We start from the raw sequence: 69,480 nt of genomic DNA, 5'->3' as shown, positions 1-69,480 counted from the left end.
CTCTACATTCCGTAGATATGCCAAATGAGCTAATCTAGACACTTTCCATAAATAGCATTTGGGACCGAAATAAGACCAACACAAAAGGGCGTGATAGCGAGGGTGTTTGGCAGACACGGTAAGCTATCATCCAGCGATATTGAGGGACTAGTCTCAATACGCGAGGGTTCTTGTCACTAGCAAGTGTAAGACAAAACGAGACGGGAACTCCTTACCGGGCTAAGTATGCTTAGCTAATAGCACATAGGAATTCCATCCTTATGCTCGTCCGGTCTAAGTACACTCGAAATGCCCAATTAACTCCATTAGCACAAGAGGGGCTACTAAAGGGATCCAACTGTACCGATCTCCTGCCGTCATGGCAGTAAGGAAAGAGTGTCCGTAAGGACCGGTCGACAAGTATCTTTCGATACCCGAAGTCACATTCGCGACACTCTCCCCCCCTTAGGGAAGATCGACGTCCTCGTCGATGCATACCCGAGTCTAGCAAACCGTCAAGGAAACAACTCCGAAAGTTAATGGAAAGCACACTATGTGGGAAACACACCGACTTAAATGAGTTATGGAACTACCTCTCCTCTATATCCAAAGACGTTAAGACTCAGACACCCTCCGGCCATCACCGACAAGGAAATGACTAGCAAAGTTAGCCACCCTTGCTGCTCCGAGGACCACTCGGCTTACAAAGGAATGATACATCCCTGCCCGCAGGGACATAGGGAAAGGGCCAGAGGCCCAACATCCCCTGAGCAAGAAATCAACCCCGTCGGGAAAATTTAGATAACTACTATAAACTGGCAGATTAAGTTGTTTACACGACTACGCCCCTTTTCGAAAATGAGTCATCGAGAGAGAGGCGGGGACTTGTGATCAGTCTATAATAGTTATCCCCATGGTTATGGATTGGACCCATGCACCGAAGTGCCGAAGTCAACCTGCCAAAACTGACCCAAGTACTAATGAACGAGAGAGACGACACTTTGAGTATAGAAATATAGTATTTTATTAATTTGCAAGATTTATTACAAGATTTACAAAAGCTAGTTTTTATTACGATTCTCATACTCCATGACAAACTCACGAGCATGTGTAAGATTCCTAAGAGGTTCCCAAGTTGATTCACAAGTCGGGTAACCTTTCCACTTAACTAGATATTCCTTCGTATGAGCTTGTCTTCGAGACCGAGCATCCAAGATAGCTTCAACTTCATATTCAGGTTCACCATCCACAACATTTGGTGGCGGACGAATCTCCCCTTGACGTGCATCATCCATAGTGTAAGGAGTCAATAGATTGGCATGAAATACATTATGAACATTGGACATCTCCACAGGCAGATCCAACCGTAGGATACATCACCAATGCGTTTTAGCACCCGATAGGGTCCAACATATCTCGGCAAGAGCTTCCGAGACAAAGAACCCTTAATGTTCAAGTTTCGGGAAGATAGCCACACCTGATCTCCCACTTGATAGGATACATCCTGACGATGTTGATCCTTATCACGTCGATACCTATCTTGAGCTTTGCCCATCGCCTCAGTAGCTCTAGATCAACCTTGGCGTAGCTGCTCCGCATAAGTCTCAACGGCTGGGACCAACACCTCGGACATTGGTTTCGGTACAACAATCTGTTGAGGAACCCCACGAGCATTCCCTTGCAGCATCTCCCATGGAGAACAGCCTATAGCGCTGTGAAATGTGTTGTTATAACATATTTCTGCTGTATCCAAATGCTCAACCCAGTCGCGTTGGTCCGCCGCGACATAGTACCGCAGATAATCCTCAACTTGAGCATTTACACGTTCGGTCTGCCCATCAGTCTGAGGATGATAAGCCGTACTAAACTTTAACTTGGTACCAAACAACTGGAACAGTCTGCCCCAAAACTTCCCCGTAAATCTCGAATCCCTATCCGAGATCATCTCTTCGGGAAGACCACGAACTCGCACTACTTCATGGAAAAAGAGCTTTGCTGCTTGTTTCGCATTCACTGTTCCCACAATTGGAATGAAGTGTGCAATCTTCGACAACCGATCCACAACCACCATCAAAGTATCATAACCTTTAGACTTCGGCAAACAAGTGACGAAATCAAGTGTCACACTTTGAAATGGCTATGCCGGTGCTGGAATGCACTGCAACTTTCCAGCCTGCTTCTCAGCTTTGCGCTTACATTGCTGGCATATAGGGCAGGAACGGACATAGTCCACTACATCACCTTCCATACCAGACCAGAAAAATCCCTTTTTCAACGAAGCTAGCGTCTTTCGCTGTCCACCATGTCCCGCTGCTGGAACATCATGATGTTCCCGCAAAAATAACTGCTGGAGATCCTTAGAGGGAAGATACAATCTTTCTTGCTTATAGAATATAAGCCCATCCCGAACTGAGAAGTGAAGTTTCGCACTAGTGCGACTAGCAACTTTTGCTGCTTCGCTACCAGGGCTCTGCTTCAACAACCCCGCACGGCATAAGATTGCCTTCGCCAATAGATCACTTCCATATGAAGCCTGAACGTCTTCCAACCAGTCCGAACTGATTGCCGATATTGCCCGGAATTGAGCTTGACGACTCAACACATCCGGAACAATATTGTCTTTACCAGGTTTATATATGATTTCAATATCATATCTAGCAAGCTTCTCTTGCCAACGAGCCTGCTTCGGCGTAAGCTTAGGCTGCGTAGCAAAGTAGCTTAGTGTGTTACTATCTGTATAAACCTTGGTGTGTCCACCCAAGTAGTGTCTCCAGTGTTCCAGGGCCGACACTATAGCAAACATCTCTTTCTCATGCGTTGGCCATCTTCGTTGGGTTTCATCCAATTTCTTGGAATAAAACGCAACGAGACAACCATGTCGCCTTAGCGTAACACCAACCGCTTTGTCACAATCTTGCTGCAACATGGCACCAATAGCATAGCTAGACGCATCACAATGCACTTCGAAGGGTTTATCAAGATCTGGGATCCTGAGAACAGGAACCGTAGTCAAGATCTCCTTCAACCGTACAAAAGCACGCTGACAAGCTGGTGTCCAATGAAACGGAATACTACTCTTCATCAACTCAGTTAACGGAAGAGCAATCCTTGCAAAATTGCGGACAAACTTGCGATAGTATCCCGCCAAACCGAGAAAGGAACGAACATCTGATACAGTGGTCGGGATTTCCCAAGACTTCACCGCTTCCACTTTCTTTGGATCGACTTCAATCACGCCACCACCAACTATATGTCCGAGAAAGTTTACACGCAATTGACCAAAAGCGCATTTACTTTCCTTAGCATACAGTTTGTGTTCACGCAACTTTTGAAACACCAGCTCCAAGTGTTTCAAATGATCCTCCAACGTTTCGCTGAAGACTAAAACATCGTCGATGTATAGGACAACAAATGCGTCCAAATAATCTCCGAATATTCTATCCATCATAGTGCTGAACGTTACCAGAGCATTGCATAACCCAAATGGCATGACAAGGAACTCATAAGATCCGTACCGAGTCTTAAAGGCTGTCTTCTCCACATCCTGATCCGCCACCCGTATCTGATGATACCCGGACCGCAAATCAAGTCGTGTAAAATACTTAGCCTTTAAGAGTTGGTCAAACAAGTCATCAATGCGAGGCAAAGGATAACTGTTCTTGACCGTGATCTTGTTGAGTGCCCGATAGTCAATACACATCCTCATGGTTCCATCCTTTTTCATAACAAAAAGGATTGGTGCTCCATAAGGTGACTTGCTGGGTCGGATATGACCTTTGTCAAGAAGCTCCATGAGTTGCTTCTTGAGTTCAGCCATCTCTTTGATGTTCAACCGATACGGAGCTTTCGTAGGTGGTTTAGAACCCGGATTAACCTCAATCCGATGATCAACCTCACGGCTAGGGGGTAGCCCTGGTGGCAAATCCTTCGGAAAGATATCTTGATTCTGCGCCAACAACTCCAATATCTTCTTTGGTACAGGATCAACCCTGTCACCAATTCGAACAGAGTCACCCACACTCTCCGCTTCCATCACTTGAACCCAAAAGGTCCGACATCCCCTCTTAGCTGCTTTTTGAGCGACCCTCGCAGTCAGGAACTTTCCATCCCAATCCTTTAAGGAACGCTTTTGCAACTGGAAGGACACATCGGGTTGTCCTTCAGACTTCAACGTGATACGACTTTGTCCAGCACCATAAATCCCTTTTATATACTTGCTGAAGAAATCCATACCAAACACCATCTGAAAATCTGGTATCTTCAACATTACCAAGTCCACTCTTTCTTTCCACTTGGATATCTTTATTGGAACATCACTCACAAACTTTCTGGCTACTTGCCCACCTTCCGCAAACCGGAAGTGCATAGGCGACATTTGCTCAGCATTCAATCCTAACAACTTAACTAAGTCTTCGGATATCATGCTGTGCGTAGCTCCCGTGTCAATCATCACTCGGATTCGGTGTCCACGGACAAAGCCTACCAGATACATCAACGGATCAGTGTTTGCATTGACTGCAAGAAAAGCTTGAGGAAAGCAATGAAAGTTACTCACCTCTTCTTCCTCATAGTCTGCATTGACCAACTCGTCAACCCCTTCAGCTTCATCACCACCGTCTTCCCTCATGACATTAACTCGAGACCTTGTCTTATGCTTGTTGGGACAATCCGAGGACCTATGTCCTGACTCTCCACAATGGAAGCAATGACCCACACTACCCGTTCCGCTAGGAGTAGGTTTTGCAGGTTGCTGCTGCTTGTACCCACCAGGAAGAGGAACAGAGGGCCTAGGACCAGAAGAAGCTGCTGGTGGTCTCCAACCACCACCACCTTTGTTAACCGTTGCTTGTGAGCCTCCAGGGCGGAACCTACTTTCCACCCTCTGTTTCCGATCACCTTGTTTATTCCCAGAATTCCTATTCTTGTCCGAGTTACCAGCATACGGTTGCTGATATTGTTCCATGAGCGAGTGACTAAAGGCAACTTGCTGCGCTGCCTCCTTACACTCCAGATACGTCTTCGGCTTAAACTTCAAAATCTCATTGCGAGAAAGTGAACTTAAACCCTCCAGAAAATAACTCCGAGCATCTTCGTCACTCATATTTGCAATCATAATGCGCTTCTGAGCAAACGCATTAACGTAATGCATGAGATCACCTCGCTACTTTAACCGCCGCAGCTCCGCGCGAAGTCTCAGACCAAGATCATCCGGCAAGTATTCCTTACGGATACGAGACCGCATCTTGGTCCAACTTCTAGTCTGCCCTTTTTCAGCACACACTTGGCGCCACCAAGTTTTGGCATGATCGGTGAGAAAGGATTGCGCGCACGCAACTTTCGTACGATCATCTACGTCTGCCGCTATGAAGTAGTTCTCCATATCGTAGACCCAGTCTTCCAAAACCTGATAGTCCCGCATGCCTCTGAAGTTGGGTGGTTTTGGGGGCTTGAACTTTGAAACTCGTGCAACCGGGGGCGGCTGCAGAACTTCATCATCCTCAGAACTCGAAGAGGAGTCCGGTTGCTTAGGCTTAGCTGGTTTAGCTGCCTCAGCCTCTTTCTTCCTCTTCTTGTTCTCCTTCTTCAATTTGCGAATCTCCTTTCGCAAATTCTCGATCTCGACTTCCTGAGCCGTTCGCTGCAGCGCCGCAGCAACCGGCTCTTCCTCTTCTGACTCAGCCTCAACCTCTTCTGCAGCATCTCTAGCAGGAGTTTCCTCCTCTCGATTCGCCCGTCTAGAGGTTTCAGCGTCATCAGCACAGTTCCGTTTCACCATCCCGCTAGCTGCATGCATGCCTCTATCAGTAACTGAACATGCATACAACGTTCTTACCGAATGGTGCAATCCAACTAATCCTACACAGGTCGCTTCGGATCTACTAGAAAAGTCTCTGCGTATGCAACTTGAGTCAGAAAATCCGACAAAAGTTGGATAGGAATCGCTGAGACAATCTCTCTGATACCAAATGTAGCGCACCTGAATTTGGAGCCGAACTCCAAGCCCATTGCGCTACGAAACGAGGGTCCGGTGCAATCCCATGAGCACCAGCTCCCCATATCCAGCACCTGCACGCAAAATGGTGTCAGACGGAGTCTGGCACAATTTTGGCATACCGGTGGCCTAACGCAAGGAGGAGGGTACTCCACCGACTAGAGCAGCGTGGAGCTTGGGCTTAGACCCAAGCCGGACGCAGAACAAGGAGCGACACAGCCCAGCGGGAGCCAAACTAATGTCTCAGGTGGTCGGACATGCATTCCAACCACTATCCCTACTATACATTTGGAACCCCCCATAGCCCCCCCCCCCTTGAGGAACACACGCTTTGGGCTTTCCCCCCAAGCCTCCCTTAGTACCAGGAGTTAGTCTCTGGGACAAGCTCGAAACTTACTAAATATGGAATGTCCTTAGATTGCGAATTTGGACACGGGACGAACACCATTGTGTTCAGGCTGATCTCTACATTCCGTAGATATGCCAAATGAGCTAATCTAGACACTTTCCATAAATAGCATTTGGGACCGAAATGAGACCAACACAAAAGGGCGTGATAGCGAGGGTGTTTGGCAGACACGGTAAACTATCATCCAGTGATATTGAGGGACTAGTCTCAATACGCGAGGGTTCTTGTCACTAGCAAGTGCAAGACAAAACGAGACGGGAACTCCTTACCGGGCTAAGTATGCTTAGCTAATAGCACATAGGAATTCCATCCTTATGCTCGTCCGGTCTAAGTACACTCGAAATGCCCAGTTAACTCCACTAGCACAAGAGGGGCTACTAAAGGGATCCAACTGTACCGATCTCCTGCCGTCATGGCAGTAAGGAAAGAGTGTCCGTAAGGACCGGTCGACAAGTATCTTTCGATACCCGAAGTCACATTCGCGACAGTTACAATACGTCAATTGTGCATTACAATTAGTAGAGGTTAACTACTTTATAATAGAGGAATGTCTTATAATAGTTTGGGATATCCACACTTCATACATACTTATATGGTTCTTCCATGATGATAGGAGATCAGTATTGTTGGTTCCTTTTCTAGTTCCTTTTGTACAAGTATTAGTAAAATGGGTTTAGCATTTGTACTTAGTTAGATAAATATAAGGTATGAACTCTTATGTATTTTTTGTTGAGCATAGTTGACTTACTTTTTAGCTATTTTTTGCTCTATCTTGCATTAGTTTGACAAGAACCCCTATAATAACTAGTTTGGTCCTTCAATATTTGCTAGGTGGTAAATTGCCATATTTGCCAAGGCACTCGCCATCATTCCCTATTTGTTAGTTTTGTTCAGTTCTATTGGCTATTTATAGAAAGTGTCTAGCTCTACTAATAAGGCATATTTATGAAATGTATAGATTGTTCTAAATACAATGGTGTTATTCTCGTGCTTAAATTCACAATCTAACACTATTCCATATTTAATAAATTTTTGTGATTATCCCAAAAATTAACTCCTAGGACTAGGGTGAAACCTCCCCCCTCCCTAGTAGAACGCATTATAAGACACAAATCCCTAAGCCCCAAAGTGGAGCCAAAAGCATGCCATATGGCAATGGTTGAAGTGGAAGTCTAACAAGTGTAATAAAAGATTAGACTTGAAAAGTCGGGAGTAGGAGTGGACCTCCAAATGAAGTGCTCAAAAAATGAGTATGAAATAATGGATGAATGAATTTCTAAAAAGGGATATAAGAAGGACTGACACATAATAATTGTCATGACACATGGAAGTATCGGGACCAAGTTTGAGATGGAGTCCAAGATGGAGCTTGAGGCCAAATCCAAGGTGGAGACCGAGACTATCTTTTCTTCGGTCCCCACCAAATCCCTCTTCGTTTATGGCAATGCTCACCAACACTGCCACTGAATCAAGGCTAAAAGGTTTAGGAAAAACACTTAGACTCAAACTTAGTCTCAGACTCAGACTCAGACTCAGACCTGGTCTCGGCCTTGATCTTGAACTTATTAGGGAAGGGTGTTCCCCATATCTTCAAACATCCTAAGGATGTTAAAATGTGGTCATAGGATGACCACTCATGCACAAGACTTTGGGAGATGGGACTGTGATACGGGTGGTCTTGGAATACTAATAAAACAAAGATGAGTGGATATTGCTTTAGCAAAATAGGCTGATATACTTTTAGATGTTTGTAGTGGGATTAGACATATGGAGCACTTGAACCAAATACAAAGGCAGAGTGGCATTAAAACCATTCATGGGGTTAGTAAGTCCCTAAGTCAGGAATAGGACTTATAGAGGTTGTGAATGAGATTCCTTTAAGTGTTTAAAGATAGGGTTAAATGACTAAAGTATAATGGAAAAATTATTTGCTTATATGCATGTTTTAGGGTTGTTATAAGAGATTTCAAATGTATAGGTTTAGCTGACCAACCTAAGCCATAGTTTAACTCCCCTTTTACATGCTTATTCTTGTTAAGTGTCCAGTTAAGCCTAAGCTCCATACCATGTTAGTTGGTGGAGTACTTATGTTATACCACCGGTATACTAAAATTGTGTCAAACTCTATTTAGCTATTTTTTATGTGTTAGTCTTGGCATTGGGATGTTAGATGTTAGATGTTTTAAGATTGTTCCTATGTCACTCCATACTTTTGCTCCTTCACTCTTTGGGGTATATGCTCAAAAGTCCTTTTGTGCTCCAATTCCTTCACTTATTAGCTGTATGCTTAAGAGTTTAGCTCTATCCCTTCATTTAGTGGCTCAAAGCCCTAAAACTTAAGTTATACTCCACTACTCTTGGACAACTGGTATGTCCACTCTATGGTAATCCTATTGTAAATTACCAATAAGGTAAAGGGTGAAAACCATGTATATTACATTTGGTATCAGAGTATATATTTTAACAAGTACAGAGATCTAGTCTTGTTGTATATGCAAAAATGAAATCAATTATCCAAGTGGGTACACATTTAGATGCTATGGCCTTGTATGTATCTCTTGAGCATAGCTTTTGGTTACTTTTTGTACTATATTGTGTAAGCTTGCATTTGGGCTCATAGGTTGGATTTTAGATGTATAATTTATACAAGTTTTTACTTGGGCTTTTGAGTGAAGTGCATTAGCAACTCAATATTACACTTTGAGTTAGCATGATTAATTTTAGCATATCAATATTTATTATGAGTTATTCTATGTTATTATAGGTAAATGTAAATCTCCCTTAGGTTTGCTATGAGTGGCAAATAGGTTAATCCATAGCTATTTAGCAACTAATGGATCATTTCTAGGCATGATTATGAGTGAATTAATCAAAATTATGAGGATTATTCTATTGGTTCAAATAATCATTGCTATACTCTCTTATACATTTTTCTTGGATTGGACTAAAGCAAGTGCGAATACAAGCTTGAGGTTTAGTTAAAGTTGAGATTAAAAAAAGAATTATCAAGGACAAAGGATCAAACACATAATAATTTTTTCTTCATTGAGAAATGATTTGCAATGAGGTATGATCTCATTACTTAAGATCACACCATGCAATCAAGAGTTCCTATTTTGATGCATGTAGATATAATGGTTTTATAAGTAGTGAGTCATGGGATGGATAGTGGTGAAGCATTAAACATTATGTCTAAGTTTGTTATTAGAAAGTTTGGGTTATAATGCTCAATTCTTTTATAGGAAACTTTACTATTTCTCCTTGAATAGATTGGTGTTGGATTAGTTTTGAGTTTAGTTAGAAAGAAAGTGATATAAACTTTATATGTTGTGAACAAAAGTTGGTGGTGTTAAATGTTATAATCTCTATTCCTGGGATATGAATCTATAAAACATAGTAGGTAGGTCGGGCATGGCCAACCAACCTGAGCCATAGTCTAACTCCCGCTTGCATGCCTATTCTTGTTCTGCGTCCGGCTTGGGTCTAAGCCTAAGTTCCTTTCCATGTTAGCTGGTGAAGTACCCATATCCTTGCGTTAGGCCACTAGTATGTCAAAATAGCACCAGACTCCATTTGGCTCCGTTTTGCATGCTGGTCCTGGCAATGGGATGCTAGTTGCTCTAGGACTGTTCCAAACCGCTCCAGGCTCCTGTCCCTTCACTCTTTGGGCTGTATGCTTGGGAGTTGCTCTGTGGTCTGGTTCCGTCACTCCTTGGCTCCATGCTTGGGAGTTTGGCACCGTTCCTTTGTTCAATGGCCCAAGGCCCTAAACCTCAAGTTCCGCACCACTGTCCTTTGGACATGTGGTATATGACACATGGCATGTGTCATATGGCATAAAGAGGGTTTAGGTTCCACTTCGTGGTGTTATCCTATGGTCAATCACCATAGGATAAAGGGTCAAAACCAAGTGCGCTACAGTCAAGAAGCTTCGTGAGTTGCTTCTTGAGTTCAACCATCTCCTTGATGTTCAAACGATACGGAGCTTTTGTAGATGGTTTAGAACCTGGAATGACCTCAATCTGATGATCAGCCTCATGGATAGGAAGGAGTCTTAGTGGCAAATCCTTCAAAAAAATATCCAGATTCCTCACCAAAAACTTTAATATCTTCTTTGGTATAGGATCAACCCCATCACCGATTCGAATTGAGTCATCAACATCCTCAACTTCCATCACTTGAACCCAAAAGGTTCGACATCCCTTCTTAGTTGCTTTTTGAGCAACTCTCACAGTTAGGAACTTATCATCCCAATTCTTTGAGAAGCACTTTTGCAACTAAAAGGACACAATAAAATGTCCTTCTAACTTCAATGTGATGCGACCTTGTCCAACACCATAAATCCCTTTGATATATTTATTGAAGAAATCCATACCAAACACCATCTAAAAATTTGGTATCTTTAACACTATCAAGTCCACTTTTTCTTTCCACTTGGATATTTTTATTGGAATATCACTCACAAATTTTCTGGCTACTTACCCACCTTCCACAAACCTGAAGTGTATGGGTGACATTTGCTCAACATTCAATCCTAACAACTAAACTAAGTCTTCGGACATCACATTGTGTATAGCTCCTATATCAATCATCACTTGGATTCGGTGTTTGTGGACAAAGCTTACCAGATATATCAACAGATTAGTGTTTGCATTGATTATGAGAAAAACTTGAGGAAAGTAACAAAAGTAACTCATCTCCTCTTCCTCATAGTCCACATTTACCAACTCGTTAACCCTTTCAGCTTCACCACCACCGTCTTTCCTCGTGACATTAATATAAGACTTTGTTTTATGCTTGTTGGGACATTCCGACGATCTATGTCCTAACTCTCTACAATAGAAGCAATAACCAACACTACCTGTTCCACTAGAAGCAGGTTTTTCAAGTTGTTGCTATTTGTACCCACTAGGAGGAGGAACAAAAGGCTGTAAGTGATTAAATTTTCCATTCTACTTTAGTCACTTAACCACTCTTCCAACCACTTGGAAGAGTTTCACTCACAACTTCCATGAATCTTATTTTGGACTTAAGGATTTGCTAGCCCCAAGAATGACATCCATGCCACTCAACCATTGCACTTGGTCCAAGTGCTCCACGTGTCCGATCCCATGACCGACACCCCAAGGTACCACCGACATATGAGCCCATTACGCTAGGCCACACTCATTCACCTTGGTCACATCAGTGGTTTAACACCACCTGCATTGCAATCCCGTCTCTCCAAAACTGAGCCATTCGTCCATGAGTGGTCATCCTAGATCCACTCCTTAGCATCCTTAGGATGCCTACAGACATGGGGAATAGCCTTCCCCAATATCTCCGTTCCAGTCCCCACCAAGTCTCTTTCTATCCTTGGCCGTGTTCGCCAACACTGCCACTAGATCAAGGCCCACGGGCCCGACCACTAAGTCCCACTGTCCTCTAGGACTTCTTCACTGTGTGACTGTGTCCTTGATCACCACACGAAAGGGCTACTCCTCTTCCTTTCCACAGTCTGGGATTTTGGGACAACATTTCGGAACACCATGGCCCTATGCAGGCCTCATGTGTACTCTCCCCGCCTTCCACCTTTAGGTGCTTTAGCCATGGGCTTAGAGCGAGGTTCCATTGAGCCACACTAGGTATCCAAGTAGGTAGTGCCATCCACACTTGAACTAGGAGTATTAGCCAATTGATCTCCCAGAGGAACTAGAGCCGGCTCTTGAACACTTCACCAAGCTACCCCATTTGTCAGTCCGTATTCACTCTAGCCTTGGACTTTCCAGTGGTTATCCCATCACCCAACACCTGGGCACAACCTTCTTGGGCCAAACTAGCCTTTCCTAGCCAAACTAGCTCCACTAGAGTCCTCCCCCTCACTATACTTTTGGAGCTCACCAAACCCCCCAGGGTCTGGGAGACGAACACTTTGGGCTTTCACCCTCTCAGACTCAAACTCGGACTAGGACTCGGACTCAGACTCGGACTCGGGCTAGGGCTCGGGCTGGGGCTCAGTGTCGGCCTTGGCCTTGGTCTTGGTCTCGGTCCCGGTCTCGGTGTCGGTGTCGGTCTCGGTCCCGATCTCGGTCTCAATCTCAACTTTGGACTCCATCTCAGGTCCTTCTCGGACTCCATCTCGGGTCCATCTCGGACTCCATCTCAGGTCCATCTCGGACTCCATCTCGGGTCCATCTCAAACTCCATCTTGGACTCCATCTCGGACTCCACCTTAGACTCCATCTCGGGTCCATCTCGGATCCATCTCGAACTCCATCTCGGACTCCATCTCGGGTCCATCTCAGACTCCATCTTGGATTCCTACACGTGTCATGTGTTGGTCCTCTTGTGTCCCTTTTCTAGAGACTCACTTATTACTTGCTCCGTGTTTGTTCCTTGAGCACTTCGTTGGGAGTTCCACTCCTGCTCTCGACCTTTCAAGTCGGAGCTTTTAGTCTAAATGTGTTACGCTCGTTTAGTTTTCGCTTTAGCCACTACCACATGGCACCCTTCCAACTCCACTTTGGGGCCTAAGGATCTTGTGTCTCATAAGGGCCTAGGATTAGAAGAAGTTGCTGGTGGTCTCTAATTACCATCACCTTTGTTAACCGTTACTGTGAGCTTCTAGAGCAGAACTTTCCTTCCACCCTCTATTTCCGATCACCTTGTTATTCCCAGAATTCTTATTCTTATCTAAGGTACTAGCATATGGTTGTTGATATTGTTCCATGAGTGAGTGACTAAAGGCAACTTATTATGCTACCTCCTTACACTCCAAGTACGCTTTCAGTTTAAACTTCAAAATTTCATTGCCAAAAAGTGAATTTAAACCTTCTAAGAAATAACTTCGAGCATCTTCATCACTCATATTTGCAATTATAATGCACTTTTGAGCAAATGCATTAACATAATGCATAAAGTCCCCTCGCTACTTTAACCGCTGCAACTCCGTGTGAAATCTTAGACCAAGATCATCTGATTAGTATTCCTTATGGATGTGAGACCACATCTTGGTCCAACTTCTAATCTACCTTTTTTCAACACATACCTGGCGCTACCAAATTTTGGTATGATTAGTGAGAAGGACTGCATGTACGTAACTTTTGTACGATCATCTATTGCTGTTATGAAATCATTTTCCATATTATAGACCCAATCTTCTAAAACTTGATAGTCCCGCATGCCTCTAAAATTGGGTGGTTTTGGAGGCTTGAACTTGGAAACTTGTGCAACTGGGAGCGATTGCAAAACTTCATCATCCTTAGAATTTAAAGAGGAGTCTGGTTGCTTAAGTTTAGCTAGTTTAATTGTGTCAACTTCTTTCTTCCTCTTTTTCTTCTCCTTCTTCAATTTGTAAACTTTCATTTGCAAATTCTCGATCTCGACTTCCTGAGCCATATGCTACAATGTTGCAGCATTTCGCTCTTCCTCTTCTAACTCAGCCTCAGCCTCTTCTGTAACATCTCTAGCAAGAGTTTCCTTGGTTTAGAGGTTTTAGCATCATTAGCATGGTTAATTTTCACCATCCTGTTAACTGCATGCATGCCTCTATCAGTAATTGAACATATATATAACGTTCTTACCAAATGATGCAATCCAACTAATCCTACATAGGTCACTTTGGATCTACTAAAAAAGTCTTTGCGTATGCAACTTAAGTCAAAAAATCCAACAAAAGTTAAATAGGAATTGCTGAGACAATTCCTTTAATACCAAATGTAGTGCACTTGAATTTAGAGCCAAATTCCAAGCCTATTGCACTACGAAACAAGGGTCCAATACAATCCCACGAACACCAACTCCCCATATCCAACATCTACATGCAAAATAGTGTCAGACAGTGTTTGACATAATTTTGGCATACTAGTGGCCTAACATGAGGAGGAGGGTACCCCACCAACTAGAGCAGTGTAGAGCCTGGACTTGGACCCAAGCTGAATGCAAAACAAAGAGCAACACAGCCTAGTGGAACCCAAATTATTTTTTCATGGGGTCAAACATTTTTTCCACCCCCTTTCCCTATTATTTTTTGGGAACCCCATAGGTTCCCCCCCCCCCCCCCCCCCCCCTCTCTTGAGGAACATACGCTTTAGGCTTTCACCCCAAGCCTTAGTACCAGAAGGTAGTCTTTGGGACAAGTTTGAAACTTACTAAGTATGAAATGTTCCTAAATTGCAAATTTGGACATAAGACAAACACCATTATATTCAAGATAATCTCTACATTTTGTAGATATGCCAAATGAGTGAATCTAGACAGTTTCCATAAATAGCATTTAGGACTGAAATGAGACTAACACAAAGGGCATGATAACAAGAGTGTTTGGCAGACACAGTAAGCTATCATGTAACAATATTAAAAGACTAAACTCAATATGGAAGGCTTTTTGTTAAGTCAGTGCAAGACAAAACAAAAGAGAATTAACAAGCCAGGCCAAATATGCTTGGCTAAATAGATACTTAGGAATTCCTTCCTTATGTTCATCCGGCCAAGTATAGATGCTAAATTTAGTTTACTAACACTTAGACAAGAGGGGCTAATAAAGGGAATCAACAATATCAATCTTCTACTATCATGGCAATAAAAAGAGAGTGCTCGTAAGGACTGACTGACAAGTATCTTTTGATACCCAAAGTCACATTCGCAATGAAATGATGTTAACTAGACATGCTCATGCTCTCTTGCATCAACACATATCTGAAATCAATATCAAAAGCATCCACTACATTGCATATCATTTATGCCATTAAAACCCCAAACTACTGTTATATACTCTTTTATGATAAAATAATTCACCTATACTAGTTGTAATATATGGCTAATATATATAATAGGATGATGTTAACCAAGAACACTCATACTTTCTTGCATCAACACACCTTCGAGCTTAATATTAAAAGCATCTATATGCAAAATGAAAGGTTAATTGTAATTAAGATATATTAATATTGGAGAAATGGTTAACACTTCTTTGAGATTCTCAAATACTTGCTTAAAGTCCTTAGACCAAACAAAAGATGATGTTAACAATTTCAACAATAGTGCATATATAAATGATTAATAAAATAATTAAGATATTATATCTTGTTGAAGAAATATTATATATTATTTACACACTTTAGAGTAGGGAACTTCATAACAATTACAAGTTTGTTATCATCAATTTATAAACCCTTACAAAAAATGTAATACCCAAAATAAGTTGTATTCTAAAGCCAAAATACACACTTCAATCACTTTAGTTTCAAACCAACTTTCTATACTTAATTTAACATCTTGTGGATATTATAGATATGATCTTCTTAGATCCCTTTCGAATGGATTAAAATATCATCGATGAAGTTGATAATCATTTTTAGTATATTACAAAGAATTTTGTCTATCATCCATTACAAAGCATTTTTCAAACCAAATGGCATCATATGAAAAGCAATCTTAAGAATATTATCTTTTGCCATTAATATATATTAGTATATAAAAGTAAAATTCAACTTGGTAGACTAACAACTTCTCCTCAAGTAATCTAAAAGATCAACAATATAAGAAAGAGGGTACAAATATGAGATAGTTATATCATTTATTAGATGATAATAAATGAAAAATTAAATACTTCTATTAGACTTTGTCACAAGATATAATTTACATGAAGAATGAAATCACTACATGGCACTGCAAGATTGCCATCCTAGTAGCTATCCACCACTTTGCAAGTTTTGGGTGACAGGGGCAGAAATCCCAGCCAATTGTCAATGCCTTGCAGCTCTAGCCACTTACTCCATAGGTGACCACTAGATGGTCTGAGCACTTGCTTTTCATGAATCTTTGATGTGAATTGGAAAGATTTGTGGGTGGACAGTGCTAGATAGGTGGAATCCTTCACATCTAAACACTGTGGATGTGAAGGCAGGTCAATGATCTTAGCACTGCTCAATGTGAAGGCTATCAATGATCCTAGCCCATCTACAAAAGAACCCTAATGGTCTTTTATTATTTTGAGAGGAGGGAATAATGTGAGGGCCAAGTGTACAGATATGATATTATATATTAATATTAGCGTAGTGAGATTTTGGTAGCCGTCGAATTAGTTCCAATCCGGACCACTCGCTCTTGTATATAAACTAGGATTTTTGGGCTAATTGATATGCATATTTTTTGTATTCTCTTTCCATATTCCATGCACACATATCTTGTTGAAGAAATATTATATATTGTTTACACACTTTAGAGTAAACAATTTCATAACAGTTAGAACTTTATTATGATCAACTTATAAACCCTTACAAAAATTGCAATACCCAAAATAAGTTGTGTTTTAAAGCCAAAATACACATTTCGGTCATTTTAGCTTCAAACCAACTTTTTATACCTAATGTGGACATCATAGATGTGATTTCCTTAGATCCCTTTCGAGTGGATTAAGATATCATTGATGAAGGTGATAGTCATTTTTGGCATATTACAAAGAAGTTTATCTATCATCCATTACAAAGTTGTTAAAGCATTTTTCAAATTAAATATGAAAAACAATGTTAAGAATATTTTTTTTGGCCATTAACATATATTAGTATATAAAAGTAAAATTCATAACAACTTCTCCTCAGTACAAATCTGAGACATTTAATAGATGATAATAAATGAAAAATTAAATACTTCTATTAGATTTAGATATAATTTATATGAAGAATGAAATCACTACATGGCACTGCAGCATTGCCATCCTAGTAGCTATCCACCGCTTTGTGAGTTTTGGGTGACAGGGGCAGAAATCCCAACCAATTGTCAACGCCTTGCAGCTCTAACCACTTACTCCATATGCGACCACTTGCTCGCTTTTCATGAATCTTCGATGTGAATTGGAAAGATTTGTGGGTGGACAGTGCCAGATAGGTGAAATTCTTCACATCTGAACACTGTGGATGTGAAGGCGGGTCAATGATCTTAGCGCTGCTGGGAGCGGCAGCCATGGCTGTCATTGTGATAAAAAAATTCCAGTTTCATCGATGCCTATTATAGTCATGTCAGCCGAGTCAAAATCCTTTTACTTTGAAACTTTCAAACTGAAACGCTCGAGCTCTTCCAGACGAAACCTGTCACTCTTCAACATTGACAAATTCTGTCTTTATGCAAATCCATTCATTATTGTATTCACAACTTGTACCAACTTCAGGCTCCGAAATATGCTGTTTGTCACTAAACATTGTTCTTTACGCAATGCATGCCAACTTTCGCTACTCTCTTTCCGTAGCACAGTCCCTCAGTGACGTCGATGATATTTGCAACAATCTTCGTCGTCTCCATCGTGGGGTTCCCTGTGAGGCTGCACCCATCTTCCAGATAAATCCTTTACCAGACCCTTGTGCATCTCTTGCCACCAAAAACCCGGGATACCCATTTCCTCGATCAAGAAATCGGCAGCCTTGTTCACTAGCGCTGGGTCCCTCTGCGTCATTGAAGAAAACGGCTTGTCTGGGCCGTGATACCCATCTAAGAGATGCAAGTGGGCTTCCAAGTTGTGATGCCAGGACGGATTCATCGTGTGCTGGAGCAATGGAGAGTGCGTGCTGCAAACCTGGAGCTGCTGGCCGACATGAGAATAGGTCCATGGGAGCTTGTCGATCACCGCCCGGATGAATGCGAAGCTCTTCTCGTTGAAGAAGATCCCCGGAGTTTTGGGGACCAAGTCCTTCTCGTTGACAACGCGAAGGACTTTGATACCGAGCGAGTCGCATCGATCACGGAACGCATCGTTCCCGACCCGGGGGGCGGCAAAGGAGAAGACGGTGACGGGGATGTTGTTGGTCGGATCGTCGTCGATGTTGTGAGGCCGGGGGAGGCTCTCGAAGATGGGATCCATAGTTCCGGTCGGAGCTCCATGCTGCTCGCAGTAGCTCCCGGACACGACGCTCGTGAGGGGCTCGTCCATGCCTGACTCAGCGATATCGTAGGCGCTGAGGAGCGCCAGGGCTCCGCCGAGGCTGTGCCCAGTCACCGTGATGCTTAGCTGCTCGCCCTTGTAGAGACCAACAAGGCGATGGATCTCCCACAGCAGCTGCTCGCGGGCACTCCGGTTCTTCTTCTTCTTGGCACTCTTCTTCTTGGACGTGTACAAGTGGAGGAAGCCATTCTCCACCTTGACACCGTCGAGGAACGAGCACTTGTTCTTGTCCCAGTGTCGCTGATCCAGCCCCGCGGGTGTGAGAAAGTCCTTGAAGTTCTCAGACCACTCGATCGAGGTGACGGTCCCCCGCCAGGCAACGACGATGTCTCGCCTCCCTAGCCTTGCGATCTCTTTCTCGCAGGTAGCCACTGCGACGTAGCCGATCCAGTTGGAGTCCCGGTTGGGAGAGTCCGAGGCCTCGGAGTTTTTGAAGAAGAATGGAATCTCCGGGTCCGCGGTGGCGTAGAGAAACTTGGTCACTTCGTAGCCTCGGCCCGGTAGATCCACTCGGTCAAAGAGCTCTTTCTTGCTATACTTAGAGCTTCCGCAGTACTTGGAGCCAGTGTTCATGTCGAAGGCGTCATAGCAAGCTTGAGCAAACTCGCCGTAGCGGATGATCTCGGCTCGCAGGCATGGATCGATAGGATGCTCCAGCAGGCCCTCCCAGTCGTTAGCCCCTTGAATTTCTCTCCATCTCTGGCTCAACTTCTTTTCCTCGGCTGGGGGATGAAGCTCCTCCGCTGCCGGAGGAGTTTTGATGGGCGAGACTTTGTATGCCTGCTCTAGCTCCTTGACCAGAACTTTCTCCACGGAGACATCTACTTTCTTTGTTTTGCTGCCAATTACAAGCGAAACATCTTCATTGTTCTTGTTTGGAGCAAATCTCACAGCACTTGCAACAACCATGGATGGCCTTGCAGGCTTGAAGCTGCTCATAGGGAAGCACGAAGAGTAATTTCTAAGCTGAGTGGAAGCCATGAGATTCACTTCAAAAGCATGCAAACAAAGAGAGACAAACTAGGAGCTTCTTCTACTTCGATGGTTCCTCACAGGAGCTGTGAGCCCTCTTTTAAAGTAGCGTGTCCAGACAAAATGTGGCGCTCCACATTGAAAACGTTTGAAATTCAATAGTGCTTAGTCGTACATATATTTAAAATGAAGGTTTAAACATAATCACTTATAAGAATTATTTAAACATAAAATATTGCTCTTTTTGCATGATTATGAGATGACTAAATAGTGTATTTTAGGTGCCCTATACACCATTTAATGTTTTTTTATGATTGTCCAATACACCATTAGGTGACTAAATGGTGTCTAAGGCACCTAAAATACACTGTTTGGTCATTAAATGAATATATCCAATATACACTAAGGCACTTTAAAAACACTTTAAAAACACTATTAAGTATTGAATGGTTTTTAAGGCACCTTCTTTAAAAACACTTTAAAAACACAATTTCAAATAGTGTTTAGGGCACTTTTCAAACATAAAGCACTTTAAATAGTACCATTTTGAATTCAATCAAAATTAGGGTTTGGCCAGTAATAGCTTTTTTTGTTAGTTCACGATTTTTTTATTCCTGATAATTTGATACACATTTGATGTAATGAATATTTTAAGACCAAATACATAAACCCTTAAGTTCTAAGAACTCGCAGTCCTCTTGCGCACTTGCGGCATTGCCAGGGATCTTGAGCAGGCCAGGTGGCTCCATGTGAGGATTCTGTCGAGCAGCAGCCATCACAGCGATAGATTTCTCTGGAATTTGGCAGTGCAAATGTATGGGATCTCCAGAGCGCAAAGTAGTCCATTGCGCAGCCCAATGCCTTCTCCTGGAACATCATGATCTCCGCTTGTGCTCAGAATGGCCGTGCTGAGGACGTGATGCTCATGTTCCAGAAGAATCCTCACAAAAACCAAGTTTCCTGGAATGCATTGATCAGGGTGTTTGCCGAGAACAGCAATCTCCACGCTGCAAGAGAGATTTTTGAGAGGATACCTCAGCTCAGGAGCGTTCTCTCTTGGAACATCATGATCTCCGCCTACGCACGGTGCGAACAATTCTTCCAAGCGAAGGATTTGTTTGATAGAATGGGCATCCGAGACACTGTCTCCTGGAACATCATGATCCAAGCTTACAGTAACTTTGGAGATCTTTCCGGGGCAGAGCAATTGTTTCGATCAATGCCAGATCGCGACACTGGATCCTGGAATTCCATACTTACAGCATATTCAATTTCTGGGCATTTGGAAAATGCCAAGCGAACGTTTGATAGAACACCTGAGAGGGATTTAATTACCTGGAACACAATGATAGCGTGGAGAACGCTATTACCGTGTTTCAAAGGATGCCACAGTTGGACCTGGTGACGTGGCGGACGCGACGAGGAAGAGGCAGACGAGGAGGAAGATCCTGGAGAGCGCCATGACCTTGCGCTATCCCGATGATCCTAAGCAGCGGCAGCGCCTATTTCTATCTATCAAGTGGAATGGTCGCCCTTGCCAAGAGATTGCAAGATTTGATGCTCGATCGGAGCTTGGCATCCTGGAATGCAATGCTTGGTGCTTATGCACAAACAGGGGCTCTCTTAGAATTGAGGTGATTCTTTGATTCTATTCCAGAACTAGATGAAATGTTGTGGAATTCAATGCTGGGAGCATTCGTCTATGCGGGTAATGGTGGATGCGCTTTGGAATTTTTGCAGGAGATGGCTGTGAATGCCGTGAGTGCCAATGGGAAGAGCGTGTGCGATCACATTGGGCTGCTTAAAAGAGGGCGGAGGGAATTCAGTAGAATAGTTTTCAACTATGCAATTCGAACATTTTGGATCTATAGCAGATATTTTGGGGAGGAGTGGTATGTTAAGAGAGCTTTTTAACACAATGCCTTTGTTTCATGGGGGTTATTACTTGGAACCCGTAAAATATTGTAATGGTTCTATATTGAACAGTTTTGAAGATACTGATGATTTTAGTTGAAGATGCAATATATTTCAACTTAACTCCTTTATTTAGAAAATTATTTCTATTCACATTCATTGGGGATGCTTATATAGTACAATTAGAGTGGGGATTTCCTAGCATTGATTTTCTTATAATTTTTGTTCTTTTTTCACTGAATTTGATGTAAACTTATAAAAGTTGAAATTCCATAATCTAGGTAAATATGCTAATTATAGTAGTGTTACATATGGATGGACATGTCAACTAAGATTGAATTTTGTCCATCAGCAGGAACTAGGAAATCCGAAGCACTAATAAATAAAATTATTTATCTCTATATATTTATTAATTCTATATCCAAAGATTTTATCTATATTTTAAACTCTCAATAGCTACGTGAGGACGCTTTAATGGCAGCATTAGATATGTCTATCTAAAGCTGAATAATCCTTGAGATCAACATAAATTATTAATATTTCCCTAAACCCTAAACCCTAATTCGGTTGGCCATGTCTATACAAAGGGACCTTTAGATGTCAATAGACTTATTTTGGCTTGCCAAAAAATCAATTATGTAAAATTTGTTCCATGTGGTCGAAATGGATCCAAAAATTGGCCAAATCCCCATCTCCATTTATTTCACCTTCAATTCCATTTTAACTTGTTTTGTCTTTTTTAAATGCAAGTTTGGGCAATTTACTATTAAAGAAAAGAACCTTGTCCATGACATCGAGCAACTTTGTCTTTTGGCAGACTTGAGTATGATATTGTAAATCATGTCATTTGGAGTTTTGTTGACTGCAAAAGTAATATATGTGTAATTTAAAAAATGAAGCTTATGATAAGAAACTTATATTCATGAGTAGAAATTTTGACTATAGTTTTTAGTCATTCCTTCTACTTACAATTGTTTGCAATGCATATTAATTTCTTCAACTTTAAAGACTTTGCATATTGAATTTTTTGTTTAATTTGAATGAGCTTAATTGAGATCTCTTTTTGACTCTTTTCTGGATGTGCCAATTCATAAGCATTTTTCTTGACCTTCACTAAAGGCTAGAAACCAAAATAATAAAAAAAAGGCCCTCATAAAGTGAAAAGAAAATATATACTTTACACCACACAAGTATAAAATTAATTAGGTTGTTAAAAAATGTTTTACCATTATTTTGAGTGCACAAGTGCTAGAAAAGTGTAATGAGATCATTACTATAGGCAAATATAAAAAAAATTTGGCACCGCATATTGGTAATTCAAATGCCACATTTAGGCCACCTTACAATAGAATGTAAAATCTAGGGTTTCTTTACTATACTATAGTATTATTTTTTTAAAAAGAAATAATACTATAGTATAGTAAAGAAACCCTACTTCCTCGAGAAGCTCAAATAATTAGAGGATAGGAAAAAAGGATGGAAATGGAACAAGGAAGCCAACAAACAACTTACATTCTATTGTAAGATGGCCTGAAAACCCCATAGTTTGCATTAGTGTTCTTAAGGGGATATTGTTTCTCATTATAAAACGATAGTGGGTATGTGTCTTATGTGTCTGTAACTTGTTTTTAAATCTATTGTATATCCACAGGTGCATATTTTCTAGACCCATTAGAATGCTTAAGAAAAATTTATAGACCCATGAAGCCATTTGTCTTATCCAAAAACAAATAGCATATTGAACATTGAATATAATAGTGTTCAATGCTTTCAAATTGTCTTGCTATATTAGGAGCAAGATCTTGCAAAAATATGTAGCATTGCTTTTGAAGTGTTAGAGGCAATCCCTCTTTAGTAGGAAGATTTGGAATTTAATATATATAAAGCTCTAGTTTAGCTTCACTAAAGCCCTTAATAGAAAGAAAATTGCTATATGGAGATGAAGGTAGAATATTAGTAAAACATGGGGATGGAGGTGGAGATTAATATGAAATGCTGGGGGCTAAGTATGAGTAGCAATGATTTTCTTTTCAATCATTCCTATATAAACTTTTTAGCTTTGCAATGAATGACTATAACTTTTCTTGGTAGTTTATACACTAAATTTTGTCTTAATATAAGAGCTTCTAGAATTCTAAATTATTATATATACATACTCTATCATTCTAATAATATTATTTTTACACTTATACCAAATTTTTAGAGAAATAGACTATAGAGAAATGTAGACCATATTATAGTAGCAAGGCATATTGGTGTTTTGGCATTCTTTTAAGTGAGAATACTTTTCAATCTTAGAAATGTAGATAGACTTGATTCTTTAATATGATTACTTTTGAGTCTTTCGAAAGATTTCAATTTCTATTATTATTATTATTCATAAACAACTCTTGAAAATTTCTAGTGGGTATTCACTATCAAAATATACCTTACTCTTCTCTTATGGGAGGATTGAGATATATTCAAGTAAGTAGAGTTTTTTATATAAAGTATATAGTAAATATGTTATCAGAAGTTTTATAAAGTAGATTTGTTGGTGCTCTCCACTATGCTGTTTATTTTTTCATTTCTCTTGCTTTGATTGTTGTTTAAAAGTAATAGAAGCATTTTTATCAATAATGACAGTGGTTTTTACATTCTTGGATGGGTAATAAGGACTAGGAGTATAATATAAAGATTGTAGTACTAAAATAAAGTTAATATTCTCATTGTTTCCTATCTTCTCAAGAACCCTAGAAAAAACTTTTGAATAAAGGAATAGTATTTAAATATATGATAGCTGTAAAATTAGTCAAAATATGATGTAGTCAAATCAAAATATGATAGGTATATAATAGTCATAATAAAATAATATAGTTTTAGAAAGGATAGATTCTTGTTTTATTTTTCTTTTTTTAATTGCAGCATTCTATTTCTCTCCTCTTAAGCTAAGAGGAAAAGGGACAATTGTTTAATGAGAGAGCCCTTAATGACTATTTTATCAGGTTCCAAAGATTTACAATGATTGTATTATTAAATCTCATCCCATGATCATATACACTACACTCACCCCCCCTTCAGAGATGTTAATGTCTTCATTGACTATTGATTAATAACCCCTACTAAGTGAAAGGGAATTAATATCTCCATTTCCACATTGAATCTACCAATCTTTCCATTGTGTAGGCTGCACTACAAGTACAATTTCAAATTTAAGGATAGGAATATACCTTGTTTAAGAGTATATTATATTTTAAATAGCTACTAATAAATGGGAATCAAATTTGTGCCATTTTCTTTGATATCACATGTAGCACATTCTATCTCTCTCCCTTTAAACTAATTGAAAAGGGGTAATTATTTGATAAAAGAGCTCTTAATGGTTATTTTATCCCCATTTATCCCCGAAGGTTCCAAGGATCCACGGTGATAGTATATCCAAATCTCAAATGACTCATTTTAATAGAAACTTTTGACCTAGGTACTTACATATTTCAATATTTTAAAGTTCATTAAAACCTTCATTTCTTCAATTTACATTTCCTTTATAAAACTTTTAGTTGGACTTATGTTGAGTTGAGGTCAACTCAACTTTGGACCATCCCCCCTTCAAGTATCAAAAAACTTCAACACTTTCTGTCAATTCATCTTCAACTATGCCATGATTGCTCAACCACTTTAGCTATTACTATAAAATGATGCAAGTTTTAGTTAGTCTTTAGCATATAAAGCAGCCTTCCAAGCTCTCAACTCATCACTCCGACAAGATTTTATTATATAGCCATTGAATTATGAACAGAATTTCCATCTCTTCATCCAGCTACTTGATGGAGCTTGCTGCTTCACCTTGTGCCAGCAGGGTGACAACTAGGCCATGCATGCTGTTCACTTCATCATCAAGGACTTCTCAATCACTCAAAAGAACTGGAATGATTTGGACAAGCTAGCTACCTTTGTGGTCTATACTTTCCATTGCTTATAACACTATTTCCTTTCAAGGAAGACAATGTTACATGGCCCACACAATCCACTTAGTAAGCTTTCAACCCTAGACAACTTACTCCAACTCTTGCCACCTTTTTCAATTCTAGTGGTGAAGATGACATTGCTGCTACCTTGGAGACCCTTCTGTGGATGAGATCTATCTATGTACATTTCCATCATCCAAGTTCTCTAAGGTAAATTTCTAAATGATCATCTTAGGAGGCATTCTCTTTTGTCAACACTCAAACCTTCTACATTGTGTTGATGAGGAAGAAGTGGTAACAATTCTAGTGAGTTTTTCATGAAGATTACTACTAATTGACACTCTTCTAGGATGCCAAGAAGTTTGTTCAATACTGCAAATAGTGTCAAAACTTCAAATGGCTAATAGTTCAAGGCTAGTACCCACTAACTCCTAATTTTCTAAAGGGGTCATTCTTGAGTTGGTTTCTTCACACAACAACCACAAATGCATGCATCAGATGGATAGAAGCTGTCTTAGTTAATCAACACTCGACCATCAACTTTTTGTTCCATAATATCTATTGCTAATTTGGAGTTCCTCACTTCTTCCACTCTAATTGAGGCTCCATTTCATGGGACAGGTCGTTTAGGACAGCCCTCTACCCTTCAGGGTGCCCAGCGCTCACCTATGCTCGGTGCCTCACGCCAGCCCTCTCTCAGCGCCTGTGCCAGCGCCTCAGCGCCTTGCTCAGCGCCCTAATGCAGTCTCTGCTCCTCTCGGCACCTTGCTCAGCGCCCTAGTGCAGTCTCTGCTCGGTGCCTCCTCTCAGCGCCTCTGCCAGCGCCTCCGGGCCAGTCTCTGCTTGATCACACCCTAGCGCCTTGCTCAGCTTGCTAGTGCTGTTACCCTGGCGCTCAATGCAGCATAGTGTCAAATCTTGGCACCTCTCAGCCATGTCCGGTGGCTCATCGTCATCCTCGCTAGCCTCTTCCTCGGCCAGCGCCATCGTCCCTGGATCTGAAGCCCTCAGGGCTCCGATACCATGAAGAGAAGAGTGGAAGCTACGATGGTGGATGACTCCAAAAGATCATCGTATATCATATCATAGATATATATACATGATGAAGAGACACGCCTCTAGCCTACACCTGGATCAATGAAGTGGCACTCCTGCCACCTAGGATCATGTCATTGAGAGCGTATACTCAACAAGGTCGTTTAGGATCTCTTCCAACATACACATGTTAAATCAAGCAGTTACTATGCACAAAGCAATAGTCTCATCAAGTTAACAAATCAAGTCCTCAAGAAGATTATCCAGAACTTGGTGGAGACTCATCCCAAAGCTTGGTTGACATACTTAACTTCAGCTCTTTAGACCTTTTTCACATTTTACAAAGTGGCAATAGGTGCCACTCCCTTTGAGCTACTCTATAGTGTCGAGATAGTTTTACCAGTTCAGCTCAAGTTGCCAAGCTGTTTTGCTACCATAATCACCAAATGACCAACTTCTACATTAGCATGATCAGCTGCTACCTTTAGATGAGAATTGTACTCTAGCAATGCTCCACAACAAAGTCTACCAACTCTTTAGTAATCATGTGCTCGTAGAGAGACTTTCATGGAGGATGACTTGGTTAGTCTCTTTGTTGGTATTGCTAGCAACAACTCCTTCCACCGCATGAATGCTTGCAATGGAATGCATTTGCAGCAATACTACCTTTAGATGAGAATTGTACTCTAGCAATGCTCCACAACAAAGTCTACCAACTCTTTAGTAATCATGTGCTCGTAGAGAGACTTTCATGGAGGATGACTTGGTTAGTCTCTTTGTTGGTATTGCTAGCAACAACTCCTTCCACCGCATGAATGCTTGCAATGGAATGCATTTGCAGCAATACTACCTTTGAGGACATTTTCTTCTTCAACCTGTGAGTGGTGTCATCATTCTTCTATAGCCCTGGTACTATGCTAGGATTGCACACTTGCATGGAGACTATAAATATATCAAAGTTTACTTTTGATTTTCAAAATAATTGGGTGGTGTTTTTTGTAGATCACTAGAGCTCCTACTTGAGAATGGCCTACACCACTATATAATACTTCTTTGCTAGTATTTTTCATAATTTCAGCTAGGTACTTGACTTCATATGCATGTGATGCTTGTTTTGCATGGCGATTACACATTGTGTTACATTGAGATACTTTTGGAAAGCTGTATTTCTTGATTTATTTTAACATCTTCTTTCTTTCCAGCTTTCATGTCATGCCTAGACCTCAAGAGTCATTGTTACTAGCATGTTGGGCCAAGGAACAAGGATAGAGTTACTGACATAAATAAGATTTTGTGAAGGGAATGGTTGAGACTCTCTAAGGAATTAGAAGCAAAATCCAAGGGAAGTTAATTTGAGTAGACTATACACTATCACTAAACAGGTGCTCAAAACCACTATCACTCTTAAAAAGTTCACTAAACACAATTTAAAATGAGATCTAATCATGCTAGCTGTTGCCAAAAATAAATATAGTGAGGTTATGGAGAATTCTTATCAAAAAAAGATTGATGAAAAAGAGTAATACATAACAAGTGTCAAGAGTATTTGTGATGAAGAACTAAGTAATTGCAAAACCAACAGACTATATTCCTACTATATGTTACCATTTTTTGCCAAAAATGAGCACTCATCTCTATAGTGCATCTGAATTCAAAACTGAACTCTAAATCTATTACACTATAAAATAAGGGTCTAATATACACTTAATTTTCTCTACAAGCACTAACTTCCCATATTTAACTTCTATATGCAAAATAGTATCAGATATATTTTAGCACAATTTTAGTATACCAATGGATTAATGCAAGGAGGTGGGTACCCCACAACATGAAACATGGGCTTACACTCAAATTAGACACAAACTAAAGAGCAACACAGCCTAGTAAAAGTCAAATTAATGTCTCAAATGGTTTACCATACTTCCAATACCTCCCAATATAAAAACACGTTTTGGGCCTTCACCCTAGTTTTAAAACTTAATCTCTAGGACAAGTTTGAAAATTTACTAAATATGAATTTGCACAAGATTATGAATTATGATGTCAAAACAAGAGTTCAAAACACTCTCTACATTCTATAGATATGCCTCACTAGTAGATCTAGGCACTTACCATAAATAGTACATAGCACTGAAATAGAACTAATATATAAGGTATAATAGTGAAGGTGTTTGATAGATATAGTAAGTTATCATGTAGCAATATTAAGGGATTACACTCAATACATGAGGGTTCTTGCCAAGTCAATGTAAGATAGAGTAAAAGAACACTAAAAGCTAGACCAAGTATTCTCAATAAAAAGCATATGGGATTTTTACCTTATATTTATTTTGCTAAGTAAAAATGCTAAATCTAGTTTATTACACTTGAACAAAAGGAAACTAATAGCTGATCTATTGCCATTATAGTAGTAAAGAAAGAGTATCAATAAGGATTGTTCAATAAATATTTTTCAATACTTGAAGTCATATTTGTAACACTCTCTCTCCCTTAAGGAAGATTGATGTCCTCATTGATGCATATTCTAGTCTAACAAATTGTCAATGAAATAACTCTAAAAGTTAATAAAATGTAGATTTTGTGGGAAATACATTAATTTAAATGAGTGGGAGAACTACTACTCCTTTACATCAAAAGACACTAAGGCTTAAACATTCTATGGCCACCACCAAATAAAAAATGACTAATAAAATTAACCACTTTTATTGCTCTAAGTACCATTTGATTTATAAAGGAATGATATAACCCTACTTATAGGATATAAAGGGAAAGTTAAAGGCCCAATTCCCTTGAGCATAAATCAACCATATCATAAAGATTTAGATAACTATTATAAACTAGCAAATGAAATTGTTTATTAGACCATGCCTATTTTCAAAAATAGGTCAATAAAAGAGAGATAAAGATTTGTGATCAGTTTATAATAATTATCTCTATGGTGATGGGTTGAACCCATTTACTGAAGTGTTAAAGTCAACTTGCCAAAATTGTAATAAATTTAACTTATATACTTTGAAATGGCCAAAGTGATGCTTAAATGCACTATGACTTCCACAAGTATAGTGCCCACACACAAAAAGTGTATTTACTCTTCTTAACATATAATTTATTTTCTCACAACTTTTAAAACACTAGCTCCAAGTGTTTAAAATGATCTTCCGATATTCTATTGAAAACTAGAACATTGTTAATATATAAAACAACAAATGTATCCAAATAATCTCAAAATATTCTATCCATCATCATATTGAACATAGTTAAGGCATTATATAGCCCAAATGGTATAACAAAGAACTTATAAAATTTGTAATAAATCTTAAAGGTTATTTTCTCTATATTTTGATTTGCCACACATATTTGATAATATCTAGATTGCAAATCAAGCAATATAAATACTTAGCTTTAAAGAGTTGGTTAAATAATAGATAGCTATTTTTTTACTATAATTTTATTAAAAGCTAGATAATTGATACACATCTTTATTGTACCATAAAATGACATGCTTAGTCAAATATAATATTTGTCAAGAAGCTCTATGAGTTGTTTTTTAAGTTTAACCATCTCCTTAATGTTCAAATAGTACGAAGCCTTTGTAGGTGGTTTAGAACCAGAAACATTTCAATGTAATGATCAATCTCATGGATAGGAGGTACTCTGGTAGTAAATTTTCCAAAAAGATATTTTAATTCCTTACTAACAGCTCTCTATAATTTCCCTTAGTACAAGATTAACCCCATCACTTATTTAAACTTGATCACCATTATCTTTAATTTTCATTACTTAAACCCAAAAGGTCTAACATCTTTTCTTAATTGCTTTTTGATTTATTTTTGCAACAAAAAATTTAGCATTTCAATCCATTAGAGAGTGCTTTTGCAATTGAAAGGACATATTAGAATAATTTTTTAACTTTAATGTGATGCATCTTTTTCTAGCACTATATATTTCTTAAATATATTTGTTGAAGAAATTCATATAAAACACCATCTAAAAGTATGGTATCTTCAACACTACCAAGTTCAATCTTTCTTTCTATTTAGATATTTTTATGTACATTACTTATAAATTTCCTTACCTAGCTACTTGCCCACTTTCCACAAATTAGAAAAGTATATATGACATTCGCTCAACTTTCAATCCTAACAACTTAACTAAATCTTTAAATATTATATTGTATGTAATCACCATCTTCCCTTATGACATTGGTACAAGACCTTGTTATATGCTTGTTAGGGCATTCCAAAGATATGTATTTACCTCTCCATAATGAAAGTAATAACCCACACTATCCATTCCACTAGGAATAGGTTTCAAAAGTTGTTATTATTTATAACTACTAAAAGAAGGAATAGAGGGTTTAGAAACAAAAAAAGCTGTAAATGGTCATTAACCATTACTCTCATTAATTATCACCCTTAAAAGTGAAATTTTCCTTTCACCTTCTATTTCCATTCACTTTGTTTATTTTTAGAGTTTTTATTCTTATTCAAAGTTCCATATAGATACTGAGGCAACTTGTTATTGTAGCGCATGTGATCATGGGATGAGATTTGGATATACTGTTACCGTGGATCCTTGGAACCTTGGGGGATAAATGGGGATAAAATAGCCACTAAGGGCTCTCTTATCAAGCAATTGCCCCTTTTCTAGTTGGCTTAAGGGGAGAGAGATAAGGTGCGCTACAGTTGGTATTAGAGAAAATGGCACGAGTTCGATTCCCATTGATTAGTGGCTACCTAAAAGTATAATATACCCTTGAGCAAGGTATATTCCTACCCCTAAATTTGAAATCGTACGTATTGGGCATCCATGCGTACGTCCTTCTTCTTGTGTGGAATATCCACAGACGAAGGTATCCACCATGGGACTGCGGTACGGGTGGATGACTAGTTGCCTCACATGGAATAGCTGGTCTACACAATGGAAGGATTGGTAGATTGAGTGTGGAAATGGAGGTGCTGGTTCCCCTTGGCTCAATAGGGGTTCTTAGTCAATAATCAATGAGGACATTGACATCTTTGAAGGGGGGGTGAGTGTAGCGCATGTAATCATGGGATGAGATTTGGATATACTGTCACCGTGGATCCTTGAAACCTTAGGGGATAAATGGGGATAAAATAGCCACTAAGGGCTCTCTCATCAAGCAATTGCCCCTTTTCCAGTTGGCTTAAGGGGAGAGAGATAAGGTGCGCTACAGTTATACTGCCTCCTTACAATCTAGATATGGTTTTGGATTAAATTTTAAAATCTTATTATAAGAAAGTGAACTTAAATCTTTTAAGAAATAACTTTGAATACCTTTGTCATTTATATTTGCAATCATAATGAGTTTATGAACAAATGCATTAATATAGTGTATAAAGTCCCATTATTACCTTAATTGTCGTGAAGTCTAAAACTAAGATCATCCAATAAGTATTTCTTATGAATACAAGATTTCATCTTAGTTTAACTTTTAGTTTGACCTTTTTCATTGCATATTTAGTGCCACTAAGTTTTGGCATGATCAATGAGAAAATCCTATGCATATATAAATTTTGTATGATCATTTACATTTGCCACTATAAAATAGTTTTCCATATTGTAAACCTAATCTTCCAAAACTTAATAGTCTTATATGCTTTTAAAAATAGGTGGTTTCAAGGGCTTGAACTTTATAACTCATGCAACTGGGGTGAATATTATCCTCAAAATTTGAAGAGGAGTTTGGTTACTTAAATATAATTATTTTAGTTGTTTTTACTTCTTTCTTCCTTTTTCTTGTTCTCCTTCTTTAATTTACAAATTTCCTTTTGCAAATTCTTAATTTCAATATCTTGTGCATATGTTGTAGTGTAACCTCTAACCCAAGCTCTTCTTCCTTTGACTCAGCCTTATCCTTTTCTACAGCATTTTAGTAGGAATTTCCTGCTATTGATTCACTCATCTAAAAGTCTCAACATCATCAATATGGCTCTATTTCACCATCATATTACTTGTATGCATGCCTCTATCAATAAATAAACATATATATAATATTTTTATTGAATGGTATAATTGAGCTAATCTTATATAGGTTTACAACTAAAGTTACAAACTCTAACAAAAGTTTGATAAGAATCATTGAGATAATTCATCTGATACAAAATATCACATACCTTTTAGATTTAAACTTCAAGCTCTTTGTGCTATGAAATGAGGGTATGGTACTCATTTAATTTCCTCTACAAGCACCAACTCCCTATATTTAGCTCTTGCATACAAAATAGTGTTAAATAGAGTTTAGTATAATTTTAGTATATCAGTGGCCTAATGTAAGAAGGTGGGTATCCCACTAACTAGAGCAACACTAAACTTTGCCTTATGCCCAACTTAGGCAAAAAACAATACAATTTAGTGAGAGCTAAGTCAATGTCTCAAGTGGTCAACCTTCCTTCCAATCACTATCCTTATAATATATTTGAACTCAACAACCCCTTATATAAAAACACACTTTATACTTTCACCCTAGTCCCAAGATTTGGTCCCTAGGAATAGCTTGAAAACTTATTAAAAATAGAATGTGTGAGGGCCAAGTGTACGGTTATGATGCCGTATACTAATATTAGCGTAGTGGATTTTGGTAGCCGTCGGATTGGTTTCAATCCAGACCACTCGCTCCTGTATATAAGCTAGGGTTTTTGGGCTAATTGATATGCACATTTCTGTATTCCCTTTCTATATTCCATGCACTCACATTGGTGGAAGTGAGGGGCACCTTTGATTGTCCCTAGGGAGTGCTTGGATTTAGGATTTTGGTTTAGATCTAGCTTTTTGCATTGTCTAGATCTACCATTTCTTTCCAGCTTTTTTGTCATTTCTCTTCTTTTGCTCTTTCTTTTTAGTTCATCTTCATGGCTGATCTGCAATCTCCTCCTTTGACTCTAGAGCAGCAGTTAGTTCAATTGCTTGATGCTATGTGCTTACAATTGAACAACCAAACTCAGTTGATAGTGGCGTTCACAGCACGTGGTACAACTCCTCCTGCTCTTGGTGCCAATCCTCGCGTTCGGCCGGAGTTCTTTCGCGGGAATCCTGGGGATGATGTGTACCATTGGTTCGATCACTTTACGGTGATTGCCACATATCATTCTTGGGATGATGCTCGACGGTTGCGTGAGTTTCCCACGTGTCTCCAAGGGACGGCGTTGTAGTGGTACAATGGTTTGAGTGCAGCCACTCGTGGGGATTGGAGTGTTCTCCCGGATGTCTTCAAACGCGCCTTCGGACATGCCGATGATTGTGATGATGCTTTCCAACAATTGCATCGTCTTCGCCAAGGGCCATCTGAGTCGGTGATGCAATTTGGCATTCGTTTCCGAAGTCTTTTGCTTTGTGTGGAGCCAAATATGTCGGAGCGGATCAAGCTAGGAATGTTGTGGCCAGCACTTCGTCAAGATCTTATCGGCCTTGTGCATGCACTTGCTCCTGCCACCCTTGACGATGCTCTTCGCTTGGCACAACGTTATGAAATGTCGCCTCTTCCACTTCTCGCTGCACGTCCTTCCGCTCCACTTCCTATGGGTGATGGTCCTGTTCCAATGGAGGTTGATGCTACTGCTGCTCGAGTCCAAGGACAAGCACGAGGACGTGGTCGTGGCCGTGATGTTCGCTGCTGGGCGTGTGATGAAGTTGGTCATACTTATCAGCGTTGCCGTCATTTTCCAGATTGGCGACCTCCATTTCCTGGGTGGAGACCTTGGCGTCAGCAACGTCCCCTGGGTGCTGCTGCAGTGGAAGGTCTGGACACTGAGATGCATTTGGGAAACGAGGAGTCATGCGAGTAACGGAGGGACCTTGCGCGAATAAATCAGTGACCCCTCCATCTTTCTTTCGGGAGTATCATCAAGGGGTTCACTCGGCACCAGTCCATCCAGTGTTTACTTTCTAAGCTCGTTTTTATAACAAGAGGTCTCCTATTATTCTCTCCGTGTTGGTTGATACAGGTTCGAGTTTATCTTCTATTACTCGACTTGTTGCCACACGTTGTCGTCTACACTTGCGTCGTGCAGCAGAACCAGTTTTCATTCTTTATGGCAACGGCCGTACACATGCATGTGCACGGGATGAGGTGGACCTGGTTGTGCGTGTGGGCGATCTCGAGCTTGAGTTGCAGTCGTTGCGGGTGGTGCCGAGTCAAGCTTTTGACCTCATTCTTGGTATGGATTGGTTGCAACGCAATCATGCCAAATGTGACTTTGAGGCTTCTCCCCCTTGTCTCATACTTCTTTATGTTTCATCCATTCCTCTCACTTCCATACCCCTTCATCCCTCTACTTCTACCTTTGCTTCCATTACTTTTGTTCCCCCACTCTTTCCTTTTGTGTTTCCATCTTGTTCTACTTTTCCCTTTTCCGATCCCTCCGACGCTCTTTGTGTTGCAACAGTTGACCGGCTCATAAAGGAGTATTCTGATCTCTTTGAATTTGACCTATCGTCTGGGGCCAAGATTGCCACATGTCATCCGATTCCAACCGAGATGCTCGTCCAATCAAGGTTCATGTTCGTCGTTGGTCACCTAAAGAGATCAAGATTTTACGAGCAAACGTCAAGGAAATGCTGGAGAAGGGTGTTATTCGGAAGTCGTGGAGTCCTTGGGCATGTGAACCTCATCTTGTGACAAAGCCTGATGGGAGTATTCATTTCTGCATTGACTATCGTCCGTTAAATGAAGTGACGATCCCAGATGTGTATCCTCTTCCTCACACTGTTGATCTCTTGGATCGTCTGGGGCGAAGTCGTTGGTTCACCAAGCTAGATCTTGCTTCTGGGTATTGGCAAGTACCGATGGCCGAAGAAGATATTCCTAAGACTGCTTTTCGTACACCATTTGGTTTGTACGAGTTCTTGGTGATGCCGTTTGGTTTGAACAATGTTCCAGCAACTTTCCAACGGATGATGGACGAGGTTCTTTGCGATATACCGGAGATGACTGCTGACTTCATTGATGATGTCTTGATCCACTCAGAGGGGACGTGAGAGGAGCACGTTCGTGATGTTTGTAAGGTGTTGGATCAGTTACGCGATGTTGGTTTAAAGCTGAAGCGGTCAAAGTGCGTGTTTGGGTCCAAGGACACAACTTATCTTGGGTACCGTATTTCTCGTGAGGGTTTGCAAGTTGATCCTGACAAACTTGTGGCTGTTCTAAAGTTCCCTACTCCGAAGTGTGTGAACGATGTGCAGCGCTTTTTGGGTAAGGTGCAGTATCTCGGTCGTTTTGTAGATCATCTTTCTGATCGCACTACACCATTGCGAGCGTTGCTGAAGTCATCAACGTCATCTTTCATCTGGTCTCCGGATTGTGAGCAGGCGTTCGTGGATTTCAAAGAGCTATTGACGACTCCTCCGGTTTTGGCATATCCTGACTACACTCGACCTTTTATTTTGCGCGTGGATGCTTCTAACATTGGTCTTGGAGGTGTGTTGATGCAAGAGAGCTCGAGTGTGCATAGTCAGCACCATCCTATTGCATACATAAGCCGTACATTACAACCAGCGGAGATGAACTACTCCACGACGGAGAAGGAGTGTTTAGCAGCAGTCTGGGGTTTTGAGAAACTTCATGCATATCTACATGGTTCTCGGACGTTACTTGAAGGTGACCATGCTGCTGTTACTTCATTATTGAAGTGGAAGAACCTGGTTGGTTATACGGCTCGATGGGCTTTAAAGCTTTAGATATATGATTTTGATGTTGTTCATCGCCCAGGGAGTTCTATGGCTGATGCTGATGCCCTTTCTCGAGCTCCTCTTCCTTCTCCACTCACTTCTCATGTTTCTGACGAACCTGTTGTTCCAGCGTCTATGGATTTTCTAGATGAGGATTCTGTGCCGTTGGCAGTTGCTGTCCTTGACGTTCAGTGTCCACAGGGTGCAGAGCAAGATCTACCTTCTCTTAATGAGGTTCACGAGGCTCAAAAGATTGAGCCGTGGATTCGAAGGCTTCGAGATGGGTTTGAGAATCCTGCATCACTTGCTGATGACTTGCCTTTCCGGCATTTACATTCTCAATATCGCCTTGAAGATGGCGTTCTTTATTTTGTGGGGACGGATCCTGATGATCATTTACGGTTGGTGGTGCCTTCGATGTTTATTCCGCGGTTTCTCCATACTTACCATGATTCTCCTGTTCTAGGTGGGCATATGGGACACCGTCGTGTCACCGAGAAGCTGCGCAGGTCTTTCTATTGGCTAGAGATGCGACATAATATTATCCGGTATGTGCGTAGCTGCGTTTGGTGCCAAGCTCGTAATACCCCCCCCTGTGCTGCGGAAGGACGGTTGGAGTCAATTGCAATTTCCTGTTCGTTTGAGTTGGTGGCATTTGATCTTATGGGTCCTTTTCCACGATCGACTGCTGGCAATGAGTATGTTATTATTGCTTCTGACTATTTGACTCGTTGGGTGGAAGTTGGTGCTCTTGCTAGCGCCTCTGCAACTGTTGTTGGATACTTCCTCCTCAATCGAATGGTGTTCCAGCATTCTTGTCCAGAGCGGATTCTTTCGGATAATGGTCCTGCATTTATGGCTGAGGTATTTCATGTTTTGACATCTCGGTTGGGGATACGCCACACTTTTACGAGTGCTTATCATCCACAATCAGACGGTCTGGTGGAACGGCTCGTTCGGACATTGAAAGGGATGATTGTGAAGTATGTGAACTTTCAGCATTCGGATTAGGATGGTTATTTGCCGTCTCTTCGGTATGCCTATGTCACAAGGGTGTAGAGTTCTGTTGGTGCTTCACCATATAAACTTCTATATGGTCATGATCCAATATTACCAACAGAGTTGGGTTTACCTTCGCGATTGCCACGAGCTCCTGATGCTAGGTCATGGGATCAGTATTTGACAAGCATTCTTCCACTTGTCCCAGCAGAGTCTGCCGAACACTTAGGCCGCGTACAAGTGGGACAACAACAACGTTACAATTCCCATCATCGTCCACCTGCGGAGTACAAAGTGGATGATTTGGTGTTAGTCCGTTTTCCCCATCTTACGGTATATGGTTTATCTAAGGGGCTCCTTGCGCAGTGGAAAGGACCGTATTGGGTGTTACGGCAAGTTGGACCACAAGTTTATGAGGTTCGGCATGACGTTCAGCAGGCCGATCCTCCAGAGATTGTGCATGTGCAGCGGTTAAAACGCTTCATACAAAGGGATCAGGAGCAGTTAATACCGTCTACAGATCCGCCGATGCTTCCTCCTGACGTTCCTCCAAATCCCGGCCCATCTACAAAAGAACCCTGACGGCCTTCCATTATTCCGAGAGGAGGGGATGATGTGAGGGCCAAGTGTACGGCTACAATGCCGTATACTAATATTAGCGTAGTGAATTTTGGTAGCTATCGGATTGGTTTCAATCCAGACCACTCGCTCCTGTATATAAGCTAGGGTTTTTGGGCTAATTGATATGCACATTTCTGTATTCCCTTTCCATATTCCATGCACTCACAAATGGTGTTAAATCATGAATTAGGATGTGAAAATAACATTATAGGGTTTAGAACACTCTCTATATTCTAAAATATGCCTCATTAATAGATATAGGCACTTACTATAAATAACACATGGGACTGAAATAAGACCAACACATAAAGCATGATAATGTGTTTAATGGACACAGTAATCTATCATTTAACAATATTAAGAATACATGAGAGTGCTTGCCAAGTTAGTGTAAAACAAAGCAAAAGAGAATTAAAAACCATATCAAATATATTCAGAAAAAAACATATAAGAGTTTTTATTTTATCTTTATTTGGCTAAATACAAATGTTAAACCCAATTTACTATACTTAAACAAAAGAGACTAATGAAAAAGAATTAACAATACTGATTTCCTACCATTGTGATAGTAAAAAGATAGTGTTTTTAAAGATTAACTGAAAAATATTTTTTGATATCTAAAATCACATTTGCAACAGTCTTTAACTCTTCCAAGCTAATGGTTTCACTTTAGTTCTTAAGAACTTGCCAATAAACTCACAATAATGACAAAGTAAAAAGCAAAGCATGATTGATTGAGCATTTGTTCATTTTTTTTTGCATATGTTTTGGAGTTCTAGCCTTGGTCTCCATGCATATATGACTTGTAACTTGCCATGTCAAGACTTATATCAATACATGTGACTTTGAGGATCCTTTGGCTGAAGTATGAGAAGGTGCTATAAAGAGTGCACACCAGAGATCCTGAGTTCATATGTCTCTATCTTAAAATGAACCAAAACAAAAAATTTCCATCAAGCAGATGAAGAAGGCATCATCATCAACCATTATTCTTAGCTTTCACAGAATGGATAGCTTCTCCTCCTCAGTATTTGCGGAGCTGACAAAAGGTAGGAACCATCATAGACAAAGAACACACTAAAATCACTAGTAGCAAGAAAAAAATCCATCCAAGAACTCTAAGATTTTAATCAGCCACCTGTGATTTTGGGTCTTTTTGCCCCAGCCAAGCAATCCCAATTGTCTCCTTCCGTCGTGGCATGAAACTATGAGCTCGATCGATACCTCTCCAATCTTGCCTTGAAAATGTATGGGCAATGTGATGTGGCAGCCTTGAGGACAGGCTGCTGGAACCCGATCTTCCAGGCACACTCTGGAGAATGAGAGAGATTTTTTATCGAAGGCTCGTGTCATTAATGCCCACAATGGGGATTTGGAGGAGACGGTAGAGTGAGATCTTATATATCGTAACACGATACTTTATGGGTGTGTAGAGGTGGGGTTTTTTAAGATGGCCAAGTCAATGTTCGATTTAATGGACGATACGAATGTGTTTTCTTACAGCACCGTGGTCCAGGCATATGCCGAGAACGGGCATATTTTCCAGGCAAATGTTCTCTTTGAGGAAATGTCGGTTAAGAATGTGGTGAGCTACTATGAATCTAGAATGTGGGGATGGATCTCTTCCGCCACCTGCGGCTCGAGGGCGCCTGAATCTCAACCGCGTCGCGCTGGACGCGTGCGCGAGCCTGGGATAGATCAAGGAGGCCACCAGGAGGTGGGATCACTCCCAAGCGGTGCTTGGATCCGTGTTCGTCAATCTCTACGGACTAATCGATGATTTTGGACGAGTCGGGAGGCTTTCCGAGGCGGAGCAGCTGCTGCAAAGCATGCCAGTTCCGGAGTATGTGGTGGTGTGGAAAACACTGCTGGGTGCCTGCCGGATTCAGTGCGGAGTGGAGCTCGAGCTATGAAGAAGATTGCCAAGCAAAATGCCGCTTGGTTTGTTCTCGTGGCAACATTGTTAAGGAGCTTCCAACTTGAAAGTCACACATGCAAAAAATGGCAGTCAGTGTCACACTGATCATGAATTCGAAGATGGAAGATGTGATAAGAAAGCGCATAGAATGATCCTGTGATTGCTCTCAAATCAGAGCCCGGTTCTTGTGTTTTCTGAAGTAAAAAAGAGAACACATCATCGTGTTGTTCTTGCAACATTCTGTCAAAAACTCCACTAAAAGCAAGATCACATTTTGGTTTTGACACAAACTCTTCTCCACTAGAACTAAAAAAACATAGCTCTAGTCGTTTGGGAAGCTTTTCTCGTATCTAGCATCACAACAGTTGAGAAGAACACCCTGTTGCTCTGAGATGGACTTCCGCTTGGATTCCATTGCTAATAACTTATCATCTAAACATGATTCTAGAATCCATAATACAAAACTAATTATCCTTGGAACGCGGCATTGGCTGCCCATCTTGGACTGATTCTCCAGTCCAAGTAGAAGAAACATCCTCTCCCATACAAGAAACGAAAGAAGCAAACAAACCACTACCAAGACTCCAAAACTTTCAGGAAGAACAAGACCATGGAGATGGAGATGAGATAGCTCCAAAATGATAGATAACACAAGGTGGAGTAAACCAACAGGCAAAAATTTGGAGCATAGAAAAATCACCAGAAATAAAACTTGAAAAACATTGTACCTTTCATTCTTATCATATGCTTATACTGAGCAACACCAGTGCCTTTCTCTGCCTTCTCACTGCCTGTCTCGCTGTCGCATTCAGCACAGTGCCTCGGGTGAAATTTTCTTCATTCTTCTTCTTCTTCTTCCGCCTTGGTTTTCTTCTCTCACTCTATGTCTCTCTCATAAAGAAATAATCTTCTTCTTGCTTGCTTCCTTGCTTGTTTTGTTTCGCTGTTGTCTCGGTCTTCTCTCTCTCTTTACCCTCGCCGCTGTTCTTCTCTCATGCTCCCTCTTAGTTAGGTGGAGCAAGTTCTCGCAGATTTCGCAGTAACTAATGGGTCGCGAAGTGATCGATTCGAGGAAGAAGCAGTGAGTGAGCGTTGGGGGGAGAAAGGAGCTCGTGTTTACCAGGTCAGTAGTCGCCAAACACGAGCACCGTGTTATCGTGTTTTCCAGCGCTCACATCCCCGGGAATCTGGAACAAAATGAGACGAAGGTAGAGGCGAGCGAGTGATAGATAGCTTTGGTACCTTGCCGGGAAGGAGGAAAGGAACGCTAGATTCTCGAGAGCTCCACGAAGATCTAAGAACTTGAAAGCAAAGGATACAGAGTTAGAACCGATAGCTCACCAGCACGGAGGATGTGTTCTTGCTGGTCCGCTTTTGGGTCGGCTCTGGGACGATGCGTCGGCAAGCATCGAGATAACGGCAGCGTGACCCCAAGCACAGGTTCGTACAGATCACAGCAGCAAGTTCTTCGATCTCGTTTGTCTCGGCTTGCTTGTTCTAACTTCTCGGTCACTGTAGATCACCCGGATTCGCCTGCGGAGCAAACCCCACAGACCCAGCGCAAGAAATCCTTCTCCTCCTCCGACGTGCTGCCCTCCACTCCCAGGTCCGGAGATGAGATCCTCCGCCAGAGCTCCGGCCTCCGCGTGTTTAGCTTCGGTGATCTCAAGTCCGCTACTCGGAACTTCCGGCCGGATAGTTGGATCGGGGAGGGCGGCTTCGGCCATGTTTTCAAGGGGTGGATCGACGAGAATGGCACGGCCGCTGTTCGGCCCGGCTCGGGTTTAACTGTAGCAGTGAAGCAGCTGAATCCGGAAGGATTCCAAGGCCACCGAGAATGGCTGGTAAGTTCTAGTCTGCGAAGAAAACACCGGTTTTGTTGACAGAATGGATGAAACTTACAGGCGGAGGTGAATTTTCTCGGCCAGCTTCACCATTTCAATCTCGTAAAGTTGATTGGTTACTGCGCGGAGGACGAGCATCGACTTCTTGTCTACGAGTTCATGCCTCGCGGTAGCCTGGAAAACCATCTATTTCGCAGTAAGTTGCTCGTCATAGTGATAGTTTTTTCTCTTACGACCATCCGCTCACGCGTTGTCTTCAAATTTTATTGTTCTTGTTTTGGCAGAAGGATCATTGCCTCTAACTTGGGCGATTCGAATGAAGGTCGCATTGGGAGCCGCGCAAGGCCTCGCCTTTTTGCATCGGGAAGCTGTGATCTATCGCGACTTTAAAACTTCCAACATCCTGCTAGACCATGTGAGTAGAAGATAAAGTAATGAAGAAACAATCTTGGAGACTAACAAACCCGTGACTCGTTAAATCCTCTCAGGACTACACGGCCAAGCTCTCGGATTTCGGCCTCGCGAAAGATGGCCCGGAAGGAGACAAGACGCATGTTTCCACACGAATCATGGGAACTTACGGCTACGCAGCTCCCGAGTACGTGATGACTGGTAAGTTCACAAAGAAAGAAAAAAAATTGAGAGTTCTTGAACTTAAAAGGATCGTACCTTTGTTTCCTCCAGGTCACTTGACAGCCAGGAGCGATGTTTACAGCTTTGGAGTTGTCTTCCTGGAGATGCTAACTGGCAGACGATCCATGGACAAGTCTAGACCCACTGGCGAGCACAACTTGGTGGAATGGGCCAGGCCTTATCTCCACGACAAGCGCAGGATCTTCAGACTGGTGGATCCAAAGCTCGACGGCCAGTGCCCCATGAAAGCCTTCCAAAAGGCCGCTCAGCTCGCCGCGGCTTGCCTCAGTCGGGACGCAAAGTCGAGGCCGGATATGAAGGAGATTGTTCGTCACCTGGAGCCTCTGCAAGTCACAAGCGACATCACGGGTCAGCTCCAACCTCTAAACTACAACACAAATCCATACCCGAGCTCCAGGCCGAGACCACTGATTGTAAACGGGAACTTCAGCCACCATGGGAATAACAACTCGCCAAAGGGACATACTCATCACCATAGAAATGGCTTTCCAAGTCCTGCCAGTGGTGGCGGAGCTCCAAACCAGCAAAGATACCAGGCCTCGCCCAGGCGATCACCCGCACGCTTCAACAGACGATGACGATGAAGAAAGAGTTGGAATCTCCCTGGACTCTTTTTTATATCCTATATATATGTTACAGCATACAAGGTCAGTGAGAGGCTGATCGAATAAGCATTGAAGGATTACCTCGAGAATGAAGCTGCAAGATATGTACATATTGGTTTCGAGAAAAGTCGAGCCAACTCTGATTTCCAAAAAGACACACACGACGAGAATATATTACAAACAAATGAAAGTTTCATGGCTTTTAGCATCGTCGCAAAACCTGATAGCATCATCGCCAAGTTGCTGCTGGACAAAACGATAAACTGAAGAACTGGCCTTACACCTGTAGATGCAAAAGAAGAAAGAAGGAAGAACACGGAACTTGCCAATTAATTGACAAATCGATCTTAAGACTTAAGCAGGAACCTTGTCATAGTCTAGGCGTGTCTTACCGTGTTGGAAATTTTGTAGGTTGTCAAGGCCGAAGTTCGTGTCTTTGAAACACTTGAAAAATCGGAGTGTTGCAGAGTTTGTCCTGCAGAAACCTCAAATTTTAGTCAGTCCACTGACTGTAAACACCAAAGCTATGGCAAAGTTTCCATAAAAACACAAATGCACTTAGTTGACAAATTGGATGAGCCACTTGAATTAGTCGTTTGTGAGTACCTGATTATACAGTGGCAAGTCTTTTCGAGCGATAGAACACGTACGTCTTCTTTCGCTTTCACTACTGCCTGGTTCCAATACTTTGCAAACGAACATACAAACACGATGAGTAATCTAACAAGAGACTAATATCTCTAGGCAACGATGAAAGGCAAAACCATAAGCATGAACGCCTCGTAGCTTAGCGTGGCCGAGCCCGTGAGCTTCACATCCTTCTCCTTGAACTTCTCCGTGAGTCCCTGCATTGCACGGTAGGAACTTGTCAGTGTCACCAAAACAACAAAAGAAAGAAAATAAAACGATGAATTGATGAACTCACCTTTACAACCAAGCCACACCTGTATAAGAGAGGAAACAATGAGCAGAGCGTTAGTTAACGCACACGAGCACGAAACAAAAGGAAAACAGCTTACTCGACAAAGTTGTCATAATCTAGGCCGCGGGCTTGCCCAGTCTTATCGTGCTTTGAGACTAGAATTTGCAGTACCGATGGTGGGACTGCATATCCGAGGCTCAACAGCGCGTCTCTAAGTTCTCCGGTCTCTATTCTCCCGCTGCGATCTCTATCAAACCGCTCGAAAGTTCCCTGGAAATCACAGGCAAAGTTTCATATCAATCATACTATAGAATTAAGGTTAGTGCTTACTCTCCAGTCTCTTAGAGCCTTCCAGAGCGTCGCAAACTCCGTTGGTCCTGGAAAACGATCGAAGCTTCCACTCAGTCCCAAAAGTAAAAAAGAAAAGCACAAGAAAAAGACTTTACCGATTCTCTTCGCATTGTTGGCAAACTGGTGGAGCATGAGATGGACCGTCCGCAAGCTGAAAGGCTGCCCAGCCGAGAGCGCCGTCTGGAGCTCCATATCATCGATCGTCCCACTGCCATCGCGATCGGCACCCTGGAAAGCGCGAACGATCTCCGGATCGGTCCCAGGAGGGAATTGCGCCCCGAATTGGCCGTAGCCCGACTGTGGAGGCTGCTGTGGATAGCCGTATGGGTAGCCCGATGGAGGCTGAGCCCAAGGAGCCGATGGAGGTCCTCCATAGGGAGGCGTCGGCGCGGCGCCCCCATAGGATGGAGCAGCTCCAGATCCAGACGAGTATGGAGATGCATAAGGAGGAGCTGGCGAGGCCGACGGAGGCTGCGCGTATGGCGATGACGAGTAGGCTGTGGATTGCCCCGGCTGCCATGATTGATAGGGCGATGAAGGCGCCGGTGGCGCCGATGGCGCGCTCGAGTATCCTCCTCCGGAATGCGACATCGCTACAAACCTGGCACGGCACGCGATCGATCGATCGATCACCGGAGTACCGCAAAATATTTCCTCCAATGTAAAACCCTAGTTGTAGAGCCCTATTTGCTATTAGAATGGGGAATTTGACGCGTCTCGCCGTGGCGTGTCGACGCGCGTTCCATCCATGATGGTCGCTCCTTCCAGGTATGAGATCGCGATGCCAGCATTCTTTCTTTAGTGGTAGTAGCTACAGGGCTTTGCTTTGCATAAACGAAACCTCGCCATTCCCATTCCATGGTTGCTTGCAAGAAATTCTTATGATTGTAAGAAACTCTAGCGGAATTTTGCATTCTAATTGTGCCGTTCGATTCCATTCTTCGATTCTTCGCTAGAAACCTTTGAGCAATGGATTTGTTTTGTTTTCCAGACTTGGCCTCCATTCTTCCTGCTAAAATTCTTTGCATTGCTTGTAAGGCATTTCTTCCTTCATTGATTGTTTGCGTCCTTACTTTCGTAGAGATGGTTCTTCAGTTGTTCCAGAAGAGTTCTCTTCGTATTAAGCAGCAAGCCTGGTGACATTCTTCTCGAGTTAAATTCCTGCGGCTCTAATCCATCTCGCTATGACTCGAGCTTCGAGAAAAACCAAACAACTCGTTGTTGGTGTTGTTCTTTCTGCTGTTGCGTGGCTGCTTTTGCATGTCTTCGTGCTTTTGCGCTCTCACACAGCTCCTAGAATCTATGGCGCCGCCATGGCTATGTGTGCCTTCCAATGCCTGTTTTCTCCAGAGCCAGCTTCTCTGACTCTTCCTTTCACTTTAGATATCACTAGCAGTTGTGACGATCGTGAGGCTTCACCGGTTGTTTTTATTGTAGATCAAAAAGGATTTGGAGATTTCCGCACAGTCCAGGATGCGATCGACGCTGTTCCCGACTACAACCAAGTTCCAGTTCATATCTATATTAACAATGGAACATTCACGTAAGAAAGTTTCTGAATCTCGCTGCAAGGTTTCTGTCATCGTTCTCTTTGTTTGGATCCAGGGAAAAGGTGTTGATCCCACATAGCAAGCCGTATATTACTTTGCAGGGACAAGGAATGGACCTCACAGCCATAGCCTGGAACGACACCGCAAATTCTAGCGGCAGAACATACAGCAGTGCAAGTGTGAGCGTGGAAGCAGCAGATTTTGTTGCCAAGAACTTGAGTTTTCTGGTAAGGCAGCGAGATGTTCCATCTACTAACGTATTCCAGCGTAGAACACTTCTCCAGGACCAGGAGTTGGAGTTCAAGGAGCTCAAGCCGTTGCTCTGAGAGTTTCATCCGACCGAGCAGCGTTCTATGGCTGCGGCTTTTATGGCTTCCAAGACACTCTATTCGACGACCAAGGCCGACACTACTTCAAGGAATGCTTCATCGAGGGATCCATCGATTTCATCTGTGGGAGTGGACGATCTCTCTACGAGGTACTTCTTTTTCAAAAAAGCTTGAGCTCCTTCAGAGTTTTCTGCGTGTTTCTCAGAACTGTGAACTCCACTCAGTTGCAAAGCCATCGAAGAAAGTCTCGGGGTCGATCACTGCTCAGCGACGACTAAAGTGGTCGGAAGCCTCGGCTTTTTCGTTCGTCAACTGTAGTATCACGGGGACTGGAAACGTTCTCTTGGGACGAGCGTGGGGTCCGTTCTCCAGAGTAATCTTTGCGTACACTTCCATGGACAGCATCGTCCATCCGGTTGGATGGGACGACTGGGGAGACTCGGGCAGAACTTTGTAAGTTCACGCAACCTTTCTCTATTCGTTTTTTCTTCTTCTGGACTTCTTTCGTTGCTTTGTTTCGAATTTTTTCCTTGCTCACTGGCTTGAGCTCTTTGCAGGACGGTTGTTTATGGCGAATACGAGTGCTCTGGCTTGGGATCCAACAGGAGAAAACGAGCGAACTGGTCTCACTCTCTTTCGGATTGGCAAGCTTATCCTTACTTGAGCCCGCTTTTCATCGATGGAGATGAATGGATACCAGAGCTCATGGCATCGAGCGAGGAGAAAATTTCAGCAGCAACAACACAAGAGTTGGGGGTGCTGAATTACGAGCACGATGACAATGACGAGCTCTAGTCACCGGAAATATTTACAATCAATCGACCAAGGTAGAAGTTATACACATTTGAGTTCTGATTTTCTTCGTCCTTCTTCCGAGACCAGGAGCTAGCTCTGGAAAACAATCTTGCCATACAACTCGGTTTCGGTCTCCAGCGAAGTTTTTACGACGTAGTCCTGCTCGCCTTTGTAGAGCTTCCACAGCACCGATCCAAATTCGTGCGTCCCAGGCTTCGCAAGAGCCCAGATGGTAACCTTTCCTCCTTCGGGGACAATGACGGCGTCATCGTCTCTAAACTTCGCGAGCATGAGCGTCGATCCTGTCTCCTTCGACACGGCTTGGTACTCCAGGCTCTTGAGCTCCAGATCAAAGACATTCGCGTTGGAAACCAGCAGCTCCAATCTCGCAACCGGCTTGTTATCCTCGTCGAAAGTGAACACCACCTTGTGGATCGCGATCGCCGGCGCCTCGGGCACGACCAGCACGCCCGTCTTGCGAGCATCGATCTTGTAGAGGCCGTAGAAAGTCTCCTTGAACCAGAAGGAGATGTCCATCTGGACTGGAAGAACGGACGAAGGGAGCCCACCGGGGAAGCTGTCACGTATGATCTTGAGCGGGATCGAAAGCTTCATCTTGATTCTAGCCGACGACTTCCCTGGGATGCTCGTGTTGTGGACGACTTTGGTCTCCAGGATCTTCGTGCCATCACTCGTGACGGAGAAATCGGCGTGGAGGAGCTTGAGCGGCAGAAAGTTGGAGTTTTTCACTTGGAAGTCGAAAGCCACCACCACCTCCTTTGGAAAGTTGGTCCATACGTGAATCCCTTCGATGCCTCCATCCAAGTGCTTTCTCTCCACGGCCTTGACCTTCTTGTCAGCGGCGTCCTTGAAGAACATCTGCCGTACGCGTTCCGTACTCACCTGGTACGCGCCGTGCACCCGGTCCTTCATGGCCACATTGGCCCGGAGCATGTACGGCACCGGCGTGGCGCTGGGCCGGATTAAGCTCGCGAGCGGGATCTTGACGAGCTTGGAGGAGCGCGGCTGGACGATGCACGAGTGATCGAGCTTGGCGCTCGCGGCCTTGCGCTCACGCTCCTCGCGGCCGGGCTCCTCGATCAGCACCTCGATGTCCATGACGTGAACGGGGAATCGCTGCGAGTTCCTGACCTGGAGATCCACGCCGACGCTGCTCGACCCGGCCGAATTGCTGATAATCTCTACCTGCAAGCGCGATTGCACTCCTTGATCCATCGCTCTCGCTGTGAGATCTCCATCCATGGCGCCCCATTTTATACCCCGCCATCGCCATTTCCCGCCCAGAACAAGCTAGGTATATTTTTTCCTTCGCCCGCTTTCTCGCTCCTCCTTGTGTAAAGCTTCGTGGTGGATATTCGACATTATTCTATATTTGTGGTGGAATATTCGAGCGCATATCTTACTGCCGTTGGATTAAACGAAAGCCATCGCTTTTAATGTTAACTAATGACGTGGACTGAACGACGTGGAAAATGCCGTGTTGAAGGGCGGCGCGGACGTCAAGGTCGTCACTGTGTTCTTATGATAGGGTTTTTATTTCGTATTGCATTTTTGGAGGTCTGGCCAGAGCGCCTTGGAGCAATGCGGGGTGGCCAGCGATCGCGATTTCGTGCCGGAGGCGATTTCTCCCAGCAGCAGCAGCTCACGATCGGCCGCGCTCTCGCGATTTGGATCGAAATCAGGTGGATCTGAAGCTCTGTCTCCTAGGGCTTGAGCTTTGGCGCGGCATGTAGGGGCGTAGAATTCTCGCAGGGATTTTATCGGAAGAATGCAAGCCGCTATTAGATACACCGACAGTGCTGGACGCTTCCATGGGAATCAGGCGCATGCTAATGGTGGGACAGAGCTTGAGAATGGATTCAGGGATCCCGTAGAAGTCTATGACCTTCTCGCAAAGGCCGAAATTGCACTTACGGAGAAGGTAGAATTTTAACATTTTTTCTCTCTTTCACACATCTGACTGAATTGTTAAGGTTGCCGAGGCGAATCACCTGCGTACTGCTCTACAGAGCGCCCAGCATGAAATTGCAACTCTGGTAAGTTACCCTCCTTTACCTTGTCCTCCAAACCAGGTAAATCATCTTCCATTTGCAGAAGAAAAATGCTGCCTCGCGAAAGCCAGAGGAGGAAACAATCTCGCAAGAACGCGTTCCTGCAAATGGGAACACGAACGCAGAAAATGGGGCGGACGTTAAGTCGGATGCTGTGCCTCCATTCAGACCGGTAGCTGTCGAATTTATTCGTGTATTATATCCCATTTAATTGGCAGGACATGACACTGGCTTCGACGAGGACGCACGAGGAGGAAGTCCGTCAGCTTCGGAGCAAACTCTATGAGGCCACTATAAGGGTACTCCCTCTTGCTATTATCCGCTGTCTGGCTAACTCTTCTCGTGCACAGGAAACACAACTTCTTGCTGAGAACACTAGTTTGGAAAGAAAAATGGCAGAACTACAAGTGGTTAGTGCTTTCCGTCGGTGATACTCTACTTTATTTTATTTTTTTTACAGTTCTACTATCGGGAGCAGCAATCTGTCGCCGATGCAACGTCAAAAGCCTTGACGATTCGTGAAGAGCTTGCTGAGAAAAATATGAAGCTTGCTTATGATAATCAAGTAAAAAACGTTCTTTCTTCTTTTATTAATGTTTATTGAACTGATATTGAGCAGGCTCTAGGACAAGAAAGAAACTTTCTTGTGACGTCGCTGTTGCCACTTCTGGAGGAGTTTGATTTGCATCCAGCTACAGATGCGCAATCAATTGTCGTCTCTGTGAAAGTAAGGAATTCTTGGACATAGATGGTAAAGCTGTATATGTGTGATGTACAGGCATTGGTGCAACATTTGAAGTCCAGAGTAAACGATGAGGTTGGTTGAAGTCATTGAACCTGAAACCTCCTTACTAGGCTAGTTTTGCAGAGAAGAATCAAAGAGCCAGGTTTCTACAGGCCATGGTTGTATACGCCACCGTCTCCGTCCAATGTACAATCACCCCCTCGATTTGCTCCTCCCTCGCCTGTAAGGCTCGATTTTTAGTTTTGTGAATTACCTCCTGCAGTAGCTGCAGAATGGGCGGGGACTAGAACTTGTGCCTCAAAGTATTTATCCTCAAATTCAAAGGCCTACATCGCCTTCCTCTTTGAACGTCAACACGACGCGATCTGTTGGTACTCCCGAGTATATGCATATGCAAGAGTAAGTGTGCTTATTTCGCATTTGATAACTTTGCTAAGTTCCGGAAAACAGAATGGTTCCTAAGCACAATACAGATTTACACGAAAATTTCCATTCTATTGAGGGTGATGATCCAGACATCAGGACCAATTACGATCATAAACGTTCTCCACATTTGCCATCATTACCTGAGGAGCCTAACCACGCAGGTGTTTTGTCAAACTTAAACGCGAAATACTATTGCTGACGATGTTTCACCTGCAGAAGAAGATCCTTTGCCTGCTGTTGCTGGCCTGCGAATTGTGGGAGATGCAGTGCTGGGAAGCAAACTGACTGTTTGTGGCCATTCCATCAACGGAACTGCTCTTTGCAATTTTCAGGTTTGAATTAACCTGTAGTACGGATTTACCAAGCTTTTTTGCAGTGGATACGGTATTACAAAGATGGTGCCGAGGACATTGATGGTACGTTCTTTTTGTATACACCTCAGCTTCCATGCTATTATCATTGTTTTTCTAGGCGCGTCTCAAACCGAATACACTCTAAGTGCTGATGATTGTGAAACCTTTATCGCAATACAATGTTGTCCTATGGATGATCGAGGACGGAAGGTAAACCTTGCATTATCATCGTGGTTTTAATAAGTTCTCTTTGCAGGGAGAGGAAGTGATTGAGTTTGCAAACAATCAAAACATAATCAAATGCGGTAAGGCTTTACAGTGAAGGAATTGTTGTGGTTGTGAATGCCGCTGGTATGCAGATGCAACCATGGACGATCAAATCAATGTTCATATTGCGGCTGCTCAGGCTCAGTTCGATGTGACGGTTATGGTCTGTTCACATTTCTTTTCTGAATGCACCATGAACATAGCTAGATGCACTATGAGCAGTTTTCCTGCATAAGTCCGTGTCCATCTTTGATCTCCGAGTGGTACCTAATGTTTCAGGAGGACGGAACTGAAGACTGGGAACCTGGAACTTTGATAACCAAACGTTTGAGCTATCAAATAATACGAAACGGCGTACGGTTGGTTAAGGAAAGTTACACTTCAGACGTTAATGTAAGCAGGTGTTTCCGAAATTGTCGACTGGTTTTGTGACTGTTATATCGTGCAGGTGCGGGTCATTTTGGGACAGTTTATTCAGTGCGCAATAATAAGCAGCGATGGGAAAGAGCACATGCTGACTTTCAAAGATAATCGGTAAGACTACTTAGATGGGCGACTTGTTGATGTAAAGTTTCATCGCCGACCTGTAGGCTTCGCGATCGTGCGGTACTTACTTTAAGGCGTTTCAAGCAAATGGTATGTTCATTGTCTCCATTTGCCTTTAACTTGATCAGCTGTTTTGCAGGCACTGGAGGGTAAGAGAGTGAGATCAAAGAGCTGGTTTGGCAAGAAGGCCGGCTAGTTGCCCTCCAGATATACGGTATGTTTTATGAAATGAGCTGTATCATACATAGTGAAAAATGAATCATTCGTCATTTTCAAGCACAGTTTCCTTGTTTTATTAATGTTGAGAATGACACACTCTTAGCTGTAAGCTGTGATCAGAAACCAAACTATTGAGGTCAACTGGGACCAGCATTTTACATATGGATTTACAGGTACAGGACTTACATTCATCCTCACTAACCTTCACGTACAGTAGTGGCATTCCTGTTCATCTTCTGAAGCTTTTGGGACGTTCCAGCTCCTTGAATCTGATGGCAGTGTATGCTGCTGCCCCGAGCTGGGTGCCGATAAGCGGACCAATTACGTAGATCCAGAAGCCTTTGAAGTTGTTAGCAGCAATCGCGGGGCCTAACGAGCGGCACGGGTTCATCGAAGCTCCAGAGATCAGGCTGTCAGTACAAGGCAACTGTTTGAGCACAGTGCAAGATTATCCGAGCGCGACGATTCGCTTACCCGGCGATAAGATTGTTGAGGAAAACCGTTGCGCCAACAGCGATCCCGGCCAACTCCCCGACCTGTGAAGAGAATCCAGCGGAAGATGAAGCTTGACAAGCGAAGATAAAGAAACACGTACAGCACGGGTGTCAGTGGCCACTGAGGTGACGACGAACATCATGATGGCAGTGAGAATGATCTCGAAGAGGAATGACTGCCAATGAGTACCAGCAGGAACAGTGACACCGCCGGCCAAATCGGGATGGTAGATCCCCTTGAGAAGAAAGGATGCCGAGATGGAGGCTGTCACTTGAGCTGCGATATACAAAGGCACCTGAAGACGCAAGTTAAGTCAGACTCGGAGCAAGCTTGAAGGAATGGTCGGTGGAAGAACCTGAATCCACGGGAAGTGGCGGAAAGTGGCAAAAGCAAGAGTGACTGCCGGGTTGATGTGAGCTCCTGAGATGTGGCCGGTTGCAAAGATGACAATCATGACCGTGATGCCGGCTCCGCCTGCGAGTCCCTGGATTCCCAGCGCGCCGTGAGATTTCTCGTTCATGATGGCTGTGCCTGCGGCTGCAAAGATGAGAATGAAGGTGCCGAGGAACTCAGAAGCGATCTGCACTTTGGATGGATGTCAGTTTCGAGAAAACCAAGCAAAGTTAGAGGGACGGAATTGTGCTGGCAATCAACCTTCTTGAGCAGCGAGTAACCGGTGGAGTATCCTGTTGGCTCGTCGTCAAAGCGCCCTTCCTCGACGAGCTCCAGCGGGAAGCACTTGTGAGCGGCATTCCTGTGGTCAACACTCGACGTCCGGCCCTGAACACGTTTATCCACGCTCGAAGTTCTCTCGGCGATTGCAGCAGCAGCAGCATGGAAAGGTAAAGGATTTGCAGCAGCTTGCTCGGCTTCTCGCTGCTGCTCGGCCATGCTGCTCACTGGCGGATGTTGATGGATTACAGGAAGGTCCAGCAAAGAAAGGAGGAAATGGCTATAGCTTCGAGAAACTAAGTGCTAAGGCACTCAAGCACACACTACTTTGGCAACATGGCACGGTTTATATAGCTACGAGCGTGCTTTTCATAATCTTTGGAGGTCCCTACGCTAAACTGTAGTAAGAAAGCTGCTCTCGTCTGTGCATTTTAACTTTTTTAATTCGTGTACAGGGCCTGAGATCAAAATCTCTTTGCGAGATCGGATCGTTTGATATGGTGATTCTAACAACGCAACCATGATACACGGTACTCATTCTTATTTTTCTTCCTTAGTCCGTCTATATCTCTTTTGTACAGATTCGAATGTGGGAGACGTAGCCCCCTACTGTCCCTACGGAGAAGACAGTGGAAGCAAGCCTTCTTTCCGGAAATGAGAGACGAGGAGCAAGCATCTTGCCTTCCCTGCAATGCGACAGCCGTACCATTCGGCCGTCCGTCCACGCTAGCTTGCTATTTCGAAACGCATTTGGAGGTCACTCGGATGACGAGTCTTGGAACACTTCCATCTTAGGACAACCAAAAGGAACTATAGAGCCATGAAGCAGTGTGGTCTTTTGTGCAAGTTAGCTGCGGTAAGGTAGAAGTTAAGCGGATGTTAAACTGATGTTTATAGTGTGTGCCGAACAGGGGGAATGTCAGGACTGTTGATCGTGTTGATCCAAAGTCATGCACCTATGGACACCACTCGGGACAATTCTTCCTACACCATCGGGCTACAGGCAAGTACAAAAGACATGGGTTGCTAGCTTTGTTTTTCCCCGGCTAGCCTTAAAAAGACGTTTTGTTTGTCTCTGCGTCATGCTTGGTGCCTTCTCTTTGATTATCCATGCCATGCTTTTTTGGTCCTTTACCAATTCCGTTGGAAGCCTCCACATTGCTGTTTGCAGACTTATATTAAATCGTGTCAACAACTGTATATCGCTTTTGACTCGGTTTTTTCTTTTCTTTAGGATTTGAATTATGCACACTTGAAAATGTCTTCTGTAGTACATACCACACACATCAATCCACATGATTCGTGATTGCTTTCTTGTTTGCTTTCTTGTTTTCCTCGCTTATTTCATCCGAAGTTATTGAGCACAAACAGCACACAAATAGCTTTGTACATTCTTCCCTGCTTCTGCTCTCACTTCTTGAAGCTTCGGCGCTGCTGGAGCTGCTGTGGTTCCAGGTCCTTGAAACGGATCAGAGTGTAGGCGGCAGCACCAATCTGAGCGCCGAGGAAAGGACCAACAATATAAATCCAAAAGCCATGAAAGTTGTTCGCAGCGATGGCGGGACCCAAGCTACGAACCGGGTTCATGGACGCTCCGGAAATCAGCCTGGCCAAAATTTCAGGTAACTAAAAGCTAGCGAGCTACTGAAAACGACTCACGCTGCAATGAGATTGTTCAGATAAACTGTTGCTCCGACAGCAATACCAGCCAACTCTCCAACCTGTGATCAAGATCAACGTAAGAGACGAGAAGAAAAGCAAAACCAACGTTAAAACGTACAGCTCTGGAATCGGTAGCAACTGCTGTGACCACGAACATCATCATGGCAGTCAGGATAGTCTCAAACAGAAAGTTCTGCCATATCGGACCGACTGGAACCGTGCAGCCGCCACTGAGATCCGGGTGATAGACGCCTTTGAGAACGAAGGCAGCACAGATGGTGGCCACCACTTGAGTGATTATATAAAGCGGGACCTGCGGGGCACGGGAAAACTTAATCAAAGCTCCATCAACTATACAACAAGTCAAACCTGGAACCATGGAAAATGGCGATAGGTAGCAAATGCGACAGTTACAGCAGGATTGATGTGAGCTCCGGAGATGTGCCCGGTTGCAAAGATGACGACCATGACCGTGATACCCGCTCCTCCAGCCAGGCCGTGGACTCCAAGAGCTCCGTGGGATTTCTCGTTCATGATCGCAGTTCCGGCCGCTGCGAAGATCAGGATAAAAGTTCCCAGGAACTCGGACAGCAGCTGGAAAAGAAAGAACTGAGCCAGGGCAAGGATGCCAACAAGAAATCACCTTCTTAATGAGGGAGGGAACAGGAGGAAGTCCAGTGAGAGGTGCATTGAAGGCTCCATCTTCGGGCAAGCACTCGATGGGGAAGCACTTGTTCTGCTGTTGGTTTCTCCAGTCGACGCTGGAGGTCCTCTCCTGCTGTGTAGCAGCGCTACCGCCCTCCATAAGTCTGGTATACAGAGACGACGCTATTGTGACCAAACAAGGGACGAGCTTGCTTCAGGACAGGAGCTGCCAACTTTTCCGAGAAGAGGGGCGGAGACAACCAAGGAGCTTTAAGATACTGATCTCGAGTGGAAGGAAGTGTCAAGTATTTATACCAGGAGAGCTCCGAGAGGTATGAAGTTCCAAGGTGTTGACCTCGTAGCGGCACAGTGAACTGTCGGTGTCAAGGTACGTCTTGTGCAGTTACTAATTCGCATTCGTCAGGTGAACAGACCGACTAACGAAGACTAAGCAATCGCTTGCGAGATGCTGCTACTCAGTAGATGACAAACGCAAGGCCGAAAGTCGTCGACACGAGGTGGGGGGCATAAATCTTTGATCCCCTGTGAAAAGTTCTAAAGCGAAGGGAGGGACCCGAGTGAATCATCCGGGGACCAAATCTCAGGAGACTGCTACCTCTACCAAGATCACCACGCAAGCAAACAAGGAAGATTTGATCGGCTCCCTTGACCCGCCGTCCAATCCCGGCCGCCACGGAAAATGGTAACAGAAACATGCTTTCCTACTCAGCAAAATCATTTTGTTGTTCTCGAATCTAACGAGCTAAACTTCCAGAATTTTTTTTCTCTCATCACGCGGATTACCTCATATACCATCACGAAGAGTGACGCATTTTTTTGTTTTATAGCATGGTTTTGGAATATAAGCTCGTTGAATTTGGGCTGTGAAAGTGATAGCTTTCAACTTACAGAAGAGAATCAAATACTGGTTAATACAAGCCGGGGATTTCTGAATCTTGTAGTAGAATCGTATGATTTCCTTGGTATCTATACAGTACATCAAGCCAAAGATTTGAACACGTGAGTCTGATGGTAGAGTTGCATTCCTCCTTCCCAGGAGAGAACAAAAACAAGGCGATCTATCGGAATATTTCAAATGGTATGAATTCCTTGGGAGTTTTCTCTAATGATACTGTTCCATTCTTTGCTATTTGATCATCTTGTCTTCTCCACTGGCTGTGTGCACGTTCGACTGTATCAAAGAGAACTGGTAATCTACATCTGAATAAAATGTGAATAAGGTGTATGAAAAACGAATTGAAACTTTTGACTAAAAGGGATGTTACACTTCGACGTTTCACTGGAGTTGAATGAACTCCAATCAGCATCTGTTCCCTCATAACACACTTTCTTTTGATGATTTATTTTTCTTCCTTATCGTGGTTTGTTGAATCTGGAGCATATTACCCATCCATGTTATGGTTTTAACAGAGCTTGAATGGATCTATGCCGTGGTTGATGTGTTGAGATTTGTTATGAAGTTCTGATCTACAATGTTACTACCTTTTCAGGTTTTGAGAAGTACTTAAATGGACGGGATAATCTGAAAAGAAACTTCAGAAACTTCTAAGCAGCTGTAGGATGCTATTACAAAATTTTCTAGTGTTGGACCCTTTGGTCTATAAGAATAACGTATACGTCAGGTTATTTTTTTCTTCACTTTTGTCACTTGTTTTTAGTTTCAAAGAAGGTTGCCATATACCAAGCATGCTTGCAACTGCTGCTACAACTGTTCATTGCAAGTCTATGTTTGACTTGCGCCTGAGCTGCCTTAGATGTCTAAGCCCAAGCTTGTGGTAGGCAGAAACATTTGGAAGAAAATCTGCTTTTGAAAGTTTAAAAACATTTATTCAGGATAAGTATTAAGTAATCAATATTTTGGAGTCATAATTAGGAACTAGAAAATAATAAAAACAACTAAATAATATTTTTATTTTATTAATTAAATATATAAAGTCTGTAAATATATATTTGGATATACATACCTAGGTAATAATAATAATAAAGCATATAAACCGCTTATTTGAGGCTGAATCTAATCCATTCAGTCTTCTACACCCTAAGTGCTCTTCCTTTTGAGTGCTAACATTTTCCATCCGTACCTCCTCCTCCTCAAATACAAGCACGTATTTTGTTATGTATAAGTAGCTGTATCATGGGACTGAATTTTTCCCACGACTAGACATCCCGACCAACTGGGATTTTTACAGATATCAAGATCAAAACATAAACTTTTGTTTATTGATTTTTTGTTTTCGGCTCTCAAGCTATGGTTCCACACTTCTGTCAAAGCAACTGACTGGCACCTCTTCTCAGTATTACAAATTTATATTCTTCACGGTTTTTCATTGCAAATGGAGAGTCCCCGTGCCGCACAGGTTGAGCGTTTGTCTCTGGCCATATTTACTAAAGGCAAGGAAAGGCAATTTCCATAGTTTTTCTTCCGCTATGAATGTTCGCAATTTGTTTCTAGCTGGTGGTTTCCGCAGCATAGGAAGTCGTCGTCCGAGAGAAGCTGGAATCTAGGCTGTGACAAGAGCGAAAATTTGAAGCCTTTTGCAGTGAATGGAGGGGAATCCATTCGATTCCCCTCCATTCAGGGGAATGGAGGTGTCGAGCGGGACCATGTTGAGATCAGAGTGACACTTCGTAACACTGAATCCTGGGAGCTTGATGAAGAGACAATCCTGGTACAAGCGAAAGTTCTTACGTTTGTCCTTAGAAGAAGGGAAACGAAAAGCTTGTCGATCGACACTGTTTGATCCCAGGAGCTCCGCTGCGGCCTGGCAGACTCGAGGGGTGGAGCACGAATTCGTCCAGAGAAGAAGCTCTTCGGTTGGGATGGAACATTTGCATGAAACCAAGTTCGTCATTCCCCTGGAACAACAAGAGAGAAAAGATGATCGAAAACTTCTATCCACAGAATTATAGAAATTATATACCTTGAATTGGATCAACGCTCTGGCTTGCTTGACGCTTTGGACGCTACGCAAATCCATGCCCGGGCAAGACGCGGTGTTTGTAAGAGCATTTCTTCCTCCTCGCGCTGCCTGAGAACCTTGATCTCGGCGCTGGAGAACAATCCCTGGACGCAAACATGCCCCTTCCTTGCGAATTCCAGCTGCTGCTCCAGCGACACGACCGCGCTTCTTTTCCCATGGCACAGAGACTAAATTCAAATGTGAGGGGGACGACTCTCTTCCTTTTCGCACAAACGAGCAGCAAGTAGAAGATTCCCTTCGCAGGATTGCCAATGTCAAAACCCTCGATCGCAGCACGCTGCGCGCAATGTCGCGACGATCGCTACCGATGTATGCGCGCTGTGGCAGCCTCGAGCACACCCTCTCCATCTTCGCTGGCATCCCTTCTCCGGAATATCCTTCTCTAGGCATATGCCCAGATAGGGCATCTGGACGACGCTTGCTGGGTCTGACAGGATGCCGTCCAAGGACGTGGTCGCGTGGATGGCTATGATGAATGCGTATGCCGAGAACGGCCTTGTGGATCTCGCGCAATGTATGTTCGAGAATATGCACGTCAGGAACGTGGTGTCGTGGAACTCCAGAATGTGCGCATATGCCCAGACCGGGCATTACAGTAACGCCATGGAGCTCTTTCAAATCATGTCCGCTCACGACGAGTACACGTGGACGGCTGTGATTCCTCGCTATGTTCTCAGTGGCAATACGTGTGTTCCAGAGCGTTGGTGCAAGAACGCTAGCTGCCTAGAACACTATAATCTCGGCATTTGCCTAGGCTGGGGATTTCTCCGTGGCGAAATATCCCTTTGATGCAATGCCTGCTTGCAATAGGAAGAAGCATGATTTCCTGGGCAACTATGTTGAAAACTTACGCGGATGCGAAGCAACTGTTTGCAATTATGCCAGAGCGAAGCTCAATCACCTGGAGCGTGATGCTTCAGGCATCTGCACGGTTTGGGCATGTACAAGATGGGGAGAGTTCGTTTCAGATCATGCAAGAAACCACACTCGACGATCCCAGTTGCTTGTCAGCCTGGACCAACATGATTGTTTTATACGCCGATCACTCCAAGATCGACAAAGCTCGAGCAGTGTTTGATGCTTTTGGACATGGTCTCCTGGAACACCATGCTCGCTTGCTACGCACCCCCACCACTGCAAAGATTTCTTTGAGCACATGCCTGTTGTCTTACAACACTCTCTTTTCCTCGCTGGTCAGCTGCAGATTATTCAAGGAAGCAGTGAAAATCTTCATCGAAATGCCAGAGATAAACGCTGTGACATCCAATCCCCGAGAACAGCCTTTGAGCGATTTGAAAAGAAGCAGGATCATCGCGGTCTATGTCGAACGAACGCGTGAGCGAGGCACTGGATCTCTTTCGAGAGATGATCTTGCTGGCTTTCAAGGCAGACGAGACCATCTTTACGACAATTCTAGCAGCTGCAGCGAGCCAGCTCGAGCTGTGTTGCCGAGATTTTTTGTCCATGATCGCAGACTTTAGGATCTCTCCGGGATCAAGCATTACTACTGCTTGGTTGACGGCTGGTCAGCTGGAGCATTCCATGCCATATGTGGGCTTGTGGATGAATCTTCTGGGTCGAAAATCCATCGAAAGGTTGTGGAAATGTCGGCTGGAAAATGGAGTCATCCAATGGTGCTAGTAGATAATGCCAGGCTGACAACCAACAATCCTAGTCATCCCGGAGATGCGGGTGTTGTGACATGTAAGCTGAAAACCTATCCCATTAGCCAAGGCGCAGTAGCGAAACACCAGTATAAAAGAAATGGAGTTGCAAGAAGGGTTAATCCGGGAGAGCCTGAAAGGGCGCTTGCATCCCTCGGGTTGCTTAGTAAATGGGGTCGCTGACTCTTGACCACTTGGCCCCCCTCGTCGGTGACCCAGTAGTGCTAAGTCGGTATGGTCAACCCCACCGTGACCTACCGGATAGCGCTTGGTACCCAGGGCGCCCAAGGAGGCCCGATATCTTTTGCAAACATCAATTTCGTGAGACCATCAAAGCATGTCTGTTTTTGAAGTGGTGCCAAAGTGCGAACTTATTATCACGGGAGGCACAAGCTTCTTCTCTCTCGGTTGCAGAGAATTCGCGCAAGATCCGGAAGCAGCAGCAGCAGTCGTCTTCCTCTCTCGAGGAAGATCGAGGTAGCCAATGTGGTGTAGAAGCAGGCACAGAAAGAGACGCCCGTGATGATCGTGGATTCCGAAGACGAGAGGGAGGAGAACAGCAAGAGGGAGATATCGCCCGTCAGGGAGGAGGATGACATGGGCGTCGTCACCTCTGACGGTGTGGCAGTGGTGGTGCCGAGATGCAACGAGGATGACTTGTTGGTGGAAGTCCACAGCTCGATTGGGGATCTTTAATAACTTGCTCGAAGATGAAGCAATCTTCTTGTTGCATTTGAGCCGCGACTTGGAGCAAATGGAAATCGAGTGAAATCGAAGTGAGTAGTAGTAGATCGAGTGGTGGCAGTAGTGGTAGTGGCGGATTGGATGTCAGTGGAAAGAGATATCATGGAAGAACTCCTTTCTCGGCATTGGACAGAGAAGGAGAAATGAGCGTGTTGCTCAAATCGGGTGAGGGATACATTTGCAAAACAATATTGAAGAGATAGTGATTGAGCTTGTAGTTTGATGCTTGAAGATCTATGGGAACTCCCACTCCCGAAGCAACATTCAGAAATTTGCGGCGATGGAATGAATGGAATTGACACGTAGACAACTTGGAAATCAGTGTCGCGTCCTTTTCGTTCGCAAGGGTTCTCCCTTCTCGCGAATCGTTTTTCACGATGCAGGGGCCTCTGGCGGTGCGTCTCGGTGACCGAGAAGATCTCTTAGAGGTAGTTTTGAGCTTTGTGGACTTGGCCACACTTTGTGTTTGCAAGTCCTGGAGGTCCTTGATCCGGGGCAATCCATCGTTTCGCCGCCGCTGGTGCCAAAACAGGACAAGGAATCCTTGCGGGTAATGGCTATGTCTTTTCTCTACGAGCATTGCCTCCTCCCCTGGGTTCGGTCACGGGTTCCATTGCTCCAGGGACTGTCGATGAAGTCATTGCTTCTGCAGGGGGCCTCGTTTGCCTCGGGCCAGCTCTGATGGTGTGTTTCGCCTGGTGGTGTGCAATCCTTTCACCCAAGAGTGGACGAAACTACCACCGCTTTAGTGGAAGGTAGAAGACAGTGATATGGGCTTAATCATGTTTGTCAACAAGAATGGCTTCAAAGTCGGACTGCTCTGTCATCCTGACATGGGCTGGCGAGAACTGGAGCTTGGGGAGAGAAGACCACGCCCATGCTGCTTCATCTACGACTCCGCAACATGGGCGTGGTCAAGGCCCAGTTCTCCCCAGCCTATGTCAAGATGAGAGCGCAGGTGCAGCGGAATGTAGGTTGTTGGATTCCCAGAGATGGACTACTTCTACGACCTCACCATCCTGGGACTTCACGACTTTGGCTGTGCACCGGGGAAGTGATCTGCAGCCTGTGGATTGCAACCGGCCTAAGTCCTGTAGTGCGTTTGCCAATGTGCATGTCGAGGCTGTGCGAGCACAATGGCAGTACTTTGTTCGTGCCTGGGTGTGTAACAAATCAACTCACCCTAAAACCATTTACCATTAGAAAGATGTTTGTTCCTAGCTAGGATATTGGAATGTGAATGAGTGGCAATTCTTCTCTCAGTAACTTCATGTGTGATAATTTGATAGAATGGTTGAGGATCGTATCAAATATCACAACCATTATAATCAGGGATAAACATTTGAGACCATAGAGATAACAACAAAATCATATGGACAATTAGAAATGTTGAATGGCAACTCATATATGTCTATATTTGAGCATAATGATAAAGTGGTTTTATTGATGACATATTGAAAGTGTAAGAATTTTTGGGTATATAGTATTGCATAATATACCTATGGAAATAATGTAGTCAAAATTAGGTATTATTTTAGGTGCAAACTGATTTTTGGTATGGTTTTATTTACTTGCCTTTATTTTTATATAGATCATTCTTTACAAGCATGCATTTGTTAAAGATCAAATAAGCTAACAACCAAAGAGACTAAAGAAGATTTTAGAATCTTACTTTGTTGCACCAAAAACAACAAGGAGATGTTTCTATTATGAGTCCTAAAAATAACCAAATAAATGTAAATCTCAAACTTCAAAAACATGTTAAAAGAAAATTAACATCATTATTGGTTATTTAATGCCCACCAATTTTAGAATGTAAAAATTTAGGTTTGATTCCCATTGATTAGTAGTTCCTTAAAATATAATATACCCTTGAGTAAATTATATTTCTACCCCTAAATTTGAAATCATACATATTGAACATTCATGTGTACGTCTTTCTTTTAGTGGAGCATCCATGGATGAAAGTATCCACTGTGGGACTATAGTATAGATGGATGACTAATTGCTTCATATATTAGATGAAAATCTCAAAGATTGGTAGATTTAGTGTGAAAATGAAAGTGTTAGTTCCCCTTGGCTTAGTAAGAGTTGTTAGTAAATAATCAATAAAGACATTGATATCTATGAAAGGGGGGTAGTGTTGCATATATGATCATGGGATGACATTTAAATATACTATCACTGTGGATTCTTGGAACCTTGAGGGATAAATAAGGATAAAATAACTATTAAGGGCTCTTTCATTAAGCAATTGCCCCTTTTCCAGTTAACTTAAAAGAGTGAGTGTAACGCATGTGATCATGGGATGAGATTTAGATATATTATCACTGTGGATTTTTGGAACTTTAAGGGATAAATAGGGATAAAATAGCCACTAAAGACTCTCTCATTAAGCAAAATACCCCTTTTTCAATTGGCTTAAAGGGAAAGAGATAGAATGTGTTACATATGATTAACACCGTCATCTTCTAACCCTTAAATGCAAAGTTCAACAAGATCCAAAGAAATATCCAGTAGCTAAAAAAGAGCGTTTGAAGTATGTCCTTCCAGGGGATAGTATGTGCAAAGACACGCTAAAGAAAACATAGAGCTCCGCAGTGAGATCCGCACTCTCAAGGCAAAGCAGCTTACAATAATGGAAGATGATAATGAGAGTGAGCATGATAAGGAAAACGATGATGACGAAGTGTTCCACTAGCGACTTAACAAGTTCAAGGTTGAACTCGCAAGAAATCCAATGCCAACACTCCTAATAGTTAAGATTATGACCTTGATACTCAAGGTTACAATCTTGACAATCATGATTCAGGAAAAAGTGGCAATTGCCACTATGTAGGAGTAGTTAAGGGGGAGAGTTAGCACTTGATCCCTATCCTTATTCCTATTTTACTCCAGCCTGTCACTAATGCATATTCATTTGCTCAAGACTTAAAATATTTTAGTGATGTTAAGCTTATTCTTACTCACGACCACTCACATGAGCCTTCTTGGGGATCGAAGGTTTCATATTAGTTTCTAATTAATTCATGTGTTCAGTAGCATATTCCAAGGCACGAAATACAATGCCAACACAAAAACAATGACATTGAAAGCCCTCTAGTTTTCTATAACCACAATAACAAACCATTGCAATTAGTTTTACACCAAAATCTCTCTCGTACCTGCAACAAAAATGCAACTTGATTTCATCAAATTCTTCTATTTTTCAGTGTCTGAGTTCTAACGCATTTGTGTTAGAGAGGTTGCTTGCTAACTCATTTATGTTCATGCATTTCTAACAAAGTGTAATCACCGTGAACTTTTTCTAGAGTTAATTCCTTGGCGGTAGTCTAGACTAGAGTATGCAGTTATTATATATTTAGGAATTAATTATCAAATATCTAGATAATGAAACAGAGCATAGGTGTTTTCTATTTTGATTAATTTAAATTTTGATTTTATGAGTACTCAGCATATCAAAATAGATATAATAATTGTGGTTCATTATATATAAAATTGAATGCACAAAATTAAGTCCCAAATGAACAATCTATAAATATAATCTATGCAGGGTAATACACATATATACATACATGTATTTACAGGATTTACAGTTTGATATATTTTTTATAACAATAATATTTAAAAATATATTAACTTTATCACATTAAATATTATATATATTAATTAATTTAAATAATTTATGAATAATCATAATTGTATTAGGATAATTGGGATCAGAAAATGTTGTTTTTACTCTCTCCAACATCTAAGCATTTATCATACTAAACAATATTTGATATATTCTGTGACTGATGAACAAACTTGGTGGATTGGAAATATAAAAAATTCCAATATAAAAATATTTATATTGTTTTGAAATATTTCATTGTAATAATAATATTAACCCTGTACAATAACCATTTAGTGATGCTAAAAATATATCTGTCAAAATATAAAAATTTGGTAGTTCAGAAAATAAATTTTCTAAAGAAATATTACTTTTATTCAGAAATTGTGGCTTTTTTGTAAAATCATGTATTGTATAAGCAATTTGAAAAAAAGAAGTTATTATTATAAATAAATTAGAAGCTGTAGAATTAATTATTTTTCTAAAATTATTTATTAAATATTGTAATCATATTATTAATGTATTTTCACTAATGCTTGTATTTAGTTCTATATTTATTTTACAATTTGGTGGATCACCACAAATGTGTTCAATACATTCAACACTTGTAGAGATATATCAAGTATAAGTATCATCAAATGGAGTAATTATAATATCAATATAATTTAATGGATAAAATATATTTTTAGAAAATGTTGTTTTATTTTATATAAATTAATAAATAGATTTATTAAAATATTTATGTCATTACCAATTAAAGTATTATTAATGCCCTATTTTGAATTTCTAATTCCAAAGATTTTATAAATATATAATAGTAAAAGTACTTTTAGAAATATCATTACTAAAACATTTATAAATACTTTCATTACTAAAATGTTAAGATTAGTTTTAAAATAAGGATTTTTAAAGTGTGATGATGTAAAAATTGTTTTTTTATTTATTTATTTATTATTAATATTTTTTAATAAAAATTCTTAAGACGATTCTTAATTAATTTATATTTAAATTCTACAAAGAAGTTAAATGTCATACATATGTTTGATTATTATTTTTTAGATGTGGTTTAAAGAAAAACAGCATTAGTTCAATAAATTATTTCGAGCAAGTCAAAAGTTATGGATTTGTGAGTGCATAGAATATATATAGGGCATATCAATTAACCCAAAAACCTTAACTTATATACAAGAGCAAGTGGTCCGGATTGAAACTAATTCAACGGCTATTAAAATCCCACTATACTAATATTAGTATACAGCATCATACCTGTACACTTGAACCTCAGATCATCCCCTCCTCTCGGAATAATGGAAGACCATCAAGGTGCTTTTGTAAATGGGCCAGGATCTAGAGGACCGTCAAAAGAAGGCATCGGTGGATCTGTAAGTGGTATTAGTTGTTCCTAATTAGTTTGTATGAAGCGTTTCAACTGTTGCACATGCACAATTTCTGAAGGATCAGCCTACTAGACGTCATGCCAAACCTCATAAACTTGCAATTCAACTTGTTGCAACACTTAATATGGTCCTTTCCACTAAGCAAGGAGCCTTTTAGATAAACCATATACCGTAAGATGGGGAAAACGAACTAACACCAAGTCATCCATTTTGTACTCCGCAGGTGGATGATGATGAAAGTTATAGCACCATTGTTGTCCCACTTATACGTGGCCTAAATGTTCAGTGGACTTTACTCAAACAAGTGGAATAATGCTCATCAAATATTGATCCCACGACCTAGCATTGGCAGCTCATGGCAATTGTAAAAGTAAACCCAACTCCATTGATAATATTGGAGTATGACCATATAGAAGTTTATATAGTGAAGCACCGACAGAACTCTGCACCTCTATGACATATGCATACCGAAGAGATAACAAATAACCATCCCAATCCGAATGTTGAAAGTTCATGTATTTCGTGATCATTCCTTTGAATGTCCGAATAAGCCGTTCCACCAAACCGTTTGATTGTGGATAATAAACACTCCTGAAAGTGTGGCATATCCCCAACCAAGACGTCAAAACATGAAAAATATGAAATGCCTCAGCCATAAATGCGGGACCATTATCTGAAAGAATCCACTCTGAACAAGAATGTTGGAACACCACTCGATTGAGGAGGAAGTATCCAACAGCAGTTGCAAAGGCGCTAGCAAGAGCACTAACTTCCACCCAATGAGTCAAATAATCAAAAGCAATAATAACATATTCATTGCCAGTAGTCGATCGTGGAAAAAGTCCCATAAGATCAAACACCACCAACTAAAATAGACAGGAAATTGCAATTGATTCTAACTATCCTTCCATGGCATAAGGGGGAGTATTACAAGCTTGGCACCAAATGCAATTACGCACATACCGGATAACATCATGTCACATCTCTAGCCAATAGAAAGACCTGTGCAGCTTCTCGGTTACACGACAATGTCTCATATACCCGCCTAGAACAGGAGAATCATGGTAGGCATAGAGAAACCATGGAATAAAAATAGAAGGCACCACTAGCTATAAAGGATTATTAGGATCCGTCCTCACAAACTAAAGAAGGCTATCTTTAAGGCGATATTTAAAATGTAAATGCCGAAATGGTAAATCATTAGCAAGTGATGTAGGATTCTCAAACCCATCTCGAACCCTAAAAATCCACGACTCAATCTTTTGAGCCTCGTGAACCTCATCAAGAGAAGGTAAATCTTATTCTGCATCTTGTGGACACTGAACATCAAGTACAGAAATCGCCGACAGCACAGAATCTTTGTCTAGAAAATCCATAGATGCTGGAAAAACATGCTTATTAGAAACATGAGAAGAGAGTGGAGAAGGAAGAGGAGCTCGAGAAAGGGCATTAGCATTAGCCATATAACTCTCTAAGCGATAAACAACACCAAAATCATATATCTAAACCTTCAAAACCCACTAAACAGTACGACCAGCCAGGTTCTTTTGCTTTAATAATGAAGTAACTGCAACATAATCACCTTCAAGTAACGTCCAAGAACTATATAGATATGCATGAAGTTTCTCGAAACCCTAAATTGCTACTAAACACTTCTTCGTTGTCGTGGAGTAGTTCACCTCCACTAGTTGTAATGTATGGCTTATATATGCAATGGGATGGCACTAACCAGGCACATTCAAGCTCTCTTGCATCAACTCACTTCCAAGAATAATATCAGAAGCATCCACGTGCAAAATAAAAGGTTAAGTGTAGTTAGGATATGCCAAAACTAGAGGAGTCGTCAATAGCTTTTTGATATTCACGAATGCCTGCTCACAATCCGGAGACCAGATGAAAGATGACGTTGATGACTTCATCAATGTTCATAATAGTGCAGTGCGATTAGAAAAATGATCCACAAAATGACCGAGATATTACACCTTGCCTAAGAAGCGTTACACATCATTTACACACTTCGAAGTAAGGAACTTTAGAACAGCCACAAGTTTGTCAGGATCAACTTGCAAACCCTCACAAGAAATACGGTACCCAAGATAAATTGTGTTCTTGGACCCAAACATGCACTTCAACCGCTTTAAACTAACGTCCTGTAACCAATCCAACACTTTACAAACATCATAAATATGCTCCTCTCACGTCCCCTCCGAGTGGATCAAGACATCATCAATAAAGTCAATAGTCACCTCTGGCATATCGCAAAGAACCTCGTCCATCATCTGTTAGAAAGTTGTTGGAGCATTGTTCAAACTAAACAGTATCACCAAAAACTTGTACAAACCAAACAGTGTACGAAAAGCAGTCTTAGGAATATCTTTTTCAGCCATCAGTACTTGCCAGTACCCAAAAGCAAGATTTAGCTTGGTGAACCAACAACTTCGCCCCAAACGATCTAAGAGATTAATAGTGTGAAGAAGAGGGTACATATCTGGGATCGTCACTTTATTTAATGGACGATAGTCAATGCAGAAAAGAATACTCCTATTAGGCTTCGTCACAAGATGAGGTTCACATGCCCAAGGACTCCGTGACTTCCAAATAACACCCTTCTCCAACATATCTCAGACGTTTGCATGTAAAATCTTGATCTTTTTGAGTGACCGACGACGAACAAGAACCTTGATTAGACGAGCATCCTTAGTTCGAATCGAATAACGTGTGGCAATCTTAGCCCCAGACAATAGTTCAAATTCAAAGAGATCAAAATACTCCCTCATGAGCCAGTCAACCACTACAACACAAAGATTGTTAGAGGGATCAAAAAAGGGAAGAGCAAAACAAGACGAAAAAATAGGAGGAAATAGTGGGGGCACAAAAGTAATTGAAGCAAAGGTAGAAACAAAGGGATAAAGAGGTATGAAAGTGAGAAGAATGAATGAAATATAAGAAAGTATAAGACAAGGGGGAGAAGCATCAAAATCACACTTGGCATGAATATGCTATAACTAATCCATACCAAGAGAGGTCAAAAGCTTGACTTGGCACTACCTGCAATGATTGCAATCCAAGCTCGAGATCACCCATACATACAACTAAGTCTGCCTCATTCTGTGCACACGCATGTGTACGGCCATTGCCATAAAGAATGAAAACTGATTTCATCGCACGACAGAAGTATAAATGGCAACGTGTGGCAACAAGTCGAGCAATAGAAGATAAACTCGAACCTATATCAACCAATACGGAGAGAATAATAGGAGACTGTTTGTTATAAAAACGAGTTTGGAAAGTAAACACTGGATAAACTGGTGTCAAGTGAACCCCTTGACGATATTCCCGAAAGAAAGATGGAGGGGTCATTGACTTATTTGCGCAAGATCCCTCCATTACTCGTGTGATTCCTCATTTCCCAGATGCATCTCAGTGTCCAGACTTTCCACTACAGTAGCACCAACAGGACATTGTTGACGCCAAGGTCTTCACCCAAGAAATGGTGGCTGCCAATCTGGAAAATGCTGACAACTATAATAAGTGTGACTAACTTTGCCCAATAACGAATATTATAGCCACGACCACAACCTTGCCCTTGTCCTTGGACTCGAACAGCAGCAGCATCAACCTTCATTGGAACAAGACCATCACCCACAAAAAGTGGAGCTGAAGGACATGCAGTGAGAAGTGGAAGAGGCAACATCCCATAACGTTGTGCCAAGTGAAGAGCATCGTCAAGGGTGGCAGAAACAAGTGCATGCACAAGTCCAACAAGATCTTAATAAAGTGTTAGCCACAACATTCCTAGCTTGATCCATTCCGACATATTTAGCTTTGCACAAAGTAAGAGGTTTTGGAAACAAATGCTAAATTGCATCATCGACTCAAATGGCCATTGACGAAGACAATGTAATTGTTGGAAGGCATCATTATAATCGTCGGCATGTCCGAATGCACATTTGAAGATGTCTGGGAGAACACTCCAATCCCCACGAGTGGTTGCGCTCAAACCATTGTAGCACTGCAACACTGTCTGGTGGAAACACATGGGAAACTCACATAAACATTGAGCATCATCACAAGAATAATATGTGGCAATCACCATGAAATGATCGAACCAATGGTACACATCATCCCCAAAATTCCTGCGAAAGAACTTTGGCTGAACGCAAAGATTGGCACCAAGAGCAGGAGGAGTTGTATCATGTGCTGTGAATGCCACCATCAACTAAGTTTAGTTGTTCAATGGCAATTGCATAGCATCAAGCAATTGTACCAACTACTGCTCCAGAGTCAAAGGAGGAGGAGATTGCTAACCTGCCATGAAGATGAATGAAAAGGAAAGAGCAAAAGAAGAGAAATGAAAAGAAAAAGCTAGAAAGAAAGGGAGATCTAAACAATGCAAAAAGCTAGATCTAAATCAAAATCCTAAAAGGAAAGAGCAAAAGAAAAGAAATGGAAAAAGCTAAATCTAGACAATGCAAAAGCTAGATTTAAAGCAAAATCCTAAATCCAAGCACTTCTCAAAGA

General features: G+C 42.2%; 7 protein-coding genes and 1 long non-coding RNA gene across 10 annotated transcripts; 4 read left to right on the top strand and 4 right to left on the bottom strand.

Moving 5' to 3' along the window:
* Positions 1-17,522: 17,522 nt before the first annotated feature.
* Positions 17,523-19,320, bottom strand: LOC112348549 (phospholipase A1-Igamma1, chloroplastic-like). Its single transcript, XM_024681309.1, has one exon. The coding sequence runs from the start codon at positions 19,273-19,275 to the stop codon at positions 17,614-17,616; it is 1,662 nt and encodes a 553-aa protein (XP_024537077.1). The 5' UTR covers positions 19,276-19,320; the 3' UTR covers positions 17,523-17,613.
* A 20,777-nt stretch (positions 19,321-40,097) lies between these two features.
* On the top strand, positions 40,098-42,691 carry LOC9648640 (probable serine/threonine-protein kinase PBL11). Its single transcript, XM_002976403.2, has 6 exons — positions 40,098-40,827; positions 40,906-41,231; positions 41,292-41,427; positions 41,516-41,646; positions 41,720-41,843; positions 41,916-42,691. The coding sequence occupies exons 1-6, from the start codon at positions 40,740-40,742 to the stop codon at positions 42,461-42,463; spliced, it is 1,353 nt and encodes a 450-aa protein (XP_002976449.1). The 5' UTR covers positions 40,098-40,739; the 3' UTR covers positions 42,464-42,691.
* Positions 42,692-43,048: 357 nt separating this feature from the next.
* On the bottom strand, positions 43,049-44,521 carry LOC9648984 (probable calcium-binding protein CML49). The gene is made up of 5 exons (XM_002976268.2): positions 43,859-44,521; positions 43,743-43,789; positions 43,510-43,682; positions 43,416-43,434; positions 43,049-43,335 (listed from the first exon to the last, which is right to left on the bottom strand). The coding sequence occupies exons 1-5, from the start codon at positions 44,352-44,354 to the stop codon at positions 43,231-43,233; spliced, it is 840 nt and encodes a 279-aa protein (XP_002976314.2). The 5' UTR covers positions 44,355-44,521; the 3' UTR covers positions 43,049-43,230.
* A 32-nt stretch (positions 44,522-44,553) lies between these two features.
* Positions 44,554-47,257, top strand: LOC9648639 (probable pectinesterase 53). Of its 2 annotated transcripts, XM_024681327.1 has the most exons (6): positions 44,554-45,306; positions 45,369-45,540; positions 45,585-45,791; positions 45,848-46,095; positions 46,200-46,469; positions 46,525-47,257. In XM_024681327.1, exons 1-5 carry the CDS (start codon positions 44,948-44,950, stop codon positions 46,435-46,437), a joined length of 1,224 nt encoding a protein of 407 aa, XP_024537095.1. In that variant the 5' UTR covers positions 44,554-44,947; the 3' UTR covers positions 46,438-46,469; positions 46,525-47,257. The 2 variants fall into 2 exon arrangements, with proteins under 2 accessions (XP_024537095.1, XP_002976448.2); XM_002976402.2 differs by lacking the exon at positions 46,525-47,257 and having other exon boundaries at positions 44,555-45,306; positions 46,200-46,483.
* Positions 47,258-47,987: 730 nt separating this feature from the next.
* LOC9648638 lies at positions 47,988-51,225 on the top strand. Of its 2 annotated transcripts, XM_024681326.1 has the most exons (21): positions 47,988-48,379; positions 48,432-48,494; positions 48,553-48,681; positions 48,728-48,808; positions 48,860-48,919; positions 48,970-49,074; positions 49,129-49,236; positions 49,288-49,326; positions 49,378-49,476; positions 49,520-49,653; positions 49,705-49,841; positions 49,897-50,012; positions 50,057-50,096; positions 50,152-50,243; positions 50,290-50,338; positions 50,393-50,463; positions 50,580-50,693; positions 50,749-50,834; positions 50,891-50,936; positions 50,986-51,060; positions 51,129-51,225. In XM_024681326.1, exons 1-20 carry the CDS (start codon positions 48,227-48,229, stop codon positions 51,040-51,042), a joined length of 1,779 nt encoding a protein of 592 aa, XP_024537094.1. In that variant the 5' UTR covers positions 47,988-48,226; the 3' UTR covers positions 51,043-51,060; positions 51,129-51,225. The 2 variants fall into 2 exon arrangements, with proteins under 2 accessions (XP_024537094.1, XP_002976447.1); XM_002976401.2 differs by lacking the exon at positions 51,129-51,225 and having other exon boundaries at positions 50,986-51,125.
* LOC9648982 (probable aquaporin NIP5-1) lies at positions 51,179-52,553 on the bottom strand. The gene is made up of 5 exons (XM_024681328.1): positions 52,215-52,553; positions 51,916-52,140; positions 51,661-51,855; positions 51,540-51,601; positions 51,179-51,475 (listed from the first exon to the last, which is right to left on the bottom strand). The coding sequence occupies exons 1-5, from the start codon at positions 52,449-52,451 to the stop codon at positions 51,295-51,297; spliced, it is 900 nt and encodes a 299-aa protein (XP_024537096.1). The 5' UTR covers positions 52,452-52,553; the 3' UTR covers positions 51,179-51,294.
* A 52-nt stretch (positions 52,554-52,605) lies between these two features.
* On the top strand, positions 52,606-53,234 carry LOC112348558. The gene is made up of 4 exons (XR_002993100.1): positions 52,606-52,635; positions 52,688-52,762; positions 52,814-53,088; positions 53,144-53,234. It is a non-coding gene; the product is annotated as an uncharacterized LOC112348558 (long non-coding RNA).
* Positions 53,235-53,449: 215 nt separating this feature from the next.
* Positions 53,450-54,723, bottom strand: LOC112348556 (aquaporin NIP6-1-like). Its single transcript, XM_024681329.1, has 5 exons — positions 54,538-54,723; positions 54,264-54,488; positions 54,013-54,207; positions 53,892-53,953; positions 53,450-53,838 (listed from the first exon to the last, which is right to left on the bottom strand). Exons 1-5 carry the CDS (start codon positions 54,697-54,699, stop codon positions 53,643-53,645), a joined length of 840 nt encoding a protein of 279 aa, XP_024537097.1. The 5' UTR covers positions 54,700-54,723; the 3' UTR covers positions 53,450-53,642.
* Between the last annotated feature and the right edge of the window lie 14,757 nt (positions 54,724-69,480).

This window comes from Selaginella moellendorffii, unplaced genomic scaffold, assembly GCF_000143415.4.
Source record: "Selaginella moellendorffii unplaced genomic scaffold, v1.0 SELMOscaffold_30, whole genome shotgun sequence".
Lineage (NCBI taxonomy): Eukaryota > Viridiplantae > Streptophyta > Lycopodiopsida > Selaginellales > Selaginellaceae > Selaginella > Selaginella moellendorffii.
The sequence above is the reverse complement of the archived record's forward strand: the minus strand, read 5'-3'. Positions and strand labels throughout refer to the sequence as shown.

Coding starts and splice junctions, on each gene's coding strand:
- LOC9648640 (XM_002976403.2), top strand. CDS start 40,740: ATGTGTTCTTGCTGGTCCGCTTTTGGGTCGGCTCTGGGACGATGCGTC. Junction 40,828..40,905: donor CAGCGTGACCCCAAGCACAG/GTTCGTACAGAT, acceptor CGGTCACTGTAG/ATCACCCGGATTCGCCTGCG. Junction 41,232..41,291: donor AAGGCCACCGAGAATGGCTG/GTAAGTTCTAGT, acceptor TGAAACTTACAG/GCGGAGGTGAATTTTCTCGG.
- LOC9648984 (XM_002976268.2), bottom strand. CDS start 44,354: ATGTCGCATTCCGGAGGAGGATACTCGAGCGCGCCATCGGCGCCACCG. Junction 43,790..43,858: donor CAACAATGCGAAGAGAATCG/GTAAAGTCTTTT, acceptor ATCGTTTTCCAG/GACCAACGGAGTTTGCGACG. Junction 43,683..43,742: donor AGGCTCTAAGAGACTGGAGA/GTAAGCACTAAC, acceptor TGTGATTTCCAG/GGAACTTTCGAGCGGTTTGA.
- LOC9648638 (XM_024681326.1), top strand. CDS start 48,227: ATGCAAGCCGCTATTAGATACACCGACAGTGCTGGACGCTTCCATGGG. Junction 48,495..48,552: donor AGCATGAAATTGCAACTCTG/GTAAGTTACCCT, acceptor TTCCATTTGCAG/AAGAAAAATGCTGCCTCGCG. Junction 50,835..50,890: donor CTGACTTTCAAAGATAATCG/GTAAGACTACTT, acceptor GCCGACCTGTAG/GCTTCGCGATCGTGCGGTAC.
- LOC112348556 (XM_024681329.1), bottom strand. CDS start 54,699: ATGGAGGGCGGTAGCGCTGCTACACAGCAGGAGAGGACCTCCAGCGTC. Junction 54,489..54,537: donor TTCCCTCCCTCATTAAGAAG/GTGATTTCTTGT, acceptor TTTCTTTTCCAG/CTGCTGTCCGAGTTCCTGGG. Junction 53,954..54,012: donor TTGCTACCGATTCCAGAGCT/GTACGTTTTAAC, acceptor TCTTGATCACAG/GTTGGAGAGTTGGCTGGTAT.
- LOC112348549 (XM_024681309.1), bottom strand. CDS start 19,275: ATGGCTTCCACTCAGCTTAGAAATTACTCTTCGTGCTTCCCTATGAGC.
- LOC9648639 (XM_024681327.1), top strand. CDS start 44,948: ATGACTCGAGCTTCGAGAAAAACCAAACAACTCGTTGTTGGTGTTGTT. Junction 45,307..45,368: donor ATTAACAATGGAACATTCAC/GTAAGAAAGTTT, acceptor GTTTGGATCCAG/GGAAAAGGTGTTGATCCCAC. Junction 45,541..45,584: donor CCAAGAACTTGAGTTTTCTG/GTAAGGCAGCGA, acceptor ATTCCAGCGTAG/AACACTTCTCCAGGACCAGG.
- LOC9648982 (XM_024681328.1), bottom strand. CDS start 52,451: ATGGCCGAGCAGCAGCGAGAAGCCGAGCAAGCTGCTGCAAATCCTTTA. Junction 52,141..52,214: donor GTTACTCGCTGCTCAAGAAG/GTTGATTGCCAG, acceptor TCCAAAGTGCAG/ATCGCTTCTGAGTTCCTCGG. Junction 51,602..51,660: donor TGGCCACTGACACCCGTGCT/GTACGTGTTTCT, acceptor TTCTCTTCACAG/GTCGGGGAGTTGGCCGGGAT.